The following is a 64,372-nucleotide window of genomic DNA, read 5'->3' on the forward strand; positions in this document are numbered from 1 at the left end:
TTTAAAAAATGAAATAGGTAGATATCTAACAACACATGCACAGGATCTCTGCGCTGGAAACCATTCTAAGACCAAGAGATTGTGGATTCAAACGTGACCCATGAATCTCCTTAAATTCCAACTCCCTTGCAGTTTTTATGATGTTCCTTTTACTTGTTGTAGAAGAGAAGATTTAAGAACCTTCTTTATAGAGTTAGCCCTGACAAAGCATGTGCCCAATATTCATTAAGTTCCACTGAGCACTAAAAATACGTCCATTATGTGTGTTAGGCTTTTATCTAAATAGAAAGAGGAAAAAATATGGCCCAGAACTCAGAATGCTACATAATATACTTACCACACACACACACATACACACACACACACAAACACACATATACACAAGCACATCCTACCTGTCCCACCGAGAGTTCTTTGACAGACAGGATTTCATAGAACGCAAGACAGTCAAACTTACCCAGTTTTTATTGTGGAGATTTTTTTCCCCACCTAACTTCAAAACAGAGTCCCTAGAGAATTAGATGACCCTGCGGGAAAACCAGTAATTGCTTAGGCTATAAGGATCATTCATTCAAAAAATATTCATTGAGGATCTACTACATACTCTCCCAAGGAGTGGGAACATAGTTGTAGTCCCTCTCTTAAGGAAATAGTCTACGGTGAATTCAGAGATTAAATAAATAAGTTTAATCTCAAATAAGTTTAGTACAGAAAACTAAATTCCCAAGAAATTGAGGGGAGAGGATTTCTGATTTAGGAAGGAGTTGATCTACTCCCCTTACCCCAAGATATCTCAGAGGCCTCCTTAGTATGTTTTAACCATATTCCCCTTATCAGACAGTTAGTTAAAAAAGAAAAGAAAAGAAATTAAGTAGGGAGGGGGGGATTGGAAGAGAAAGAGCACCCACCACCTGGCCCCAAAACACTTCAATGGTGTAACATGCTCACAGCATCTCTCTTTTAGAGTGGACTGGTAAGTGAAAGAAGAGAGCAATGAGCTCCATCTAGTGGCCAATATTTTTATTTCTCTTCACAGTATTTTATCACTACATTTTATCATCAAAGTTTGTTCTTATTCATTGCCTGTCTCCCCCACTACACTCTGAACTCCATCTGGGCAGGAACATTGCCTATTTTGTTCATCATAGACTCAGCTAGAAGGGTTCAGGGCACATGGTAAACCATAAATAAATATTTTTAAACATACGAGTGAACATCTTACATGAACAGTGTATCATCCCAGCACCATTCCTGATGCTTCTCCCTGAAAGTTTAACATTTGATTATTTAATATCCTATTGAATACTACAGAAATTTTATAGTTATTTAAATTTCTGTACTATTTAGAGTAGAATACTCCTCCTCTCCCTCTCCAAAACTGATTTCATCATTACCCCTTCTTTACAAACCTAGAGAACCTGCTGTTGATTTACATTCCTGCCATTGCTCAGAGGATCCACCTGACATAAAGCACATAGTACTGACCAGTAGCAGTGCCAGAGGGCATTGCACACCATGACAGATAGAGGGAGCAAGGGGCAGTCCCCACTGAAACCCTCCAGGAGCTGAGAACCTGCATAGAACCTGTAAGAGCCTCCAAGAGCTTAAGAACTCCAACATGAATGCAAATCAGGAACTCCAGAGGCAAAGCCAGACTGAGAAAGGAAACATAAAACCTTCCTCAGAAGAGCGATGCCTACCAGGCTCTAGCAGAGTGATACTCACTTACGTAGTGATATTTTCTGATACCATTAGCCAGAAGCCACACACTTGGTCCATGTCTTGAAGGACACAATACTTGCCAGAGTTTCCACAAGGCCAATTTTTATTATTATATCCTACACATGGACCTGATGTTTTGAAGAATTCTTTTTCCTACCAATTTGATTCGTAATGTCAAAATTCATTTTCTCTTTTTAAAAATTGTTCAGAGACTATGAAAAATTTCTCAGTGACTCAGGTAACCAGTGCTAAGATTAAACTGCTATAAATCCAGCATATAAATGTGCATGTGGACAGACAGGCAGGCAGCACACACAGAGATAAACAGATACATAGTCACCCTGGGCAGCCTTCCTATTGTAATTCCTATACAATTTCTATTATGATTTTTTAAATATTTAAACTGTTTGTACAGCTATTAGTATCTGGCTGAAAAGCATGTACTTTAATAATACATACACACATAAATCTTGTATTTAAAATAGCTACATGGGGCTGAAAACTGGACATAACTCTTGACAAATATAACTGTATATATTTAAAGTGTACAATGTGCTGATTTTATGCACATATACACTGAAGAATGACTTCCAAGATCAACATAATTACCACAAGCATCACCTCACACAGTTAAAGTTAACTTGTGTGTGGCGGTAATGAGAATGCTTGAGATCTAGTCTCAGCAACTTTCATGAATATAACTCTTTATAGCAGGAATGTAAGGTGGGAAAGGCTTTAGGAACTTCAAACCCAGACTGAATTCCCTTTTTCCTAGAGCAGGTATTTCTTAGTACAGTGCAAGGGTTATAAGATAAAGGAAAAGTGTTCTGCCTGCCGAATTTTCACATTCTTAGTACCCAGAAGTGACAGCCACCTCTTGAGAGGCATTTCCAGAGGATGAGGCACTGCCAACATCTTCCACCTTCATCTCCTCCCTGTCACTCGTCTATTGTCACCTGGAAGGCCCCCGTAAAAGTAAAGTGGGATGCCTTTGCTAAGCAAACTAAAAGAGTCACTATCACAGCCATATCATGACCGCATATCAAACAACAACAACATGTAAATAAGTTAAAACAAACTGATTTCCCCCTCATGTAAGTACAGTCCAGGGCTGAAGTGGTGGCTGCTCTGCCATCTTCAGTTAGCGGATTCTAGTGGTCCAAGGCGGCGGCAGCCATCGTGTCTGCACGCGGACTGGTGGGGAAACCGCAAACCCAGGAACTGATAAAGACATACTGTACCCCTTCAAGATATATCCTGCACGCGGCATATCCAGCTTCCACGTATGTTCTATGGGCCAGAATTTAATCTTACGGCCGACCAAGCTTCAAGAGAGGCTGGAAATGCAGTCTTTCTACCAAACGCCCATGTACTCTGATGAAGTTTGGAAGGTCTATTATTATTGGACAAGAGAATACTAAATATTGGAGAATAACCAGCCTCCCTTCTTAAGATTCTTTTCCTTTTTCTTAAAAAACAATTTTATGGTGCTTACTAAGAAGCAAGTACAGCTCTAAATTTTTCCAGGTCTATGAAATCAACCAATAGCAGCATAAGTAAGGTTCTAGTATCCACGTTTTACAGATGAGGAAACTGAAGCACAGATAAATGAAGTAGCTGGCACAAAGTCACTCAGCTAGAAAATTGCAGAGCTGGGATTTGAACCATACAGTTTGGGTACCCACTATCCTATACTGTCCTCTCTCTGCTGTATTTCAGAATATTTTTAGTATTTTATATGAGGCAATGGAAAAGGCTTTATCTATCTGTAAGATAAAGCTTTTTTTCTTACTGATAAAAAGAAAGTATTTTCTTTTTATTCAGAATAGAAATCAGGAGAAGATATAAGGAAAACGCATTTATTAGCTATTAATTCTAGGGAGTCACTTATATTTCTCATCAAACACCAACATGAGTATAAAGATAACACAAGGCTTAGCACATGAACAAAGCATGCAGATGCCCAGCATTTGGTCATTCCATCATTTAATGAACATGTGTGTAAACCAATAACAACAAGAGATGGCAAATTAAACACGTTTACATTCTCTCTCTACTTAAGACCCACTAGTATAACAGTAAGGAGATCTTTTAAGCCCCAGGAGAACAAAAACAGTAAGTGAAATAACAGTGGCAACAAAATTACAGAACTTATAAAGCAAATGGGCAGGCGATACTTGACAGCAGATTTAAACAAGCTGAATCCTAGACCAATCATGAAGAAAGCCAAAAAGCCAACTCAGTTTACTCCCATAGAACGCTCCAAAGGTTCAGGAGTAAATACAGAAGAATCATTTAAAGGCCTTTCTAAGAAACAAGCAGATCCCCAGGTCTCCACCCCTGGTCTGCAATAGCCCCACCAATAGGTCCATCTTCACCTGAGCAGATCAGCAGTTCACTGGTATACTCTGGAGAGGGTAAACAGAGTGTCTGAATTCAGGAGAAGCTAGTGGTAAAGACAAACTGGAACTTTGAGCAAACGTCATCAGTCGGGAAGGTCTCTTGGAAGAACTAGAACTTAAGGAAGTTCTCACACAGTACTGTAATGGGAAGAAACACACACATGAAAACCCTAGAGAAAAAACTCTATGTTTCTAGTAAACCTCTGTGGTTCTAACTTTCTCTGCCTTTAACTTCCTTTCCCTTTTTTTAAATACCCCTGCATCTTGGCACTTAGGCCAATGAGTTGCAACCCTCTCTTTTTCCAGAATAAATCCTTTTTGGTGACAAAACACCTGCTCAATTATTATTTCTCAGTTAACACCAGGTACAGTTGATAGCAGAAGGGAAGTGCTGAAATCAAGGAAATAAGTGCTTGTCACCATAAAGAATGTTGAGACCTTTAGCCCTCTTTCCCTCCGCTGCCAGTACCCGAGTCACCAACCTCATCTTTCACTCTGACAAACTCCTGACAGATCTTCTCCTGCTCTTGCCAACCCACAATTCACATCTCCAAGGCAGCTAGACTATCGTTTTTAAGTTGAATTAAGACCCCATTATTCCTCTTCCCAAGATTTTCCAATGGCTGCTTCAGAATAAAATCCGAACTCCTTTCTGCGGTCTTCAAGACTCTGCATGGCCTGGCCCTGCCTTCCTCTCCACCCTAATCTGGAAGCACTTTCCCCCTGCACCACACTACGATTTACACACACTAGTCTCTCTTATTCCTTAAACATGCCAAGTTTGCTCCCATTTAAGGGCCTTTTTAGCTGCTCTTTCCCTTTCCAGAATCATTTTTTGCAAGCCTGATTCTTCATCATTCATTCTGGGTCTAAATATCAGCTCCTCCAAAAACACTCAAAAAAGTAATAAGCCTTCCCTGACCATCCTCCACAAACTAGTTGCTGTTTTTACCCCTCGTTGCTTCTTTATAGTACTTACCACCTTCTGAAGTCAGTTTGTATCTTTATTGTTCCTCCTCCTGGAAGGTTTAAGACACTTTCTCTGCCTCATTTTCCCCAGAAGCCTCAGCACCTGTCTACTCAAGTCATATTTGTTCAATGTAAGAAAAAGAAAAGCAGCAGCTGGAATGGGGAGCTGAATGACACCCTTATGGCTGGTGTTGTTAGGAACTACCTATGGTGTGTCCCTGTAAAACATAACAACCTGACACAACCCCTGCATGGGACAAAGTCACACTGTGATCCTGATGGAGTGAGACGACAGACAAGATCACTTCATAATCTTGCCTAAACACAGATAAAACAAGGTCACTCTGCAACTGCAAAAATACCAAACTTCCTCCTCTCCCAGTGATAAAACTGTTGCTTTTTAACCAGTTACAGGTTTCACCTTGCAATTTTCCTGCCTTCTTCCTCAAAAGCTGTATTATGATACCCAATCTTAGAAGTACCCCACATCTTGACAGCACCCAAAACAGATTGAATCTCCAGTTTCCTTGAATCCTGCCCCCAAATCACCCAAATCCTATATGTTATTCTAATATTGTCATTAAAATGACTCACATTTGCACAAGATGTGTGTTCTCCCTCATTGTAAGGACAAATAAACCCAACTTTCTGACTACAGGTGTGTTCCTGGTGGGTTTTTTGTCTGGATATTATTGACTAATGTATGCCTCTCAAAACAACTCAAAATCTAGGAGCAGATTATGTACTGTACACAATGATTTCTCCATTCACCTTACCATCTTCTGAACCTCCTTTAAGCTAGGCAAACAGTAATTTCTTCAACCAAAGATGGTCTTTATTCTTTTTTCTAGACATGAAAAACAATGCTACTGTCAGGCCCACACCACCTACCCTCTTAACTTCTTAAAATAGAAAGGGAATGAATTGTAATTATGAAACTCCTTTTTTTCATTGTTTACACTATTACAGATGTTCCCCCATTTTCCCCTCCTTTGTCCCTCTCCAGCCGCTCCCTCCCCCTGCCGGGCCTTCACCACCTGGTTGTCTGTGTCCATGGGCTGTGTATACATGCATATATGTTCTTTGGCTAATCTCTTGGAGTCCTCGCCCCGCCTTCCCCTCTGAGATGTCAGTCTGTTCCATGTATCCACACCTCTGGCTTTATTTTGTTCAACCGTTTATTTGGTTCATTAAATTCCACATATGAGTGGGATCATACAGTGTTTGTGTTTGTCTGGCTTATTTCACTTAGAGTAATTATCGGAATTATTATCCTTTGCATGAATGGATGAAAACTCCATTCTTAACAGCAGCTCTCCTTTCGATAACATCGCCTTCCCCAAAGGAGTAATCACGGTATTCCTTTTCTCTTTGACGATTTGCATTCTTCATTTTAAAGTGTTATGTATGCAGGTCCAAAGTCTCACACCCTCCTTTCATTCTGTTCTCTGATCAAACTCATTTCTGCTTTTTTCTTCATCCTCATCACGGGTGATAAATACATCTTTTTGCACTCTCTCTTTAGCCTTGCCCTCTCTCTCCAGCAGCTTCCAACATTATTCTAACTACAATCCTCCACTTGCCTAAACGCGGTGGCCTCAGAGCTTGCCTTTCTTCCTAATCAATCCGCTGTGAATAACCAGCCCCAGCCCTATAAGTCACACAGCCAATCAGTGGCCTGAGTCGAAATTTTGTACCCAATCCCGGGCCACATCTCAGTCCCGCCCCACCCCCATCCCCTTACATAGACGTGCCTCAATCACGTGGACCTAACCCGCCCCGCTCCTCCACCCACCTTGATCAGTTCTCACAGCCTATCGCGGCCTGAGTACAGACCCCATAAGGTATCTAACCCTTGGCCACAACCAGGTGCACCTTCATCTCTACCCCTGTACTCCCCTCAGCCCTGCACCTTTCACCTCCTCCCTGCCCATTCTCGTCCAGTTCCACCCGGTCCGCGATCCCAGCCGCCTTCAGCCAATCCGCAATCGTAGTCCTTTCACCTGCGTCATCACCGCCCAGGCTTCGCCCCCACCTCCGTATCCCGCCCCACCAGGCCCTGGATCCCTGGCAGGACTAGCTCTAGAAGCAGAGTTGTCTCGCGAAGAAGGTAAGTGAGCCACGAGAAATTCCGGTATGCAGTGAAGCTAGCATCCGGGCTAGCAGTGTACTGCGCAGCTAGGCGGGGAAGGAGGGCATCGCGCGCCGGCGGCAGGGAAGAAGAGCCGGTCTGGATTTCCGTAAGGAATCGGACTGTCATTCCTGAGCTGGAAGCGCATTCGAGCATGCGTGGGTCGGGGCTCCAGATCCGGCCCCCAGATCCCGGCCCTGGCGGACCTCCGGGGAGGCTGCAGGAGGGCAGCGCTTGAATTAACGGAGTTTCCTCTGGAAAAGGGATGGCACCAAGGTGACTGGCCTTCTAGGGTGGGGACTTTGAACCCCGGTTATCGATTGCCCTTTTTGCTCTTGATTTGGGGTATTTGAGTTTGGGTATTTTGAAAACAGCGTGACATGGGTAACACCGACTCCAGTTTATCCATAACGGTATTTTAATAAAAAGAAAACAAAGGCTGTTAACCGGCCATGTAAGTGAATCTAAAGTTTTTAGTTAAAAGAGAAAAGCAGTCCAATCTGTCACTTTTGGAGTCCGAGCAACTCTGTAAGGGGGAGCCCCGTACCCAGTACAAAACAATTCCTCCACCTCTGGGTCATGTAGCACCTGAAGCAAGAACTGGGGCTGCTTGCTCACGTCCACACCAGGCACCAATGGTGCAAATCAGCTATTAGAAAGTTTTATCTCACATTGTGCTAAAACAATTCTTATAACTCACACCGGCCAGCTATATTACTTGTCTCAAGAATTTATAATTACACGAACCCCATTTTCACAGAACAGCCCGTTCAACAATCCCAGGGTCACGTCTTCTTAAGTATTGTGCCACCTAAATATAGTTAATATTTTCCACCCTTGTCCCAATGACACGACTTTGAGTCTTGTTCCCATTGCATTAAACCAGCCAGTACCTTGTTCACCTCCTACATGCCCTCTGCTGTGTCATTGCACCTTATAAATGTTCTAGCAGTGGACTGAGCATGAAATGCAAATGATCTTTTCCTTTGGTCAGACTTTTAGCACTAACCTTTTCTGCAGTCACCTCACATCAAATCTTTCTTGAGCTTTCAGGTAACCTGAATGTTCTTGTTTATGTCAAATTAACTAAATCTCTTCCTACCTCTCATTCCCATATACAGACTGGTTATAAGTTGATCATTTGGATCTAAGTCCAGAGCTTTAATCTTTTCACAATTCATTTTGACTACCTTGCTTACATTTTAGCTCTTAATTCTGCCCCCCAAAATTTACCAACCTTCTCAGCTTCAGGTCACCCCTACATCTGCCACGCATAATTTCTGTATCTTCATTTTAAACAATTTACTCCAATGATAATAGTTAAATTTTCTGTTGACCATGCATATTTGAATATGGACTTTAACTTATGTGTAATATGTCATATTCAGGTTTTCTAGATTACCCTGATTCACAATTGCCTGGTTTTCTTCACAGAACATTGTTTTAAAAAGAGAAAACTAGAAAAAAATACAGTGAAAATATTGTTTAGAATTAAAGCCATATGCCTTTTGATGCCCCCCCCCCACTTTTCAAGGCCATTCAAATTTATTTATTCATTTATTTATTATTCAGCATACATGTGGAATGATAATTGTATTAGAAAAGTGCTGCTTAAAATGTGTTTATTTAAAGTGCAGAGGAAATATAGCTTCAGAGGTTCTGATTCTCTATCAGCCTACTTAGGCTTTGGAGCCATTTTTTCACCCAACACCCTCACAATTCCTTCCACACTGAGATTACCTAGTGAGAAGAGAGCCCAGATCTGTATGTTGAGGAATTCCATCATTTAGTAGCAGGTTGGGGGCAGGAAGGAGGAAAATGAAAGGTGGTCCTATGTCAAGAGCTAAAGGAATATGGTGTTTCTGGAAGAAGACATGGCTTGACTAGCAGTACTGAGGCCTTGCCGCCAGAGGGCAGGGCTCACCACCTGGGGTGAAGTCTCCCTAGAGCTACCATCTGAGCTCAGGCATGATCAGCCAGGGACTTACCTTCTGAGGTTACCTTCAAACCAAGGATTCATTTATTCATCTGTTTTGAAATATGGGGAAACGGAGGCTCAACAAGAGTCAGTGACTTGTCTAACAGAAGACCCCCATCCTTTTTTTAAATAGATTAAGGATTAGAAGCCAGGTATCCTGATTCCTAGTCCTGTTTCTCCCGTTTTATCCCAAGAAGGTAAAAGAGGTTTCTCTCATTTCTCTACTTGCAAGAAAACATTTTGCTTATACTTTGCTTAATACCAAAGAAATTAGGCTGAATTTAAATAGCTGGATGTTTATTTGCTGAAAAAAAATTGTCCTAAATCAAGTAACTCCATGATATTGAATGAAGATTGCTCCTGTAGTTTTATAAGTTTTCGTAAAACTATCTCTACTGCCTAACCCAGTTGATATTTTACCGTTGATCAGAACAATTAATGACACAAGAATAGGCATGGTTTTTAAAAAGGATTTTATTTATTTTTTAGAGAGGTGAAGGGAGAGAAACATCAGTGTGTGGTTGCCTCTCATGTGCCCCCTACTGGGGACCTGGCCTGCAACCCAGGCATGTGCCCTGATTGGGAATCACACTGGGTGACCCTTTAGTTCTCAGGCCAGCACTCAGTCCACTGAGCCACACCGCCAGGGCAGCATATCTTCATATAAGAAACCTGATTGTTGACTTGAAAAGCATAAAACACAAGGGATAATTTTAATTTTGCACTTTGCAAAAGGAATCAATATTTTGTAACAGGACTTACAAATATCCATTCACATTATTAATTTATGTGATTTTATGTATTCATTCAGTCATTTAATACTTTTACTTATCAAATACCTACTATATACCAGAGAATACAGTAGTGAACTATATACTATTATAAATTCGTGAATGAGTGGCCAGCCACACAAACACACACGAAAAAGTGCTTTGCAGAGAATTAAAATAAGCTGATATGATATAGAATGGCTAAGACTCCTATTTAAGCTGAGATTTTAATCACACGATGGTCAGGATTTTATAGTCCTCTTTTTAAGAAACATCCAATATATTATTTTTTATATCTAAAGCTTTCTGTAGCCTTAACATTTGGTAGCTTCAGTATTCTTTTGAATTCTTAGGATCTCTTTTTATAAAAATTTGATCAGAGGTGGAGGAAATGCCATCCCGATTCAACATTTGCAGAGCAAAAAACCTCATGAGAAGTGTCTGTTTGGCCTAATGTCTTTAGAAAGCTGAGTGTTTTCCCACTTCTACATGGCAGTATAAGACTTTCATTTTTCTTTGATCTCACTCCCCATAATTGATAATGACATCCTGACAGCTATAGAAGTAACTTAGAATGCATGCTGGTTATGCAACTGGAAACTCCTGAAATGACTTGCTAGTTATGGAATTGTTGAGGGAAGTACCATCTGAGAAAATAACCTAAGAATCATTCATGTACTTATATTTATCAGGGACCAGATATGATCCCTTCTAAATAACCTTTTTTTAATAACTTTACTGTTACAGATTGTGCTTTTACTAGTAACTTATTCAGACAAGTCTGAGTAGGTTTAGACTGAAATATTCTGGATTTTATAGCTACTAGAAATGGAACTTTTACTTAATGCTCTTGACTAAGTTGGAGCCCTGTATTTTTAATTAACAATATCCTTGCAGATATCTAGTTTAAAATAACATGCATAAATTTGTATGAGAATTTTATTAGAATGATTAGATTGATCCAGTGATAAGAAATTGTATCATAGAGAAAAAACTATCAAAACTTTATATATATATTTGATATAAACTTACCAGTTAACTGTCTGATAGCAATGTAAATAGCACTCTCTTTAAAAGTTTTTCTTTTATTCTGTAGCATGTTTTGGGCCCAGAGGAGACTCTGCTCCCTTGGCAGTAGAGCTCAATTCCTGAAGATGATTTATTCTCCAAAAATCTTCAGACTCTCCACTTCTGCTGTAGGTATTGCTTAATTTTACAGATAAATTATTGTACATATTCTGTGATGTCAAGAAAGTATAACTTTTCAGATACTTTATAAATATTTTATTGAAAGGAGTATTTCCATTATATAAGCTAAAGTCACTGCTTGTCATTGGTGAGAACTGACATTCACTGAGCAACTGCTTGCCTGTCTGTGTATCAGGCACAATATTGGGCATTGTGTATTCAGTATCTCATTTTATCTTTACAGAACTCTTCAAGTTATTGTTGCATTCCTATCCTATAAATGAAAAAGCAGAGGCTTAGATAAGTTTGGTAACTTACCCAAGGTCACACAGCTTGTATCGTAACCAAGATACCATACTCACCCGGCTCCAGCTTTGGCACAGTAAAGGATAGGCTCTGTATACTCAAGAAATGATATACTGACTATAAGTACAGACACAGTGACTTCAAGATTACAGGCAATATGGCAGACTGAGGTCCAGACTATATAACATCATGGAAGAGGACACAAAGCTCATTCTTACACCATGACTGTCATAACCAAGAGTAAATAAATGACCCAGATTCTTCAAGTCAGTGGCATGAGATAAAAGAGGGGTGTTTTGGAAGGACTGCTCCGGAATAAAGAGGCTTAAGAACCACAACCACCAAAACAATGTGTTCACCTTGTTTAGGAATTCAATTCAATCAATCAAAATGTAAAAAGATACTGTTAAAGACAGAGAAGTATGAATGTGTATTGGGTATTAGATGGTACAGAGGAATTATTGTTAATTAGGTGTGATAATCACAATGAAGTTGTATAAGAAACTTATTTTTTTTTTAGGGATATATGCCAAGTATATATGGGTAAAATGACTTAAGGTCTAGGATTTCCTTTAAAATTACTCAGCAATAAAAAGTAAAAAGGAAAAAAAAGGGAAAGATGAAGCCAATAAGGCAAAATCTTGATAAATACTGAATCTGGTTAGTATGTATGAGTGTTTTAGATTATGTTGAATCATGAAATTGTCATTCTGTATGTCAAAAATGGGTGAATACTGGCAGTTTTATATTCAAGCTAACAGTAATCTCTCGACTTTTATGTAAGTTTGAAATTTTCATAAGAACAATGGACTTCTCCCTCTGTTTGTAAATACTATTTCTACCTCATAAATGTCTTGGGTTCTAGCTCTCATCTTTGTTAGCGCCATAACTACCTTAGTTGAAGCCCTCCATGCAGAGGCTGAAGGTGAGGGAGTGGGTACGATCACTCAGGGCGATCAGATAAAAAAGCATGGGATTAAATTAAGGCTGTGTGTGCAGAATTATTATTTATCTGTCAAGCTCAGTTAGAATGTCCATGCCCAGGACCCATCCTGAGAGAATCTTGTTCTGTAAGTCTGAAATGTATTTTGAAAAAATTTTCCAAGTGATTCTAATGTACATCCCGGGTAACCACCACTGACAATACTTTTACTCATATTTACAGATTATCTGGGATAGAATTCAAAGCTTTTCATCTTTAACAATCACATCAGAAAGGTCCCTACATTTCACCAAGGCCTTTGCAGTTAAAATGGTCACACGGATAAATGTGTTCTTCCTGCTCTTCTGCACACAGGACAGAGCAGACTGAACAGCGCAGTGGCGCTGTAGTGTTACTGCACTCAACCAGCAGGGGTCCAAGGCTCCCCGCCAGAGCAAAAACTTTGGAGGCAGCGTTCAGTGGAAAAAGGAATGTTTTATTTAATTAGCAAAGTATCCGGCAAAACAGCTGTTTACATATTTGTTATTACAACTCCTACATAGATTCAAGAGCTGAAAATAACAGAACAAAAATCTGTGCAAAAACTAAGATGTTAAAACTATATAGTACGTATTTCCTAAAAAGCAAGGCCCGAAAAGAAAGGAACCGTTTTTTAAACAATTGTATGCCCCTTCCTCCTTTCCTCCCGTTGCTGATAGCCCACGGAAGGCTGCGGCACCTGGCGGCGGACAGCTCCGCGCGGGCCTGCAGCCCGAACCTCTTCCCCTCCCCGCCTACCTCCTTCAGGCTCCGGTGTAATGAAGCCGGGGAGATGTCTGCCCAAAGCCGGTTCCCCGCCAGGCTCTCCCCTCTGCAGCTACCTGGAGACGCTGTGCAGCGCGCCAGCCTGCATGCCCACGCGGCCTTGCAGCACCCCCCTCCCGCAGGCTCTGGCTCTTCACCCGTCGCCTGCTCAACCGTGTGGCCTCAGACTTCCCCCCCCATCCCCTCCAGCAGGGGATGTTCCGTGCGCCCTGCCCCGCCCTTCCTGGGGCCCCCAGAATCCTTTGCGCACCCGCAGGCGTGGCCCTGGTTGCCAGGGTGATGCGCGCCTGGCAGTCTTGAGGAATCTAAATCGAGAATGACTTACCAGAACCAGCCTGACTACTTACTATGAACCTGTTTTCACAAGAAATTCCTCCACACCATCATTTGTATCAATAAAATCTTGATATATAGGTTACCTCAGAGGAAGGAAATGTGAACGGCGATGGACTGTACTTTATCTGGACTATCTGCTTTCTTTTCCTAAAAACATTTGTATTGTTTTTGTAATTTTAAATAAATAATATTTTAAATTTTAAGGAAAAGCATTGCAGTTATACAGCAAGAAAAGAACCAAGATGAACCCAAGATGAAAATCACTATCCTCTGTTTTAGCACCGAAATCTTAAAGGCATAGAAACTTGAAAGATTACATTAACCCTAACCCTAACCCTAACCTCTGGTGCTGGAAAACCAAAGAACAAAACTAGTAGATGAGAGAGAAAGCCGGGTGGATGGGTGGATGGATGGGAGATAAGAATGAAGGAAGGAGGAAATAATTGTTCATGAGAGGACTTATGGAGCACCAACTCCTACTGCCTAATAGTGTCACCCTTTGTTAGACCAGTCTTCAGTTAAGGCTTAGACATTCAGATCGCAATGTGTGGCCCATTAATAACCTATTATCTGCTTGTCTTCAAAACAGCCTTCCTAAGTGGGACTTCTCAGGGAGACTATTCTGTATGCTGTAAGCTCTGATGTGTGTAACACGCCAGGGGTGAAACCTAATGTGAACGTCGGACATCTGGTGAGGTGTCCGGGCTGGCTATCAGTTGTAACAAATGTATCACTCTGATGGGGACCGTCTTTGATGGAGGAGGCTGTGTGTGTATGTGGAGGCCGGGAGTGTATGGGGACTCTCTGTACTTTACACTCTATTTTGCTACAAACCTAAAACTGCTCTAAAAACGTCTATTTTTTTAAAAAAAAAGGCTTCTAAAATTTACATGCCCATGAGAGAAGCACAAAAACGGTTTTTATAGTAACTAAGATAAAAACTTCCCTTCTTCAGCCTTTTCTCCCCCAAAGAAATCATAGCTCTCTTTTTTGATATGAAGTCATTATCTATTGTACATTTAATTTATATGCAACAATTGTCCTAACACCCTGTGGTATAAAGTTCCTTGTCCTACTTGTGTCAAAGAGAATCTTTTCTACCTTTTGAGTGGGCACCATATGGTATATACCAAGAACTTTGCTTTTCCACTGTGGATTTAATTCATTTAATCATCATAGCAATTACACAGGGTAGGTATTCATTTTCCTTTTTAACAAATGAGGAAACTGAGTTTTAGAGAAGTCAGGTCATTAGGATAGGTAGCTAGTTAGGCATGAGCTGGGGGCAGGCAAAGGAAGGGAAAGGGGATAGATTATCCTCATGCATTCCTGCACATCAACAAGCCCTAAGGCAATTCTTTAAATATTGTTACATATATCAGGTGCATAGGTTCAAGGTCATGACTAGCTGTGCATTTGTACATGACTAATGTTAACCCATAATGTTTAAGCCATCAGTTTGAGTATAACACATGTTTCAGAAGGTGTGTGATGTTTGACCTATGCTGTGAAGTTTTTGACCGTGACCTCCACAGGGTTAAGCTGAAACAGGCTTCACCACACTTGAGCTTGTGGTCACCAGATCTCTGATTCAATCTTAGGACATTGTTCAGCCTTATAGGTCACCAGTTTCAGTCACATAGCTCATGCATAGATAGCTAAGCTAGATGGGGGAGCTAAAGAGACAGGAGCGAAGAAGTTCAGGAAGAAAAAAGCCCATAAATATCTGAGTTCTGTAATTGATTGGGGGCGCTCTCACTCTCCTGAGTGTGCTTCCATAAGCAAGAAATAATTCTTGCTTATTTCACTATAGTTTGTCTCTTGACTGAATTCTTTCCTTCAAGAAGAGAAGGGCCACGCTCTCTTCATTTCACCAGTAACAAAACAACCAACCTAGTATCACATAGTTAATATAGCTTTGATGTTTAAATTTTGAACTAAGATCGATCTGCCTTGAAAGCTCTTTACATTAAACAACCTTAGAATTTTTATTAGAACATAGGCATATATTACAGGGCACAGAGCTTGGCAGGGCTGTGAGGAGCTGTGCACAGGCTTCCCCCAGATCTAGCTTTCCATCTCTTCTGGTTGTGAGTGCCCGGAGAAACTACCTGTCTCAGTCTCAAGTCCAAATTTCCATGAATTGCCCTGATGGGTTTAACCTGACTCTATCACATGGAGATGGAAAAACAAATGTTTGCTAAATAAATGTTTGGTAGGTTGTCTTTAACAGTTGCATACAGAGAGGATTTTATCAAAAAGCCTTGCTAGGTTTCTCCCTATCACATTTACTTTATATTAAATTATAGGTTTTTTTATTATATCTCCCTTCTTGAAGGAGATCCTCTATCTAAATGGTTTTAAGCAGTTTGAGAGAAGGTGGAAGGTTTTTCCGAAGTCTTTCTTTTCTTACAAATATTCTGAATCAATATCCCAAAGACATCTTGGGGAGTAGCAAATGCTGCCTTCTTTCACTCAGTTCCTGGTACTCCAGCTATGTACTCACCTGCTCTGTTGGCTGTCAGGTTTAGAGAAACCTTCATTTTCTACTAGCTTGTTTGTCTAAAGGTATTGTTGAAAGGCAATTTGCAGAAAAAAAGGCAAAATTATGACTCATACAAGTATAAAAATGAACATGTACTAAAGACTTTTATTTATGTAATGAGAGAGAATGAAGCAGAAGTTATAACCAGTTCAAAGGAAAAGTCAAAAGCACAAATTTTTATGTAGAAGAGGAATTGCATTGCAAATGAAGTCAAAACCACTTTTCCACAGATTAGAGGGAGGTCGATCAAAACTCTTGGACCAGAGTTTGATGCCTACCTATTACCTTCAGTTTACAAGATGCAAAATATCTCAAAGCCCAATTCTAGCCCTACTAGAATCAGATTTGTGAGGCTGTACTACATCCCCTGAATATTTTCCATTAAAGTACAGTTTTTTCTACAATATATTATCACTTTGAGGGAATCTAAATTCTTTCACTTTCACTTGCTTAGTCAACAAATATCAAAGAGCTACAACATATGAAGCACAAGTAATTGTAAAATAAAACACCTAAGTATATGTTGCTTACAAGTCCGTTAAATGTGCATGTCTTTGAGTTCATTATAACGGGGGTTCCCCTTGTGTGCCTTAAGTCAACTGCCCCTACTTTGCATTTCCACATCAGTTTTCAGTTCTTCCACCTTTACAGGAACGTTGAGTGTAATTTGTCTTTTTTTAAATGTGTTTTCCTACCTTGGAAAACATCTAAAAATCTGAGCGAATTCTATTAGGCAGCTTACTTGAGGAGCATTTTGTCCAAATGGAGAAAGAACACATGATTTCAGGATACCCTGGCTACTCTTAATTTTTTTTTACATTTAATAGAACATTTTTTAAAGCATTTTAGGTTCAGAGCAAAATTAGGTTGAAAGTTCTTGTATCCCCCACTGAATCCTAACATGCGTAGCCTCCCCCGTTACCAGTATCTGCCACCACGGTGGTTCCAGTCAATGAAGATACATTGACACATTCTTGTCCCCTAATGTCCATAATTTAAACCAGAGTTCACACTTGGTGTTATACATTCCATGGATTTTGACAAGTGTACAATGACATGAATCCATCTTTATAGTATCATACAGAAATACTTTCTGTGCCCTAAAAAATCCTGTCTTCTGCATGTTTTATTTCTTCTCCTTCCCATCCCCAAGCCCTTGAAACCACTGATCTTTTTACTATCTCCATGATTTTGCCTTTAAGATTTCTCCAGGTATGTTTTTTTGCTTGGTAGTTTATTTCTTTTTAGCACAAATGGCATTCCTTGTCTGAATATTGCACATTTTATTTATCCATTAATGTACTAAAAGATATCTTGGTTGCTTCCAAGTTTCAGCATTTATGAATGAAGCTGCTATAAACATTTGTGGGTAGGATTTTATATGAACTTGATCTGTCCACTCCTTTGGGTAAATACCAAGGACAGTGATTGCTGGGTTGTATTTAAAAGTGTCTTTAATTTTTATAAGAAACTACCCTGGCAGCTTTTAATGCAATTTTATTTTATTTTTATTTTATTTTATTTTATTTTTTATTTTATTTTTATTTTATTTTAAATTTACTGGGGTAACATTGGTTAATAGAATTAAATAGGTTTCTGATGTACAATTCTATCATCGTCATTTGTATATTGTATCGTGTGTTTACCACCCCAAGTCAAGTCTCCTTCCATCACCATTATCCCCTCTACCCTTTCCCACATCCCCCCATCCCCCTTTCCCTCTGGTAATCGCCATACTATAAACTCTGTTTTTTCTTGTTTTTTGATTTTTTGGGGTTTTTTTGCTTAATCCCTTCACCTTACTTACCCAGCCCTCCAGCCCCCTCACTTCTGACAGTTGTCAGTCTGTTCTCTGTATCTATGAGTCTGTTTCTATTTTTTGTTAGTTTATTTTTTTTATTAGATTCCACTATAAGTGAAATCCTATCATATTTGTCTTTCTCTGCCTGGCTTATTTCACATAGCATAATACCCTCCAGGACCATCCATGCTGTCACAAAAGGTAAGTTTTCCTCTTTTATGGCTGAGTAGTATTCCATTGCATAAATGTACCACAGCTTTTTTACCCACTCATATATGATGAGCATTTGGGATGCTTCCAAATCTTGGCTATGTTCACTGCAGTATGAAATAATACTGCAGAGAACATAGGGAGTGCACATATTCTTTCAAATCAGTGTTTTGGGCTTCTTCAAATATAGTCCCAGAAGTGGATTCATTGGGTCATAAGGCAGTTTCATTTTTAATTTTTTGAAGAAACTCCATACTGTTTTCCCCAGTGGCTGCACCAGTCTGCATTCCCACCAACAGTGCACGAGGTTTCCCTTTTCTCCACATCCTCTCCAACATTTATTTGTTGATTTACTGATGGTAGCCATTCTGGCAGGTGTGAGGTGATACCTTATTATGGTTTTAATTTGCATCTCTCTGATGATTAGTGACGTTTGGCATCTTTTCATGTCTATTTACCATCTGTATGTCCTCTTTGGAGAAGTATGTTCAGGTTCTTTGCCCATTTTTTAAGTGGATTGTTTGATTTTTTGGTGTTGAGTTTTATAAGTTCTTTATAAATTTTGGATATTAACCCCTTATTAGATGTGCCATTGGTGAATATGTTCTCCCATTCAATGGGTTTTCTTTTAATTTTACTGATGGTTTCCTTTGCTGTACAAAAACTTTTTAGTTTGATGTAGTCCCATATGTTTATTTTTTCTTTTGTTTCCCTTGCCCAAGGAGATATATCAAAATATATATATATAATATTACACATACTATATATAATATAATATAATATAATATAATATAATATAATATATAAAATATATGTATATATGGCTACCGGAATTGTCTGAGATTTTACTGCCTATGGTTTTCTCCTAGGATTTTTTATGGTTTTGAGTCTAACATTTAAGTCTATAATCCATTTTGAGTTTATTTTTGTGTATGGTATAAGAAGGTGGTCTAGTTTCAGTCACATAGCACATGTGTAGATAGCTAATATATATATGTTCAATTACTAGTCTCATTTATTGAATTGACTATCTTTACTCTATTGTATGTTTTGACCTCCTTTGTCAAATGTTAATTGACCATAAAGACATGGGTTTATTTCTAGTCTCTCTATTCTGTTCCATTGATCTATGTGTCTGTTTTATGCCAGTACCACGCCATTTTGGTTACTAATGGCCTTGTAGTATAGTTTGATATCAGGTAGCATGATTCCTCCAACTTTGTTCTTTTTTCTCAAGATTTCTATGGCTATTTGGGGTCTTTTGTGGTTCCATATAAATTATTGGAATATTTTTTCTAGTTCTGTGAAATACACCATTGGTATCTTGATAAATACATTGAGTCTATAGATTGCTTTGAGTAATATAAATATTTTAATGATATTAATTCTTTGTATCCATACCATAGTATATGCCTCCACTTATTTGTATATTCATTTTCTCTCTTCAAGGTCTTATAATTTTCTGAGTACAAGTGTTTTACATCTGTGGTTAAATTCATTCCTGAGAAATATTTTTAAGCAATTGTAAATGGGATTGTTTTCTTAGTTTCCCTTTTTCATAGGCCATTTTTGGTGTATAGAAATGCAACTGGTTTCTGGATATTTATTTTGTATGCTGCTATTTTACTGAATTTATTTATCGGTTCTGTTTTTTTTTATTTTATTTTAATCATTGTTCAAGTACAGTTTTCTGTCCTTTACTTCCCATCCCAGCCCACCCTACCCATCCCTCCCCACTTTCCTCCCATTTCCACCCCCCCCTAGTTTTTGTCCATGTGTCCTATATATTTGTTCTTGTACTATTTGTTTTTTTGGTGGGGGTCTTTAGGGTTTTCTATTTACAGTAAAAGTCATCAGCAAATAATGACAGTTCTACTTCTTCCTTTCCCATCTGGATGCCTTTCATTTCTTCTTACTTGTGGCTAGGACTTCCAGTACTATGCTGAATAAGAGAGGTAAAAGCAGACATCCCTGTCTTGTTCCTGATCTTAAGGGACATGCTTTTAGTTTTTGCTCATTGAGTATGTTGCTTGCAGTGGCTGTGTCATATATAGCCTCTGTTACTTTAAGGTATGTTTCTTCTATTTCCACTTTGCTGAGAGTTTTTATCATAAATGGGTGCTGGACTTCATAAAATACATTTTCTGCGTCTATTGATATGATCATGTGGTTTTTACCTTCATTTTGTTTATGTAGTATATCACAATTATGAATTTGTGGATATTGTACCAACTTTGCTACCCAGAAGTAAATCTCACTTGATCATGGTGTATGATCTTTTTAATGCGTTGTTAATATTTTATTGAGGATTTAAGCATCTATGTTCATCAAGGACATTGGCCTATAATTTTCTTTCTTTGTAGTATCTGTATCTGTTTTTTGGAATTAGGATAATGCTGACCTCATAAAGTGAGCTTGAGAGTCTTCTCTCCTCTTGAATTTTTTGGAATAGTTTGAGAAGGATAGATTTTATTTCTTCTTTGAATGTTTGGTAAAATTCTCCTGTTAAGTCATTTGGCCCAGGAATTTTGTTTGTTTGAAGTTTTTTTGATTAATGCTTCAATTTCAGTGATTGTAATCTGTCTATTCAAATTTTCTGCTTCTTCCTAATTTAGTTTTGGAAGATTATATGTTCCTAGGAATTTGTCCATTTCTTCCAGATTGTCCAATTTGTTGGCATATAATTGTTTGTAGTATTTTCTTACAGTTCTTTCTATTTCTTTGGTGTCAGTTGTTACCTCTCCTTTTTCATTTCTGATTTTATTTATGTGAGTCCTCTCTCTTTTTTTCTTGTGAGTCTAGTTAAAGGTTTCTCAATCTTGTTTATCTTTTCAAAGAACAAGTTCTTGGTTTTGTTGACTTTTTGTATTTTTTAGACTTTATTTTTTTTATTTCTTCTCTGACATTTTTTATGTCCTTTCTTCTACTAACTTTGGGCTTTGTTCATTGTTCTCTTTTCTAGTTCCTTTAAATATAAAGTTAGGTTGTTTATTTGATATTTTTCTTGTTTCTTGAGGTAGGTCTGTAGTACTATGAATTTCCTCCTCAGGACTGCCTTCATCATGTCCCATAGATCTTTCTGTTGTTGTGTTCTTTTTTTTTTTTTTTAAATCATTGTTCAAATACAGTTTTCTCCTTTTTACTCCCAATCCAGTCCCCGCTCCCATCCCTCCCCACTTCCCTCCCATTACCACCCTCCCGTATGACCATGTGTCCTTTAAGTTTGTTCCTGTGAACCCTTCCCACTGTCCCCTTACATTCCCTCTACTCTCCCCCTGTGGTCACTGTCAGCCTGTCCTCTATTTCAGTGTCTTTGGTTACATTTTAGTTGTTTCTTTGTTTTGTTGTTTAGGTTCCTGTTAAAGGTGAGATCATATGGTATTTGTCTTTCACTGCCTGGCTTGTTTCGCTTAGCATAATGTTTTCCAGCTCTTTTTTGGAAGTCTATTTTGTCTGATATGAGTATTGCTACCCCGGCTTTTTTTTCCTGTCCATTTGCTTGGAGATTTGTTTCCAGCCCTTCACTTTCAGCCTGTGTAGGTTTTTTATCCTGAGGTGGGTCTCTTGTAGACAGCAGATATGTGGGTCATTTTTTCTTATCCATTCAGCTATTCTATGTCTTTTGATTGGAGCATTTAATCCATTTACATTTAAGGTTATTATTGATAGGTACTTATTCATTGTACTTTATGTACGTGTGTTCCTGTCTCTCTCTCTTTTCCTTCCCTTCCTTAAAGCAGTCCCTTTAGGATCTCTTGCAGAGCTGGTTTGGTGGAGGTGTATTCTTTTAGACTTCTTTTGTCTGGCCTTATTTGGCCTTCTATCTTGATCGAGAGCCTTGCTGGATATAGTAACCTTGGTTGCAGACCTCTGGTTCTCATTACCTGGAGTATTTCTTGCCATTCTCTTCTGGCTTGAAGTGTTTCCATTGAGAAGTCAGCTGTTAGCCTTATTGGGGATCCTTTGTATGTTACTTCCTTTTTCTCCCTTGCTGCCTTTAAGATTCTCTCTTTGTCTTGAAATTTTGCCATTTTAATTATGATGTGTCTTGAGGTGGGCCTCTTTGGGTTCCTCTTAATTGGGACTCTCTGTGTTTCCTGGATTTGTGTGACTTTTTCTCTCATCAAATTAGGGAAGTTCTCCCTCATTACTTGTTCAACTAGGTTTTCGATCCCTTGCTCTTCTTCTTCTCCTTCTGGTATCCCTATTATACGGATATTATTACGTTTCATATTGTCTTGCATTTCTCTTAATCCCTCTTCATTCTTTCTGAGCCTCTTTTCCTTTTCTTGCTCCTTCTGGATGTTGTTTTCTACTTTGTCCTCCAGCTCGCTAATCCTATCTTCTGCTTCATCAATCCTGCTTTTCATTCCTTCTACTGTGTTCTTCAGTTCAGAAATTGTATTCTTCATTTCCTCTTGACCTTTGTTGAGAGTTTCTATTTCCTTTTTCATGTTTATATAGTTTGCAGTGAGATTGATGTAATTTCCCTCTAATTTCTGAAAGCTCAATGTGAGTTCATTGAACTTCCTGATAATCATTGTTTTGAACTCACTATCTGATAGTTGAGTTGCCTCTATTTCATTTAGCATTTTTCCTGAGGCTTCCTCATTTCCCTTCAGTTGGGGGGTTGTTTGTTTGTTTTCTCATTGTTTGTGTGTTTCTTCTTTTTTTCTTCTTGTTTGTTAATTTGATCTGTTCTGATTCCCTGTAATTATGGTGTCAACTTCTGTGGTTGAATATTTGTGAGATTCAGTGGTGCAATCTCCTTCATGTATCCTGGTGTTCACAGCTTCCCCCTACTCTTTTTTGTGATCAGTTGGAGAAATAAGGCAAAATGGTTTAAGACAGCAAGACAGTATACTATGATATTTACATTAGCAGCCAGTAGAGAAGAGATGAGTTATCCTTTGGCTCCTCATAGTGTTAACCGTGATCCTCCACCCCACTATCCACGTTTTAGAAAGGGTGGAAAGAAGGTAAGACTCTTATTGGGGATGAGAGGATTGCTAGTTCGATCTAGAAAGCTGTGAGGCTGTGGGAGGTCAGATTCTAAGGTAGGGTTGGAATAAAGATTAATAAATAGGAGTAGTGTGTAAAAGAATAGAGACAACCCCACAATAGTATAGTTCAGAAAATTGCAAAGTGGGGTGAGATCAGGTAGGGGTATTGAGAAGTATTTACAATTGTATAGACTAGGCCTTACCAACAGTAATCGTAAAGTGACAGTCTTGTGGCAGAATTGATGAGGTCTAGATAACAAGAATAAAGGGTATAGAACCTTGAGAGGTGTATTAATGGAACACAGATGAAGGATAGTAACTTATCAACACCTTGTGACTGAGATACCAGGGGGGAACCTATCAAATGACAGTATAACCAGCCAAGCAATGAAGATTATACAGAAAGAAAAAAGAATACCAAAATATTATTAAAATAAAAAATGTCGGAAAAGTGAGAAAAAGATAATACAAATTTACAGTAACTTGCAACATTTAAAAAAAAGGAAAGAAAAAAGGAAAGAAAAGCAGAAGATGTAATGCAGGAGAGAAATTTGGAGTGGAAAGAATAATATTAGGATGAGTGGAAAAGAAACAAGGGATTGCGAGATAAAAATAATAAGAATTGAAAAATAAAATGTCACATAAAACACAAGATAAAATCAATCAACTAACAACAGCCACAAAAACCAAACCAAACCAAACCAAACCAAACCAAACAAAAAAAGAGAGAGAAAATACAAACAAACAAACAAACAAACAAACAAACAAACCTCTTGTTGGTTTCTAACTGTCCAGACCAGTTTTTCTGATCTTGGTGGATTCAGCTGGCTGAGGGACCTTTGAAATGCTTCCCTCTCTCCCAGCCCAAATCTCAGCAAGTCTGTCAGGTACCCTGGGCGTTCCCGAACACACTGGCTCTCTGGATCTCACTTCCACGTTCTTCCGGACTTCAGGGTCCTGCAGGATTCCAGCTCTATGATCTCAGGAGGCATCTGCGACATTTTGGGATTCACTGCGCCCTTCCTGGGAATCATAAAAGGGTGCACCCCTTCCCCAAACTTTTGAAATATGGGGTCTAGGATTGCCCTAAGCGTCTCGCCGCACCCCTTCCAGGTTCACAGCGAGCGCGAGACAGTCTTCCTGATGGTGCGCAAGTTGAGCCCTTTCCAGCTCCGTGGTCCCCTCCGAACCGCACTCCGACTGGGTGTTGGCATCTTTTCCGGCTCCCCCAGTCGGGCTGGCTGGAAATTTCTGAGCCACTACTGTATGAATGCACCAAGCGCCACGTCCCTCCTGGGATCACGGTGCGAGATTCAGGCCTCCCTATGGGGCGTGAGCCGAGCTCGGCCCGACTCTGTGCTCTTCGCCGATCTGCACTTCCACCGGGCTAGGGGGTGCGGGCGCTCTTCCAGGCTGCCCCTGGTCCTGTAGGCTAGAGGCTCTCACTTCTCCCCCGTCTCTGGGTGGGTGTTCATAGTCCCTGGGTGATTTTTTCCCAGTCCAACTGGCCAATCTGTTCCTTCTAGCAACACGTTCTCCCCTGAAGTTGCTCACCCCCGTATTTGGGGGAGGGAGCAGTGACTCCCCTCTCCTGGGAGCCCTGAGGGAGACCCCGGAGCACCGGGCCTGGAGACTGCACACCCCTAGTCCCCGCACTGATCCCTGGGCCCCTTTTGTCTTGAAGAAGTCTCCTTACTGTCTGGTTTTTCCATGATCACGATAATTTTTGATGTCCTGCTTTCAAAGTGATTCGGTAACCTAGTCAACTTGCTCTGTTTCTCCACCCATCGGTGAGTTTCCCTCCTCTTCACAGAAGCTGAGGAAAACACTGCCTAGATCAAAGCCGCCATTTTCCCGTCCTGACTAACTGTCCAAGTCTCTTCCAGACCCCACATCGCTCACAGCCACTCCAGAGGGCACCAGCTAGCCCTGGACGGTGGCAGGGGCCTGGACGCTGCTTTGAGAGGCACCGGGCAGGCGCCCCGGGCGAGGCTGTCCTAACGGTGCTTCTCTGACCGCTTCCCCTGTTGTTGTGTTCTTATTTTCATTTGTTTCAAATATATCTTTTGATTTCTTTCTTGATATTGTTGTTAACCCATTCATTGTTTAATAACATATTATTTAGCCTCCATATCTTTGTATGTTTTCAGGGTTTTTTTTGTGTGATTGATTTCCAGTTTCATGCCATTGTGGTCAGAGAAGATGCTTGATGTGATTTCAATCATTTTAAATTTATTGAGACTTATTTTGTGTCATAACATGTGGTCTATCCATGTGCACTTGAAAACAGTTTATATTTTGCTTTGGTGTGAAATGATCTGAATATATCAATTAAATCCATCTGATCTAGTGTATCATTTAAGACTGTTGTTTCCTTATTGATTTTCTGTCTGAAAGATCTATCCATTCATGTCAATGGGGTGTTAAATTCCCCTACTATGACTGTATTACTGTTGATCTCTCCCTTTATGTCCATCAAGAATTTTTATAGATTTAGGTGTTCCTGTATTGAGTGCATAAATGGTTGCAAGTGTTATATCCTCTTGTTGGATTGTTCCCTTTATCATTATGCCATGTCCTTCTTTGTCTCTTACTATAGCCTTTGTATTAAAGGTTTGTCTGATATAAATATTGCTTCTCCAGCTTTTTCTTTCCTTTCCATTTGCATTAAATGTCTTTTTCTATTCCTTTACTTTCAGTCTGTGCGTATCTTTTGTTCTGAGATGGGTCTCATGTAGAAAGCCTATATGTGCATCTTTTTTAATCCATTCAGCTACCCTATGTCTTTTGATTAAATTATTTAAACCATTTACATTTAAAGTGATTATTGGTAGGTAGGTGTTTTTTGCCATTTTATTCTTTTAACTATGTTCCTCTGTATTGTTTTCTTTTTTCTTCTTCTTAAAGAATACCCTTTAAACTTTCTTGTGATACTGGTTTGATAGTAACAAATTCCTTTAGCTTTTGCTTGTCTGGGAATCTCTTAATTTCTTCTTCAATTTTAATTGATAACCATTCTGAGTAAAGTAGTCTTGGTTGTAGATTCTTGCTTTTCATCACTCAGAATTTTTCTTACCAGTTCTCTGTGGCCTAAAATGGTTCTGTTGAGAAATCAACTGGCAGCCTTATGGGAGCTCCCTTGTAGGTAACTGTCTTTCTCTTTCTTTTAGAATTCTGTCTTTATCTTTTGACCTTTTAATTATGATGTGTCTTGATGTAGGCCTCTGTTGGTTTGTCTTGTTTGGGACTCTCTGCACTTGCAAGATTTGTGTGTCATTTTCCTTCACCAGGTTAGGGAGGTTCTCAGTCACCATTTCTTCAAATAGTTTCTCGATCCTTTGCTCTTCTCCTTATAAAACCCCTAGGATGTGGATGTTGGTACACTTTATGTTGTCCCCAGAGTCCTTCAAACTATCCTCATTTGTTAAAATTATCTTTCCCTTTTTGCTGCTGTGATTGGCTGTGTTCTGCTACCGTGTCTATCAAATTGCTGGTTCAGTCCTCTGCTTCATCTACCCTATTGTTTATTCCTTCTAGTGTAGCCATCATTTCAGATACTGTATTCTTCACTGACTGGTTCCTATGTCTTTTATTATGAAGCTGTAGTTCTTACTAAGTTCCTTGTAGTTCCTACTAAGTTCCTTGAGCATCCTTTCTTTTGAAGTATCTATCTGGTAAACTTTGCCTCCATTTCATTCAGCTCTTTTTTCTGGAGATTGCTCCAGTTCTGTTGTGTGGGGCGTGTTTCTTTATCTCTCCATTTTGGCTGCCTCTTTGTGTTTATTTCCATATATTAGGTAGATCTACTATGATTCCCAGTCTTGGTAGGGTAGCCTTACGTAGGAAGTGTTTTGTGGGACCCAGTGGTGCAATCTCCTTGATCATCTATGTTGGGTACTCCAGGAATTTCCCTTGTGTGACTATAAGGATCAACCCCAACCACACAGCGTGAGCTGCTGTGCAGGTGCTGACCACATGGAGCAGAATTTGCCTCAGCTGGGTCTGGTGTTTACTGAGATCTTCCTTTGGATATGCTGCTTGTGAAGCTAATTTGATTCTGATCTGATGGTGTCTGAAGCTGGCCACTGGATGTGTTTGTTCTGGGTCCTCTTGGAAGGGACTCTTGTGTAGGCCAATGTCAGACACTGCCTGTGACTGGAGCTGGGCAACCTGTTTGGAGCTACAAAGTAGTTCACAGTTTGTAGCTGTCTACTGGGCTTGAGGGTGTCCCAGCAAAGATCAAGCTGCACACCAAGGATAGGCTTTACTAGCAACTGCCCTAGGGGCAGATCAGCAAAACTTTCAAGGAACCCTGAGATTTGCTTCTGCCTACCTCTGTCTACTGGCTGCCTGTTAGGCTCAGTCACTGAAGAGCCTCTGGCGGTACTCTACTTGCATGAGGTGTACTCTTAGTGAGTCACCAGATAGGAGTGAGCAGTGTTCACCAGATCTATACAGGTTCAAACTTGATGCCAGTGCTGTGTTTGAGGCTACTCAGCAAATATCCCAAGGTATACTAAGTTTAGCTGCCACCCACTGGGTGCTCGTATACCACTATTGTTGTGCACGGTCTCCAGGAGTAATCAGGGTGAGGCTAGCAGAGTTTATCAGGCTGAAACAGACCAAAATTTGGCCATGAGGCAGGAGGGCTCTGTACCAGTCAAGCGAGTGAGGGGAAAATGGCCCTCGTCCCTAGAGCCACATAGCTCAGTCTATCCCAGCTTCTGCCAGAAGCCTGAGCTCAGCAGCTTGGGGCCACTTGGTTGGGAGGGTGGGGATACTGGATCTCCTTTGAGGGGGAGTGCTGGTCAGCCTTGGGGGAAGGAGGGAGGAATGGCCCCTGTCTGAGATCCACACAACTCAGTCACTGACATCCTTGAGTCTGCCAGGATCTCTTTACCCCTGCCTAGGCAGCTGACTCCTCAGCAGGGTGTGAACTCTGTAGTGTGGGGTGACAGGGAGTTCAGGGGGTGGAGCTATTGCATTCCCCCAGGCTGATAGTTTAAGGAAGAGATTGCTCCACCCAAGAAATAGGGCATGTGTGGTACAGCAATGTGACTCAGGGTAGAGGTCTCAGTGGCTGTGCCCCCAGGTCTCTCCCCAGAGCCACAAACCCTGGTCTGTCCTCACACGACTCTAGTCTACTCTGCCTTTCCTCCACTGGAGCCCATGATGAGTGGCTGCAAATGAGATTTTGTGCTCTGGCCCTTTAGGAGGGTACCTGTGTCTCTAGCAGATTTTCTGTCTCTCCCTGGCAGACAGAATCCCCACTGATTTTCACAGCCAGATGTTATGTGGGCGTACCTGTTCCCAGCTTCAGTGCTCTGGGTTGAAGAGCCTGGTTTGGGGGCTGAAACCCCATGCTACTTAGCAGGAATCTTTGCAGCTAAGCTATCCCTCCAGAGTCTCTGCTACCACGCATGGGAGTGGGGCCAGCCCTTTTTGTATCTCCACCCTTCCTACCAGTCTCAGTATGGTGGCTTCTATAAATCCTTGGTTATAAAACTTCGCTTCAGCTAGTCTTTAGTTGGTTATTCAAATTGATTGCTCTATATTTTAGTTGTAATTCCAGTTTGGTCCTGGGAAGAAGGAAATGTAACTTCCACCTACTCTTCTGCCATCTTGGATCCTCCTGGCAGTTTTTTAACATCAGCTTTATCAAGGAACAGTAAACTATATCCGTTCAGAGTGTAACACTCAGTGATTACACCATGAGTCCACCACTACGGTCACAGAACTTTCCCATCACCTTTAAAAGTTTATCAGGTCCCTTTGCAGTCCATCCTTCACTCAGTTTATTTGCTCTTCATCACCATGGATTAGTTTGCTTTTTAAAAAATTATATAAATAGGGTCATGTAGTACCTCTACTTGTTTATGGTTTTTTTCACTTGCATAATGCTTTTTAAATTCATCCATGTTTTGATGTATCAGTAATTCCTTTTTGTTTGTATGGATATACTACTTATTTATTTATCCATTCATCTATTGATGGACTTTTGAATTACTTCCAGTTTTGAACTACTGTGAATAAAGGCTGTTATGAATACTTCTGGACAAGCCACTGTGTGGACATGGGTGTTCATTTCTCTTGGGTAAATACCTAATGGAGGAACAGTTGGGTTGTGTGGTAGATCTATGTTTAATTTTCAAGTAACTGTGAAGCAGTTTTCCAAGGTGGTTTTACCATTTTACACTCCCATTACAAATGTATAAGAGTTCTAGCTGCCCCTTGTCCTTGCCAACACTCAGTATCCATAATTTAGCCATTCTGATGGGTTTCTAGTGGTACCTCATTGTGGCTTTAATTTGCATCTCCCTGATGACTGATGATGTTGGGCATCTTCCATGTGCCTCTTGGCCATTCCTGGTCTGAGCAGTGGCTATCAGGTGTTTTGCCCATTTGGAACTGGATTTTTTGCCTCATTGAGTTGTAAAAGTTCTTTCTACGAGTATATTCTAAATAAATCTTTTGTAAGGTGGAGGTGTTGTAAATACTTTCTCCTGGTCTGTGGTTCACTATTTAGGAGATATTTGAGCCACTGATGATATTGTAGGGGAGGAACAAATACAACTTTTACCTCCACCCTCCTGGGTTTTCTGGCTGAGGCCCTGCAAATTAGACTGACAAAAGTCAGATTAACAAGAGTAAAGTGGTTTTACCCCTATTATATACTATTAACATGTGCCTGGGTGCATACACACAGTAGAACTCAGTGACGAGTAACTCAAAGGGATGGTTAGTGGCATTCTGACAAAGAACAATACATTTGTAGAGAAGTGATGAAGCAAAGGAAAAGGGGGCTTCGGAATGGAAAGATGAGGGCTGTCTGTTATGTAGACTCCTCTGGTGCTCCAGCACTGTCTCAACAGGGACGTCCCTGTCCCTCTGGTAGAGGGGGCGAGAGCAGAGAGGGTTTTTTTGTACATCTATTTCTTCTCAGTTGCCTTCAACTCAAACTGACCCTTCTGTCAAAATAGCATATTTTGGAGTGGCTTTTTCTGGTTTTCTGTAATGTCATATCAGATTGTATAGGTCTTTAAAGTCAAACAATAAGCACTCTTTGAGCATTTACCTTGTGTAACTGTCCTATATTGTAAGTACTATTTTTATCTCTAATTTACTGAAAAAGAAATGTATTTTGGAAGCATTTAGTAGTAATTTTTTGAGCCATACTGTTAATGTCTTTACAAATACAAAGTATCTCCCTAAGCAAAATTATTGTTAACTCAATATATATATTTTTATTGAGAACGTAATATACTGATATAAAGATGTAGATGGACCCAGAGATGTACATATACTTTCTTTCTAGGCAATATGTAAGCTATAAGGAATGAAACAAAGTTCAGGTTCTAAGAGAAAAATTTAGAAAAGACATAGATACATATACCATAGAAATTGTCCAAAGAAGAGAGGTCTAGGGGGAGAATAGGGAAAGAAATGGAGGGGGAGAATAGGGAAAGAAATGGTTAATCATAAGAGGGTATCTGAAAACATTTCTTAGAAATCCGGTCTAAGTTATATCCTGTCAGGTAGATTGTGTTTAAATATTACACAGGTAGATGTATTACTTTCCTGTGGCTGCTGTAACAAATTACTACCAACTTGATGCTTTACTACAACAAAAATCTATTCTCTCACAGCTCTGAAGGCCAGAATCCAAAAGTGGCATCACTCGGGCAACATCAAGGTATCAGTAGGACCACACTTCCTCCTGAGGTTCTAGGGGAGAATTTGTTCCTTGTCTTTCCCAGCCTCTGGTGGCTGCTGATATTCCTTGGCATAAGGCCACCTTACTCCCATCTTCGTGGCCAGCATCTTTAAATCTCTCTCTGCTCCATCTTCACATGTCTTTCTCCTCTGTGTGCTTAATCTCCCTCTTGTAAGTATCCCCGTGAGTAAATTTAGGGCCTATCTGCATAGTTCAAAACTATCTCCCTATCTCAAGATCCGTAGTCATATCTGCAAGGCTATAATGATATATATGTTGCCATTCACAGGTTCTGGGGACTAGGATGTGGTAGCTTTGGGGAAGTCATTTCTGAGCCTGCCACAGTAGGGATCGTGGAGAAGATCATATCAAACAAGGAAAGAACTTGAATAAAAGCATGGGAAACAGAAATATGCTGAATGCATTGAGAAAATAGCAAGGAGTCCTAAGCTATTGAATCACCATATTTGAGGGAACAGATGGCATGGTGGGAGTGAAGGCTGGAAATAAATTAAGGGGCCTTAAATACCAGGTTGAAATTTGAATTACCTTCCATAGATTAAGGAGAGCCACTGAAGATTTTAGAGCAAGACAGGAGCATCCCCTGATTTGTGTTTCAAGTACATACTCTGAAGCACTGCACATGATGGATTAGAACCCGTGTGCCACTGACGTCATTCAAAATGAGGATTGCCTTCATGTGTTCAGAAAATGCTTTTGAACATATTACCAGCCTTATACCATTTTAGGTAGTAGAGACATAGCACTGAACAAGATAAGTCCTTGTTTTCTGAGTTTTTCATTTTAGTCAGAGACATAATTAACAGGTAAAAATAAATAATATGAAATAGTAGTGAGTATCATAAGAATAATTAAGTAGAGAAGAATGTGAAAACTCATGATGCTGCTAGGGAGAAGGGAGTTGGGTGACCAGAAAAAGCCACTCTGGGGCCCTCTATGGCGGTGAAATTGGGAGGTGTAACTGTTCAAGCTCATGTGCAGAAAAGCAACAGACTGACACTGGGTAGACACATGGATGAAGCACAGCCCTGGTGAGGTTCAGCTTCTGGTTTCAGTTACCCTTGAGCCTGGCTTTGACGCTTTCTCATGGTTGTGTGAACTATCCAATAGATTCCTCTTTTTCTCATAAACTGTTATCAGATTGAGTTTCTGTCTGTGCAACTAAGAGATCTGATTAATATTGCTGTGGAGCTTCAACGGCATGTATGCAAGTGTCTGTTTCTCATCCTCAAAGCTGGGAAAGAGTATAACAGTTTCTTTTCAGTCAGGTTGGTGAGCTCTCAAATTTCTAGCAGACTTTCAAACTGGTAATGTATCAATAAATTATCTTGCAAAGGGGAAGAGGCACAAAGTTGTTTTTTTAATAGGTCTGTATTTAAGCAAATAGACTTTAGGAAGTCATATCAGTGCTAAGGAATGAAAGGAGAGAGAAAAAAATCTCTCTGTATAAAGTTTGATTATGTATATATACATATACTCACACACATGTGTGCACACACATATATATATATATGATACATGATGAACCTGAAATATTACCTACCAATTAAAAAATGAAAAATTTTATGGCTAAGAAAATATATGTGTCTTACATTATATATTAATATAAAATTGCATAGAAGTAAGTCAAAAGTTATCATGTTTGGTTAATTTAGATTGAACTAGATGACTATAATATTGAACATCTGTGTCATCTTTCTTGTGGTAATTAGTACTTGTGTTACAACAGGGCATTCCCTGTCCACATCAAACTGTAGAACAAAGGGAACAGAGCAGGCACCGTGTAATTAAATGCACAGTAGATACACACGACCTGCAATTGCAAAACTCTGGGAAGAACAAATGCCCCAACAACAGGAGAATGGAGGAGCAAGTGTGGTACATGGTCCACCTGAAATACTACCTACCAATTAACAGTGAAAATTTTATGACTAAGAAAATTCATAAAATGTTTATGATACTTTTTAAGAGAACAGGCAAAATATTTAAAAAAAATAAGTGATTACAACTATAAATACTTAATTCTTAGAGCTAAAAGATAATAGATGTTTTGACTACACCAGCAGCCAGGCGCCACATTAAAGTGGTCCCCCATGACATGGGTGCTTGCTTTCTGCTGCGGCCTCACTCCTGATTACTACTGTCACCTCACTAACCATTAGCTATGTTATTTCTGTTTCTGGACTTTTCTTGCATTCTGTCTTTCTTATACTTGACTCATGGCTCCTTCTTTGTTGCGCGTGGGTCACCGGCCAGCAGTGACCACGGAACACTGTGGATGGCTGGACAATAAACACGCGAGAAATAACAGCATGCACAGAGACAAACTAGTTTCTGTGGGGAAGTAGGGACGAAATGGCCACCCCCCCTAGTGGGGAGCGCGCTGATCCACCGTCCATACCTGCTTTTATTAGGCTCATCCTGCATAATAATTCAGGTAAAGTACAGCACTCATATAGAAAACAAAGAACTCTGCCGGTCTATTGAGTTGGGGGTCAAAGAGCTGTAAGGCTGAGGAACAAACTAGCTTCCTCCTAAGACCCTCCTCATTCAACTGAGAGCATTCTTGAACAAAGAAGGTTTCACAGTAATTTACATGTTCTTTCTTAGGCCTGATCACCCCTGGGGAAATCCGCACTTCCCAGTACCGAGCTGTGCTTCCCCGTCATTGTTTCAGGCTTAGGTGGAGCGTGGGAACTAAGGCCACCAAGAGATAAGGAGATTTTCTTCCGGAAGCTGAGAACTCAGACTTTGTCAAAGCCGAGGAGTGAGGGTCCATCACCCCCCTTTTGCTGCAGCCCCCCCAAGTCCTTCTTTTGGGGGGCCTCCCAAAGTGATCGTGCCTGGCTTGGGTTGTTCCCCCGTGGGGAATCTTACCCGTCTTTGGCTAACCGACCAAGCTTTTTGGGGTTCAGCAGCAGAAACAGCATTCCTGCCAGAAAGATAAGCTTTTGTCTCCTTGCCGGCTCACGGTTCCAAGGGCGTTCCCTTAGCCTTAGCTAGGCGGGGGTTTCAGCTTCTAATACCAGTCAGGGCGGTTCCCAACATATCCCCCTTTTTTAGTTTTTAAAATCAATTGTGGTTGTTAAGCCTGTGAAACCTACTTTTGCTGTTTTTCGAATGCAAATCAGAAGAAAAGCAACATCTACATACATCATAAGGCAATAATAGAAATATAAAGCAGAAACTAAATTCTATGGGTGGTGAATACCTAAATTTCTAAATTCAGTGCAAGAAAACATATTAAAGGGAAAAAACAAAAGTAATAGGTCTGATTACATTTCCATCTTTGTGAGAAATTACATAGATATCAGGAAAGGCAAATCACATGGCAGTTTGAGCATAATGCAAGCCTGACTTCTTACGAGAGGATTTCTTAACAGGTGCAGTTCTGCGCACCGACTCATCACCTACTTTCTTACATGGGTGTTGAGTTTTAATTTTACGCCCTGCCAGAGTGGTTTCTCATACCTTCTCCCTTGTTTTCAGTTAGGACTGCTAAGGGTTCCATAAAGGTGGCTACTTGCTGGTCTCTGATACGACCCTGGGAAAACAATTTGCAAATACACCGAAGTACACAAATCAATATCACAATCAGTAAACAACCAGCAGCTCCAAAAACCCAAATTCTCAAATTAATTCCATCAAACCATGTTTTAGGATTCAGCCAATTAATATTTTCATTAAGGGCTCGAAAAAATGTCCTGTTTGGTTAAACGTTGAATGTCCTGCAGCTGATGATGTAACTCCAACTGCAATTTATCAATTTGTCCTTTTAAGTTAGTGGAGAAAGCTCCCCTCAAGCGATGTTGTATATCAGTCCAATTATGTTGGCTGGAATTCCACTGTAGTGGTGTGACACACAGTCTGGAGAAACCAGGGTCACAGGTTAGGTGTTGACGAATCACGAGAGCGTCCTGGCGTTCGCCAATCCAGTCCAGTGCTGATTCAACTGCAGAAAGGCGGGTCAGGATCTCCTGATCTATTTGCGCCTGTTGGACTAATTCTGAAGTAGCATTGATTAAACAATAAGTGCAACCAGGTGTTAACAAACTGTCGGACTCATAAGGAGAGCAGTGCATTGTTAAATGCTATAATGCCATTTGGATTCATTCATTTTCTGGTCATATTCTGGAGATAACAGATTTGGAAAGAGTTGGAAGACACAATTAAATCATAACCACTATTAACGACTGGTCTTGTTAGATTTATGCAAAGAAAGCCTTATGTCATTACTTACTCCTTTAGAATGCCAAATTCTGGAGGGATCAGGTAGGGAGAAAAATATAAAGTGTGAAGGAAAATCCTTTTCCTTCTGATATCTACCAGGCTTCTTAAAACTTTTACTTCCACAGACCCTCTGCAACATTCACAAACTCTCTATTCTTTTTCATACACTTTCTGATATCCACCAAGATTGTATCTCCATGCCTTAGACCTTCCATTACTAACACACACCACATAATTCTTTCTTAAAACATTTACTTCCACAGACTTTCTGAAACATTCACAAACCTTCTAATCTTTTCTTTCATACCCCTTTCTGATATTCACCAAGATTGCATTTCCATGCCTTATACCTTCAATTATTAACTAACATCACATAACTTCTTTCCTAAAACATTTACTTTTCCATTTATCTTTACAGTTTCCCATTTACATTCCTAGAGTGTGAAGTTTCAACCTTCCCTGGAATCCTCAATTTCCTTTTCAGAGCAGATACAGAGCAAAATCCATCCTTCTCTGTGGGGGTGAAGGTGGGGCCTCCGTGATCTGCTCACTCAATTTGCACACCGTTTCACTGTCAGAATCAGATTCCTCCTCAACAGTCTAGCTCTGTTTTCTTTGTCCCAAATGAACTCGAGAGAATCCCTGACAAGCCTCCAGGTTACAAAGGTGTGTACACCAATAGATATACCACTGTTTTGCAAAGATTTCAACCTTTCACCCACTTTTTCCCAAACATCAATGTCTAATGTCCCTCTATCAGGAAACGAAGGACAATATTTTCTTATAGATTGCAAAAACTGAACCAGATGCTTTTCTTTCTTATACTTTGTTATACTTTGTTATACTTTCTTATACTTTGCTTCTTTAAGAACTTGTTGTAATATACGCAGAAAAGATTTCTGCCCTTTAGTTAAGTTACAACCTATGTTTACCTTCCTTCCTTTTTTTTTAAAGAAAAAAGCTTACTTTTATTTACTTTTAATTGGCCAAAATAAATCACCTGATTACTTTTTTCAAGGCAAATCGTTTGTTTTTTTCAAACTTGAGAATTAAATTACTATTTACCCAATTATAGGCGGTCGCGAAGAGAGAAACGACCTAGAAAAGAAAGACCTACTTCCCTGAAAATTCAACGCATCCCACGACATGCCCGAGAAAGAGTTCGGGGTCGTCAGCCCTTACCTGGGCTGTTAGCGCGCAAATCCACCCGAAGTTGATGCGTTGTCCACAGCGACGGCTCGTAGCCGCTGGTTCCAAGTGGTCTCGAGCGGGGATCCCACCTCTGTGGTCCCGAATCGCTGCCCCACGTTGGGCGCCAGCTGTTGCGCGTGGGTCACCGGCCAGCAGTGACCACGGAACACTGTGGATGGCTGGACAATAAACACGCGAGAAATAACAACATGCACAGAGACAAACTAGTGTCTGTGGGGAAGTAGGGGACGAAATGGCCACCCCCCCTAGTGGGGGAGCGCGCTGATCCACCGTCCATACCTGCTTTTATTAGGCTCATCCTGCATAATAATTCAGGTAAAGTACAGTACTCATTAGGGGGGGGTAAAGTAGAAAACAAAGAACTCTGCCGGTCTATTGAGTTGGGGGTCAAAGAGCTGTAAGGCTGAGGAACAAACTAGCTTCCTCCTAAGACCCTCCTCATTCAACTGAGAGCATTCTTGAACAAAGAAGGTTTCACAGTAATTTACATGTTCTTTCTTAGGCCTGATCACCCCGGGAAATCCGCACTTCCCAGTACCGAGCTGTACTTCCCCTGTCATTGTTTCAGGCTTAGGTGGAGCGTGGGAACTAAGGCCACCAAGAGATAAGGAGATTTTCTTCCGGAAGCTGAGAACTTAGACTTTGTCAAAGCCGAGGAGTGAGGGTCCATCACCCCCCTTTTGCTGCAGCCCCCCCAAGTCCTTCTTTTGGGGGGCCTCCCCAAAGTGATCGTGCCTGGCTTGGGTTGTTCCCCCCATGGGGAATCTTACCCGTCTTTGGCTAACCGACCAAGCTTTTTGGGGTTCAGCAGCAGAAACAGCATTCCTGCCAGGAAGATAAGCTTTTGTCTCCTTGCCGGCTCACGGTTCCAAGGGCGTTCCCTTAGCCTTAGCTAGGCGGGGGGTTTCAGCTTCTAATACCAGTCAGGGCGGTTCCCAACACTTCTTCCTGGATATGGACAGCCTTGATTTCCCCAACTTCAACCTGCCATTTGAGAAGACTTCATACACCTGTTCTATTTTACCTGAATGCATCAGATTTTATAGGCAGGGCCCTCAAAATATACATAAGGTAAACTCTAGTGTGCTCGGGTCATAAAGAATAGGTAATATTTTTTCTTCATTCCAAGCTTCCTCATTCCAGCACCATTGCAGCGAACAGTTAAAGACTTGGTAACAACAAGGTTTCCTCACGTCTGCCAAGATTGGCATCTAGTGCTGATTTTACAGAACTGCGCGTTTCAGCTCCCCCTCCACCACCACCAAAAATGCTTGTTGTTTCACTGGCACTTTGTATTTATAACATGGCAGAACTGTATGTATATGCCAGGTATTAGTCTGGGAACAGAATCCACTTCATGGAATTATCTAGTCCATAAATTATACAGGCCTTATGGATATTCTATCATATAGCTGGGGCTCGTAATTAATTCCCCACAGGATTCCAGGTTTAATTTCCTAATATTGGATTTACTCTGGAAAGTAATTCTTAGGCTGTGTTTGCACCTACTGGTAGATCTTGATGTCTTTGACATTATGGGGTGTCTTACACATTTTTACCACTGTATTAGCTTCATCAGGCTTCCTTAACAAAGCATCTCAGACTAAGTGGCTTAAACAACAGAAATTTTTTAACTCACTGCTTTGGAGGCTAGACATCCAAGATCAAGGTGTTGGGCAGAGTTGGCTCTTTCTGAGGAATGTAAAGAAGACTCTGTTCTTTGCCTCTCCACTTGCTTCTGGTGGTTTGCTGGCAATCTTTGGTGTCACATGATTTGTAGAAGCATCACCTTGCTCCCCACCTTCACCTTCATGGGGCACTGTCCCTGTGTGCCAGTCAGTCTCCAAATCTCCCCTTTCTGGAAGGACATCAGTCACACTGGGTTAGGGTCTACCCTAATGACCTCAGTTTATAACAACTGCAACGAACCTATGTCCAAATGAGTCACGTACTAATATACTGGTGTTAAGACATTAATATATGAATTTTGCAGGAGATACAGTTTAATCCACCACAACTACCAATCTCATGATAACTCCAGACTTCATTTCTGCCATGTTGGTGTCAGGGTTAGTCATGAAATTGCTTTGGCCAATAAAATGTGAGTAGACGTAATGTGTGTACCTCTGAGCAGAATGTAAGAATTTTATTCCCTCTGCTATCAAACTGGCAGTACTGCAGATAGAGGCTATTTCATCAACCTGTGTCAGAGTGACAGTGACATGGAACAGAGCAGCAGCTGACCTTCGTGTATGTGTACATGAAAAAAGAAATAAATCTTTATGGTCTTAAGCCACCACAACCTTGGGGTCCTTTGTTACTGAAACAAGAATTAACTTAAACTAACTGACACTCTAAGTACCTAATTGAAGCTAAGGAACACCATAAGCTCACTCCTAATGTATGGGTTTTTCATTCATTTATTAGATACTTATTGAAAATGCTATGTGGCAGGCATAGGACTATGATGGCACTGTAACAGTTAATTTTATGTGTCAAATTAGCTAGGCCACAGCACCCAGAGATTTGTTCAAACACCAGTTATATGTCTCTGTGAAGGTATTTTTCAGAGGAAATTAACATTTAAATCAGCAGACTTTGAGTAAAGCAGATTACCTTCCATAATGTGGTGGGCCTGATCCAATCAGTTGAAGGGCCTTAAGACACAAAACACTGAGGTCTGCTCCTCCACCCCCCAGGAAGAAGGAATTCCACCTGCAGTTACCCTTCAGACTCAAGCTGCAGCCTCAACTCCTCTTTGGATCCCCAACCTGCAAGACTGTTCAGCAGACTTTGAACTTGCCAATCCCCACAAATTGCATAAACCAATTTCTTAGTATTGGTTTTCTAGAGACACAGAACCCATAGGTTTGTCCAGAAGATATCCAGCCATGTAATATGAAAAATAGAGACATTTATTGAAGGAGATGCAAGATACAAGAAACATTGTATGTAGGACAGTAATGTCTCAGTCCCCTTCAAAGTAGGCACTTTGGGACCTCACACAGTTCTCCCAATCACCATCAGCTGCCCCATCATATTTTCCTGAATCTCATCAACGATCTGAAATCACTTCCTTTCAAAGGTGATTTTAGTTTTGGGAAAAGCCAGAAGTTGCAGGATGCCAAATCTTGGCTGTGGGGGGCTGAATCACCTGGGTGATTTGATGTTTTGCCAAAAAACTGCACAAGACGTGATGCATGTGTGTGCATGTTGTTGTGATGAAGCTGCCAATCACCAGTTGCCCACAGCTGTGACCTTCTGCAATCATCCAAATAGTTTCCACAGAAGAATGTTCAAGCTTAATGCTAAATTTGATGCAGACTCATTGCTCTACTCACTCAGTCATTTTGAATGTGATGGCCACACAGTACACATGATCACTCAACAGCAAATACCACTCCCATTAAGTAGTACAGTGAAGTTGTCATTGTTCACACATGCATATTCCAGTCCGCTCTCCTTGGCTGCCAGGTTACATCAATGTTGCACAAACTGTTCTCGTTATATTATCAGTGGTTGAACTTTTTCCAGACAGACCTGTTGATTCTGTTTCTCTAGAGAAATCTGATTAATACATACCCCCATCAGTGAACAATCTAGCAATAATTCTCATAGAACTTACAGTCTAAAGAAGGATACAGACAAGCAGAAAAGTTACAGTGTTATGTAGTAGATCCTGGGAAGTACTCCATTTAATAGTAGGAGTGCCTAACCTTGACTTGGGGTGTCAGAGAAGGCTTTCTGGAGGAAATAAGTCTAATTTGGGAACTGAAGGTGGCAGGTGGAATAGGAGTTATTGGCTAAGTACAAGGATGGGGTAGTGGGGACAAGGGATTAGACTGAGTATAGAGCATGTATTCTCCACAGGGATATTATTGCCCCAAAGGGAGAGAAAATTGGTGCCTGACAGGTGAAATAAACCTTAGCTATTACAATGTTGTGACCATGCAGAGTTCAACTCTATATGACAAAATCGTATTCCTTAATACTCAGTGAGGAAGTAGGGGAGATGGTTAGAACAAACATCTAAACTATCTCCTTGGGTGGGGGGCACTGATGAAAAAGATGTGGAGAAACATTGGCATGGAAAGACCAGTTTGGGTAGATGAGTGATCACATGTGGAGCTATGGAAGTGAGAGAAAACGGAATATTTGAACTATGGCAATAGTTGAGGCATGGAGTTGGGAAGAAGTGGACGTAGGGAGAGTAGCGAGAGGAGGCTGTTCTCGCCACACATTCTAAAGAAAATTAACTCTGAGAAGGCGTTTGCCCTCAATTATCTAAATAGTTGAATTAAAATTAGACTTTATGTCAAAATTATCTGCTGCAGACAGTGCTTACTTTTTTAATATATGAATCTGTACTTTGTGTTTATAGTCACGTACTGAGTGAATCATTAAGTTTTAAACATTTTTTAGAGATGGCAAAGGACAATTGTTAAACTGTCTTTTTCTATCTATCATTCTGGGACATTTTAGTTTTATAATTATAGTCTCTAGAATAGCATCATGTTCCAGTGGGTACTTAATCATAATGCTGTTCTGGAAGGCACATTAACCTCTGGAGAATTTGCATGTGATTTACCTCACTGGAGCTTCAAAGATTAAAAACATGAGAGTAAAAAGGTATTTTTCTTGGCTTCATTATTGGGAATAGAATGAGAACAATGATCTATTTAATAACCATTATCATTATCTTCCCCACAAATTGAATTAAAATTACTTTAATATTCTATTAGGGTAATCTTTACAAATACACTGCCAATCATATTTTTTATTTCCAGCAGCTTGTTAACATGAACTCAAAGCTAATTCAATCCTTTTGCAAGATAATATAAACTTAATTCTAGAATCTAAAAATCTAAAAAATTGTATGCTGTACTATAATTTTGACCTTGAGTGTTTTTCTGTGATGTTCCCTAGCCTGCTTAATGTTAAGTAGAACTTATCTAATGTCGGATACAAATTTTTTTAAGAAGCAGTATTCTAATAAATATTTTTACAAGGTCTTGTTATGAATAGTCCTGAGTATGTGTTCTCGAATCAGACTGCCTGGGTTCAAATCCTGAGCTGTATCCAGTTGGGTTTAAATGTAACTAGCTTTTCTAAATTTGGGCAGATGTGTAAAGTTATGTGATCTTTTTCTTCTCTGTACCTCATTTTCTCATATGTGGAGTTGTGAATACTATGTGAGTAAATTATGTAAAAACACATAGAACTGTGCCTGGTACATGCCTAGTATTCAATTATATTAGCTATTATTATTGTTACTATTACTGTCATTATTTGAAACCCCTTATTAAGTGGTTTTTAAAAGCATTTGTTGAGTGCTTCCTGTATTCCATAGGAGAAACTGTTAGTAAATCTTACATAAAATGACATTCAGACTCAAAATATTGTTTTAAAACTTTTTAATGATTATTATTCTCTTTGGTACATTTCAGGTCTTTAAATTGATTTATTTTTTTTAAAACGAGGATGATATTTTTGGTTCTTATGTGAGAAAGATAAACATCTAAAATTTATAAGAAAAAGCATTCCTTGGCACAGTAGGTAGGAGATGAATTCCTCTTCAGAATTTTTTTATTGAAGCCTAGCATCTACATTTATGGTGCTGGTTTTTTTTTCCAGGTCAACAATAGGGTGAAGAGTTACCCATGATTTTCTGGCATTTTTGAACTTTGATTAAAGAAATTTAAACACTCTTTTAATATTTATACCTTTCAGAGAATGTCTTTGAAATTTAAAAATGCCAAACGAATTGAAGGCCTTGACAGTAACGTGTGGTGAGTACCTGAGAACCAGCAGTAGTCATGTGGCGAGTTTTTTGTCCTGCACATTGTTCTATCCAGACTGGGGAATTTTTAGCCTTGTCTGTGGTCTATCAACAAATCACCTTATTTTAATTCATTCATTAAATGGAAATGGAAGGATAACTTCCATTCCAATGGAATGATCCATCCTCTGATTTGTTCATTGAGCAAATGTGCCGAGCCCTGTGCTAGTCATGGGAAATAGGCAGAGGAAAGACAAAGTTTGGCTGATGCCGTCATGGAACTTACCTTCGAATCTCTTGCTATTAGCTTCCGTCTCTAACAGTCCATTAGAGAACATACCAGGGCTGGTGTGACTGAGAAAAAAAATCTATGATTAAAATTTGGGTGTCACAGAATTGAGATTTGTACGAAGCATTATTTGTTCATCTCTCATTTCATTAAGTGAAGTCATTTTGTAGATGGTAAAATTTTTGTTTGATAACTCATGTTTTTTTTAATCTGTTGGACTACAGCAGGCCTTATTTTTGCAGCTTTATAATTAAATTATGAAGTATAAAAAGGTAGTGTTGTAATTATAGTGCCTATTAATATTAGTATTTTTTTTATCTTAGGATTGAATTTACCAAGTTGGCTGCAGACCCCTCTGTTGTGAATCTTGGCCAAGGCCTTCCAGATATCTCCCCACCTGAGTATGTGAAGGAAGAATTATCAAAGGTTGCAGCTATGGATAGCCTGAATCAGTATACACGGGGCTTTGTAAGTACAGGAGGGCCGTGTAGGGCATGAGCTTGTACTTGATGTTGTATTATGTGTGAACATACTTTCTATCACCTTTGTGCAATTGGCTTTCCTGGGACCAATCTGATAACCAAGGAACATTACCTGTTCCCTTGGCCCCTAGGATGAGCCGCCATCCTCCACTTCTAGCCCCTGCACAGTCCTGTTTTGGCCCTTCCTTTATACTGTTGTTGGAGAATGGCAGCGGGGGAGGGAGATGTCTTCCTGAGACACAGGTTTCTTTCCCACTAACACTTGTGCAGCTTTATCACTGCCTCTTAATTATCCTTTATTTCCAACTAGTTACTTTCTTCTACTCTACCTCAGCCCAACTCCCATTCTTCTGTGATTAAATGTTCAGGATATCCACAGATTTCCTAGATTCTTAAAAAAAAATTACTAAGTAAATTGAGCAAGGTTGTAGGATACAAGGCCAATATGCAATAATCCAAAAATCAATTGTATTTCTTTTTTTTTAAGATTTTATTTATTTATTTTTAGAGGGGAAGGGAGGGAGAAAGAGAGGGAGAGAAACATCAATGTGTGGTTGCCTCTCACACGTCCCCTACTGGGGACCTGGCCCACAACCCAAGCATGTGCCCTGACTGGGAACAGGACCAGTGACCCCTTGCTTCACAGGCCAGCACTCAGTCCACTGAGCCACACCAGCCAGGGCTCAATTGTATTTCTATATACTAAAAATAAATGGTTAAACTATAAAAAATTTTTAAATACCATTTGCAATAACATCCAAAACCATGAAGTATTTGGAATTGAACTTTTAAAATAAATGTAAAATCTGTGCACTGAAAATTGCAATACATTTCTGAAAGAAATTAAATAATACCTAAATAAATGGAGTGATGTATGATGTTCATGGGATAAAAGACTAAATATTGTTAAAATGACAATTCTCCCTCATTGATTCATAGCAGAGTTTGTCAATTTATGGCTTGTGGCTAAATCTGATGCACTCCTGATTTTTTTTAAATAAAGTTTTATTAGAACATAACTGTGCCCATTCATTTGCATGTTTTCCAGTTTTTGTAAATATATGACTGTATGTGTATGAGGAGGGACCCCCTAAAAAACCATAATTATCTTCTGGAGGCTGGGCCCCTTATAGTACAGGCTTCCCCCACTAGGTGAGTGTGCTAGAAACCCACCTGTATCAGTGTACCAGCTGCTGTTGTGAGAGGCTGCATTCAGCTTCAGTGAATTTTTTTTGAGACTTAACTTATTTGCCCGTTTCATGATAGGTGATTATTTTTTAGCACATCTGCCCACACTGTGCTGAGTGTTCGGCAATGTTTGACCAAAAATGGCATGACCCCTCTACCCCACCTTCCCTATTCACCAGATCTTGCTCCAAGCAACTTTTTTTTTGTTTCCCTGGATGAAAAAAGTCCTCAAAGGGAAAGATTTTGCTGTTGTGGAAGAGGTAAAACAAAAAATAGCAGAAGCACGAGAAGACATCAAAATTGAAGAGTTCAGTAATTATTTTCAGGAGTGGGGGAAAAAGCCTTTTTTTAAATATATTTTATTGATTATGCTATTACAGTTGTCCCCATTTCCCCCCTTCACTCCCCTCCACCCTGTACACCCTTTCCCACCCACTTTCCCCCCCCCCTTTAGTTCATGTCCATGGGTCATGCTTATAAGTTCTTCAGCTTCTACATTTCTCATACTATTCTTACCCTCCCCCTGTCTATTTCCTACCTACAATCTATGCTACTTATTCTCTGTATCTTTTCCCCCTCTCCTCCTCCCACTCCCTTGTTGCTAACCTTCCATGTGATCTCCATTTCTGTGGTTCTGTTCCTGTTCTAGTTGTTTGCTTAGTTTCTTTTGGTTTTGCTTTAGGTGTGGTTGTTAATAATTGTTAATTGTGAGTTTGCTGTCCTTTTACTATACATGTTTTTTTTTAATCTTCTTTTCTTAGATAAGTCCCTTTAACATTTCATAAAATAAGGGCTTGGTGATGATGAACTCCTTTAACTTGACCTTATCTGAGAAGCACTTTATCTGCCCTTCCATTCTAAATGAAAGCTTTGCTGGATAGAGTAATCTGGGATATAGGTCCTTGTCTTTCATGACTTGGAATACTTCTTTCCAGCCCCTTCTTGCCTGTAAGGTCTCTTTTGAGAAATCAGCTGACAGTCTGATGGGAACTCCTTTGTAGGTTACTATCTCCTTATCTCTTGCTGCTTCTAGGATTCTCTCCTTCATTTTTTACCTTGGCTAATGTAATTATGATGTGCCTTGGTGTGTTTCTTCTTGGGTCCCAGCTTCTTTGGGGACTCTCTGAGCTTCCTGGACTTCCTGGAAGTCTATTTTCCTGTGCCAGAATGGGGAAGTTTCTCCTTTATTATTTGTTCAAGTACGTTTTCAATCTGTTGCTCTATCTCTTCCCCTTCTAGTACCCCCTATAATTTGGATGTTGGAACGCTTTAAAGATGTCCTGGAGGTTCCTAAGCTTCTCCTCATTTTTTGTAATTCTTATTTCTCCATTCTTTCCTGTTTGGTGGTTTCTTTCTTCCTTCTGGTCCACTCTATTGTTTTGAGTCCCAGTTTCCTTCCCTTCACTATTGGTTCTCTGTGCATTTTCCTTCATTTCTTTTATGGTAACCTGCATTTGTTCATCTAATTTGTGACCAAAATCAACCAATTCTGTGAGCTTCCTGATTACCAGTGTTTTGAACTGTGCATCTGATAGGTTAGCTATCTCTTGGTCACTCAAAAGGATGAGTTCTGGGGCACTGATTTGTTCTTCTGTTTGAGCCCTTTTTTTTTGGGGGAGGGGGGTTCTGGTTGCTCCTGCTGTAGGGTGAGGGGCGGAGCCTTAGGTGTTCACCAGGGCTGGGCACCCCAGTCACTAGATTGTGACGTTGTATGTGAGGGCAGGGGCGGAGGGAACAATGGCGGTAGCTCCGTTCAGTCCCTTCCCTGGGATCCTTGGTTGCGTGCTCTGCCCTGCTCCACACTCGCCGCCTCACTGGGTCCGCCAGCTGCCGCTTGCATACTCAGGGTCCGCCCTGCTGCGATCTTGCGCTCCCCAGATGCCTTACGTGCTCCCGGTTGCCTTCTGTGCCCAATTCTGCCTGTACTCCGCCCAGCGACCCACACCTGGCTACTTGTCTCCGCCCCTCCTACTGGTCTGGATAAATGGGTCTACTTTCAAGTTCTTGGCTGTCCGACTTCCATTCAGATAAATTTTCTATCAGTTCTGGGTGTTATTCTGCCTCTAAATTGTTGTTGTTTCCAATCTTGGTTGTGTGTGGAGGTACGGTGTGTCCACCTATGCCTTCATCTTGCCAGAAGTCCCCGAAAAAGTCTTGATAGGTGTATTGCATCAAATGGAAAGTAGTTTGAACGTGACTGAAATTTAAACATGTAACAATAAATACATAATTTTTTATAAATAAATTCCCTTTTTTGGGAAGTCCCCCCTTATATATTGGTATAAGCACTGGCAATGGTATTTAACTAGTACCAGGCTGAGGACATTACACCTCAGGGACAGGGAAGAAAGTGAGGTTGAGGAGAAATCATAATTTTTTCTACATGTCTTTGCCTAGTGTAATTACTATATAAAGCATGAATTAGTTTTGTAATTAAGAATATTTCCAATCACAGACCCTTATCATTCTGAGAAAAGATGGTTAGTGTTTATTATAATTGCCTTCAAATCTCCCTTTGCTAGAATTTGTTAGGCCTGGTATTAAAAGGAAACTTTGGATTTCTGGGAATAGAGACAAACTTCTGTTGCTCTTTCCATAATTTCTGTGTATTTTTTTAGAGCTTGAATTTATGTGGTCTTTTTTCTCGCTATTGTTTTTCAGTTTATTGCCTATGTTCTATTACCTCTTCTATTATTAATTATTCCCAGGTTCTCTAATATTATGGTATCTTCTAATTTCAAAATATGAAAAAAAATGTACTATAGCTTTATGTTTATTTTTAACTCAGTGAAGGTTTGACACATACTAGTCAATAATTTCAAAGGAATAAAAAAGGTGACAAATAAATGCATCTTTCACCCCAGAAATGCCTGGTTTTCTTCATTTGAACTGGGGGTGGACAACGTACAAGGAACCTCAGGCCCTTTTACCCTCACAAACCCGGGGTGTATCCAACTAGCCTCCCTCTTCCAAACCACGTTTGTTCCTCCAGAGCACAGGAACTTTCCACACAAAAGCGTATTACCTGCACTTTGGACGCTTATTGACATGTGACTGAAAATCAGGGTGGTTCCCCAAAAGCAAAACAGGAAAGTAAATGCTGGATAGAAAAAAAATAAATATTGACTTTAATACCTAAAATCACAAGGAGGGGGAAAGAGAGGGAAAAGAAAGAGAAGGAGAGAAGGGAACAGAAGAAAACGGAATAGAAGACTGAGGAAGGGCTAATCAAGAAGTCAGGCTTCCCCACACCTCAGACTTCGTGCATACACAGTCCCCTCGGTCCCTCGTGTTTAAGTGTTCTCCTGGGTGACTATTGCTCTCTGGGCTGTCAATAGGAATAGTGTTCCACTTCTCCCTTGCATCTGCTGTTAGCACATTGACACTAATGTGCATTGCTCTGGTGAATTTCCTTTTGTCCCTTCTTAGTCCATGGGTTTGAATAACCCTCTCTCCTGCAACCTGGAACAACAGAATCAAGTGATACATAGTTAATACAGGTTTTTGGCTCAGTTTATCTGGGAAAAATATCTAACTCCATTCAATATGACTTAATTACTGTCAAAAAGTCAATGTGCTCTGATTACTATCAAAATGTACTATCTATACAAATATATTTGATATTGAAGTCAATTTTTATTCAAAACAAATAATTTGATATTTAGTATTCTAAAATCAGTCACTTCATAGGAAGTTTTCAGTCATTGACAAGTCTTCATAGTCATTCATATGGGAACCTTTGAATGTAGGAAAAAAATTTTAATTAACTGCCAATTAAAAGTACATATCTTCTTTGGGTATTCATAAAACCTGCATTTTAAAAATTCTTGCACATTTAGAACTAAATTATTTTAAAGAAGTAGGTTCCATAACTCAAGTTTTTTTCTTCTGTTTTATTCAACAGGGTCATCCATCACTTGTGAAAGCTCTGTCTTGCTTATATGAAAAGTTTTATGAAAATCAGATCGATCCGAATAAAGAAATCCTCGTTACAGTAGGAGCCTATGGGTCTCTTTTCAATGCCGTTCAAGGGTTAATCAATGAGGGGGATGAAGTAAGTGTGTTAACATGATCATTTACCTGTTTTCATCATTATCATTTGTCCTGCCTTTGAATCTTTTACTTATTTTACGCTCTCTTATTTTTAATTATTTTTGAAGTATAGTGCATATGCATCAAAGTTCACAAACCTTAAATGTACAATAAATGTTTACATGTGTGTGAGTTTATTCCCATGTGACCACAAACGAGATGAAGATACACATTTCCTCGCCCCTTTGCCCTCTCTTTGTCTATATTCCCCCAGAGGTACTCACTCTTCTGTCTGCTATCACCTGCTCTTTAACTTGATATAACAGAGTCATAGGGTGTGTATTCCTGAATCTGGATTTTATGTTGTCTGTGAGATTCATCCATCTTTGTTGTACATACTTTATTTTTTTATTTCTACAGCTTATTTAGATAAGAGCAGGTGGAAGGGGCCAGCAATGATGAGGAAAATTAATCTTAGTTTTCACTGCTAAAACCACCTTTAATCTGAACTCAATCAACAAGTATTTGGTCACTGTCCTTTTGAGCCAAGTATCATTAGCAGGATAGTGTGAGGAATGTATAATAGGAAGGGTGAGTGCTTTCTGCTGTTTAGTCTCGCGATGTAAGATCCTCTTTGGCACCAAGCTCAGTCAGCTCTGCCCCCTACTTTTCCATTATCATTCCAATACCCCTGGCTTCAGGATTTTCTGACCTCTTTCACTTATTCAAAAAGTATTAAGGATCTCCTCTATGCTAGGCACTATGGGAAAGGAGATTTTTAAAAGGCAGTTTATACGCGGAAGGAACTCTGTGTCAAGTAAAGGAGACAGACCTATAAACAGATTAAGAGGAATGCAGCATGATTGTCAGTAGCGGTGCACTGAGTTGTAGTGGTGACAAAGGGAAGCGATCAGCTCTGCCATGTAGATCTGCCAGGCTCCAGAGAGGTGTTGCTTAAGCCGGGCCTGAAGGATGAATGCTCACCATGATCTATATTGTTAATTCCTGTCTTTGAATTCTCATAGCACTTTATCTGTACTTTTTTTCATTAAAAAAAACATCACTATTACTTTGAGTTATATTGTTTTATATCTCATTGCCTGTATTATGCTAGACAATAAGCTAAAGAGAACATGTTAAGAAAGTACAGTCATAATTTTATATAAAAAATATCCTTTACTCCTATAAAAGAGTTGAAATTTCACCTCAGACCTTGACATCATTAATCCTTTGTTGCTTCTGCTTCTCTGTGCCCTGTTGGAGTGCCGAGGCTCAGACCCTCTGCCTCCTTTTCTCTAACCCTTTCTTCCCTGATCACTTTATCTAATATTTTGAAACCACACACAAAGTTACCCTCTAGCATGTTGACCTGTTTTACTGTCTTTATAACATTGAATACTATCTGAAATTATTCAATTTACTTCCTCATTTTCTTGAGTATTATAAGTCTCTCTCAGTAGAACGTGAGTTCCAGAACTGGTTTGTTGCTGTACTGCCAGCACCTAAAATAGTGAGTGTTCAGGAACTATTCTTCACAAAGGGAGGGGATTACTTCCATTGTAACAATGAAGAAATTATAGGGAAGTGTGTAAGTACCTTTTCTCAGTTCTACCTCAGTTCTGCCTCCCAATGTAGTTTCCTTTCCTTTGAGCTCTCCTTCCATATCAGGCACTCTGTTTCTCACCAGGGTTGCAAAGATAGGTCATCTTAGTTTCTGAGAATTTTCGCAGACTAATTAAAAACTTTGCAGTCCACTGGAGGGAAAGATCATTTCCTGGTTCATCTTTGTCCTCCACAATACACCACCTCAACATGGCACATGAGATAGTAGGTGTGCAATGAAAGCTGAATGACTAGGACAAGCAAAGGGGCGTAAGAATGAAGGGCCTCTTTTGATGCCAAAGAGAAAAGAACTTGGACAGGTATTTCACATCATAGGAAATAGAAACAGTAAAAACTGCAAATTTAGAACAATAATTAGGGACCATTAATTTAACCAACATAAAGTTTAGTAAGACATCTTTGTGTTGACCTGTGAAATTATAAATAGTTGTTGCCAGATTTTTTCAAAAGCAGTTTGGCTGTATATAGGAAGTGCCATAAGGGTGTTTATACCCTTTAATCTAGCAAAACAATCTTCTGAATTTATTCAGCAAACTATTTTTAAAAAAAGAGAAACTATACTTACAAATAGACATAGCATTGTTATTTATACAAGCAAATGATAAAATTCTAGAATTCAATAGGCTCTCAAATTGCCATTAAAATAATAAATACTAAAACTAATAATATGAAAATCCTTGTGAAATATTGCTAGGGTTTAAAAAAAAGAAAGAAAAGTTGAATGTATATAATGGTTATAAAGTGAGTATTCAAGCTCTCCTTATAGAAAAGCAAAAATGTCAGGATGCTAGATCCAGGCTGGCAGATTGTCGGGAGAGATGCTGGCTGGCCTGGTGGGATTGGCTCACTGACCTGAAAGCCACCCATGAGTGATTGGGAGAGAGGTCATGCAGGGGCCAAAGGGACCAGGAGTGCATTCCAGGGACTAGGAAAGAGACAGAATCCAGATATAAGTCATGGGAAGATATGGTACCCAGATCATAACGATGGTATCCTAACCAGTCCCCCTGCATCCACCGTTTCAAGATGCTTTTGAGAAAAGAGAAGCATCTTTAATTTCAAGAAGTTACTTATAAATTAGGACTCCACAACAGAGAGCATTGCAGTGTTCTCTTTATCGCCTGGTTTCTGTCACCCTCTGGTATTTTATTTTCTTTTTTTTTCCTTTTTTTTTAAAAGATTTTTTATTTATTTATTTTTTAGAAAGGGAAGGAAGGGAGGGAGAGAGAGAGAGAGAGAGAGAGAGAGGGAGAGAAACATCAATGTGCAGTTGCTGGGGGTCATGGCCTGCAACCCAGGCATGTACCCTGACTGGGAATCAAACCTGCGACACTTTGGTTCACAGCCCACGCTCAATCCACTGAGCTATGCCAGCCAGGGCTTGGTATTTTATTTTCTAACTTGAAAGTTAAATAAACTCCATGTTTTTGGCTGGAACATCCCTTTGAGAATATGATGAGAGCTGTGGCCCTTTCCCCCTAAAAAATCTACCTATGCACATAAAAAGCTTTGCATACAATTCCAAGGGTCCCTTCTGCAAGCCTATCTATAAATCTCCCTAAGAGATCAATGACTCCAATTAAGGCTCCAGATAAGTTTATCCCCAGGGTGTCTTCCACTCCACGTTAGATTCCCTGAAGGCCAAGCCTGCTTTTTTTCACTCTGCACCTTGGCATGTAGTAGTGCCTCATGCACAGTAGTTACACAGTCTTGTTAAATGAATCAATGATGGATATGTTGTGTTCTCATTTGGTTTTATTTCAGGTCATAGTGATAGTACCTTTCTATGACTGCTATGAGCCCATGGTGAGAATGGCCGGAGGAACACCTGTTTTTATTTCTTTAAGATCTGTAAGTTCGCCAGTACCATTCACATGCTTTAAGAAATTTTGAAAATACCAATTACTTTGTTGCCAATAACATTTCTACTTTAATTACATTTTGGTATGTAATATATTATCTCTACTTTGACAGAAGTTAGTCAATAACTATGTTAAGAGGCGCACTTTTATTGCTTTATCACATGTTTGCCATGTGTGTCTGTTACATTAGCATCCACATGCATGTAGCACTGTCTTTCGTGTTCATGTGTCTCCCCCACTGACTCAGCACCACCAGGTAGAGCCCACTTCGGACTCACGTTTATAGCACTGCTCCCCAGTGCAGAGGGATGCTGGGTGCTCAGTAAATGCTTGTTGAGTTCTGAACAAAGTGACTTTTTCTTGTTCTACTGTTACCTTTAGCAATGTAATAAAGTATAGTACCATTGTCTTTTTTTAAAAATCATATTAAAATAAGTAATACACTAAGGTGACTCCTAGAATTTCCTACTAGTCTTATAGTATGAGACATGTTAACCATGGTTATAGCTGTCCCCTTTGAAAGAATATAGGCACCTTAACAACTATTAGTATTGACAAAGTTCATTTTTCTGTTTAATAGGTGTGAGCATGAGATTCAAGTCCTCTTGGGCTCTTAAGGCTTAGTTATTTTTGTTTATTTTTTTGTTAGTCATTTATTCAGTTATACTTGCCACACTTTTCTCTAATTTTTTATTTATTAAGTTATTTATTCATAAAACAGCAAACATGATTTAATTTAATTAAATCACATCTTCATTCTTCATTCTTAGAAACGTATTGATGGGAAAAAGTGGTCCAGTTCTGACTGGACATTGGATCCTGAAGAACTGGCCAGTAAATTTAATTCCAAAACCAAAGCTATTATACTAAATTCTCCACATAACCCCTTTGGCAAAGTAAGTGAGTTTTATAAACTCCTTACGTAGTTTTCTGATCCAGCATTTGCTCACACATTGAGTAATAATTGCTATGCTCTTGTTTGTTTAATATGTACAGGTGTACACCAAAGAGGAACTCCAAGTAATTGCTAACCTTTGCATCAAATATGACACGCTCTGCATCAGTGATGAGGTTTATGAATGGCTTGTGTATACTGGAAATAAGCATTTAAAAAATAGGTACTGATCATTACATGGAGACACAAATGTGTTTGGGCGTGTGTGGGACAACTATTGGAAAGGATCCCAGAACAGCTTTAAAATAATCTTTGTAATGTGTACCTGTCTGTGTGAGTACTTAAAAAATGAGATTTGAATAAATGGTGCTCAAGTGAGTTAATGAACTGAAAGATTGAAGGCCTAATAGATATGAACTTAAGGGAGGAGCTTTTGTATCACACCATGAAGCTATGAAACCAGAGCAGTGGTGTTGTAGGTCGGAATCAGGCTCTTCCATGGGACGACGAGGAAAACACTCCAAGGATCCATGCACCAGAGGTGGTGACGTGGCAAGGTTTATTCAGGTGGGAACAGAAGCTGCCCCTGGGTTTCTAATTTCCCATCTCCCTTTGTCCCACCATGGAAAAAGGTTCAATCTCAGTCTTCAACTGGGGCAACACAAAAGCCAGTGTCCAGAGTTACAGATTCATGCTAAAGTTTAGCCCATTTTGAGCCCACACCATCTGCTGTGGGTCCCGACAGCTGCTGGACCCACATGGTCACGTGCTCCTGGATGAGAGAGAGCATGAACGTCCAGGGTGTGTATGGTACCCGTGGGCTAGAGAAAGAAAGAGAGGCTGAGAAAGCTTCTTGGTTCCCCTGGGATTATATTAGCTTGGGTTTGGGATGGACTAGGTAGGTAGTTTTTCAAAGGAACCAATCAACTCCCCAAGATTTCACAAACATTTGATAAGTTTACACTCCTTCATTAGAATGATAGGCCTTTTTGGTCAAGCACCTCTACCTGCACCCCCACACCCCACCATTCGGTATCCAAGGGGGGGAGGGAGGAGTGTTAATCCCCTTGGCAGAGCAGTGCTGTAATCCCCTGGGGTGTGAAGCTGTAGCTTCCCGGTGAAGCAAACAGGCTTTATGCTCCCCAGTTTATTAAACTCAATGTTTAATTTTCTTTGCCCCTCTTTCCTTTGTTACTAATTAGGTAAAACGAGCAGTAGCATTAGTACTGCCTGTATCATTAGCTTCCATCAAGAATCCAGCTATAACTTGGTCCACAAGACTCAGGAGCTTACTTGTTCTTGAACTGGACTTTCTCCTCAGAGAAAGTTGCCAAAATGTCAGGTCAACAGGAGGAGATTACAGGGACAGTAAACTGTTACTGCTTGGCCCTTGCCTAGGATTTTGCCACTATTTCCGGGCCATCTCACAAAGGCCATGTTGCCTTCCAGGGTAACCCACCTTTATATCAGCTACTTTGCACTTGCCCCTCCTGTGCCTGCAGATGCTTTTTCCCCCAGATGGACACAGAGCTCAGTCTTTCCCCTCCCTCGGGTCTTTATTCAGGTGTCCGTTTTTATGACCACAGTTACACCTCTCCTTCCAGCATTTGCTTTGTCCTTTTTTCTGTTCTGTTTTGTTATTTTTTTTTCCTTTGTAACAAATATCAGGATCTATATATTTTACATCTAACCTGCAAGAAGGAAAGGGGTTTTAGTTTGTTTCGGTCTCCTCTGAATTCTCAGTCCCCAGAATAGGGTGTTGCACATGGTAGATGATCAAAAAGTAATTGTTGAATAAATGAACGGGAGGTGTGAAAAGGCTAAGGGAAGGATAACTAAAATCACTGTGGCAGGAACCAATACATTTAAAAAAAAATGAGTGCACCTACATGTACATGGCTGCTGCCAGTGTGATGATTATCCACACGGTGCATTGCAAATTGTTGTAGAGACACAGGGGAGACAGCAAGTATTTAAGGGGCTCAACAAAGGAGTGGGCAAAAGACAGAATTAGCTAGGCAAAAAAATAGGTAGAAAACTTCCATCAGACAATCTGATAGGTACTAAGGCAAAAAAAAGCCTGAAAGAGCAAGGTAAACTTAGAAAAATAATTGGTTTATAGAGGTGTGTTGTAGTAGCTGATAGATGTGAAAGTGGAAAAGTAGGGTGATTCTGAAGGACATTGCATATGAAAATGGAGTATGACTTTGTTGAGGAGTGTTAAAGACAAAACAGCCTTTCCAAGTGAGAGGCAACAAGCTTTATAGAGGTCAGTATGGATAGCTACACTGGAATTCTTATTCAGGTGAAAGCCCAAATCATGTTCTGATTAAGACACAAAAGCAATGAGTATTTATGAGAAAGGGAAGGGGGATAATTACATCAATAGAAGAGAGGAATTTCTATTGGTGCATATAACATGCTAATTTTAAACAATGTTTTAATTTTCAGTCTAGTAGTCATTAGTCCAGCAGTCTTAATATCTGCTTTCTTGTTACCTTTGCAAACAGATTTTTAGGACACCAGTTTGCTTAGTCCCCTATCCAAAGGTTACTTTGCTCTGTTTTAACATCCAAAGATTTGAGGCAGAAGACATGCAAGGTAGTTTCTTCTGGCTGGGCAGCTCTGGCTGCATTTACACGTGTTGTTGTTTACAGGAGGTCAGTGGTGCTGAAGTTTATTTTAGTGGTAGAGCACCTCAAAGCCTTGATATTTGCATCATGAAATAGTGATAGCATTCCATCCTGAAACTAGAAATAATTTTCCTGACAAAAATGAAGTAATTAGAAGTCAATATAAAAATCACAATTCTGTGCATAGTTTTTCTCAATAAAGAGCTATTGAAATAAACACATCTGAGTTTTCCAGATTTTGCCATTAGTAATCACTTACTAAATGCTCATTTGTTTCACCATTAAGAGCATTCATTATTAGATGAGTGGCAGCGTTTATCTTAAGTGCTTAAGAAAATTTTGTGGAGGATAATTTAGTTGATCTTTTTAAATTCTATACATTAATTTGATCACCAGAGAGAGTACCAGTGAGCATACTTTGAGAACTACTGCACAAGGTGTGACAACGCAGGAGAATTGATTACATGATTGGATATGTTTCATGAAGGTAAGAACCAGCTGCAGGTGAGGCCTCAAGCAAATCAGATGCCCCGGCAGTGGAGATGGTATTGCAAGCTGTTTACAAGGAGAAACTGAGGCACAGAGTACATCAGTAGAAGGCGGGAAGGGAAGAAGCCAGTATGACTCTGAGAGCTCCAGCCTGGCCCCTCAGCAGTGATGAGACCCTTACCCAGAGACAGAGATGTGGAGAGGAGGAGCAGATCTGTGGGGAAGAGCTGAGCCAAGGAAATTCTGGCTGCTCGTGCTTCCGTCTTGTTAAATTTCACTGTCTATGAGACACAAAAGTCTGAAAACAGCTGAAATTACAGGCTTGATGGTCAAGAGGAAATTACAAGGGAGAACGTATAAAGAGAGTAGAAGGCCAGAGGTTTTCAAGGTGTGGTGCCTGAAGGCAGTAAACTGTGGTTCTGCGAAACACTGCATCAGAGTTCACCTCCACATGTCTTGTGGATGACGTGCCTCTGTCTTGGGTCGTTTGAACTATTCCCCAGTGGAAAATCAGGCCAATATGGACAATTAATTTTTTGGTGTTTTTTACATTAAATTTTATTAAATTACTATGTATTTTAAAATATTTTAAATTCATTTGCTTTATTTAAAATAGTTAAATATTTTTGAATAAAATAACTTTAATTGATTGAATTATTCTGTTACATTTATTACATTCTTTTTAGATTAAGCACAGAGGGAGAGGCATCTATCTATAATGAATAAATACGATTTTACATTCTACCTACAGCATATGTTCATGCCTGTGCAAAAATGACTCAGAGCTTTAGAGTTTTAGCTCAGTTTAGCAATATTCTTTCCAAAAGATTACTTTAATAATCTTGAAATTATGTTTAAGCCTGTATCATATTTAAACCTTGTTATATTGTAAGCCCTTCATGGTAACAGTGTAACTGATAATATCATTTACAAGAGATAGCAAGACCCATATTTTTAAGTCAGATTCTCTAGTTGTTATAACAGCCCATAAAGTTAAAACAAGAAAAAAAATGAATTCACTGTTTCATTATTTAGAGAATGCAATTTGGTTGCATGAAAACTTATTCTGTCAAATAGAGTGGCCTTTGTTACATGAAAGAAGATACAAAACAATCTGTAGAGTGCAATAGTAGTTCTTTAATATAATACAGTACAGCCCTTCCAGCCACACATCATGAAATTAGCATCATCTTCCTGTTGTCACAGAGGCAGTTTTCCCTGGTGTGGGGCTCTTCATCATGCCTCTAATCTCCTCCTGACTTTATCGAAGCCTAAGTCGCCTGTGAATAACTGTTACAGCTTGGATGGCTGATTTAAGGACCATCATGGGTCACAAGTGAGGAGTGCAAAGACCAGTTGCCTTTCAGATGTACTGCAAGCTGAAGTTACTGATACTGGACATAGTTTTTAAGTAATCAGACCTGCCAGTATGTTTCTTTTACTCCAGGTCACTGTGGTCATAGCACTGTGATCACACATTCTGCCTGTCTGTTCACATCAACTTCTGTGGCTCCCCAAATCTCTGAGACTGAGAGGATATGAACATCTGGGTGCTTCAAAATTACTTCAGACCCTTTCTGCTGAAATAGTAGAATTTGTTCTATTGGATCAGATTCTTGACTCAAATAGTATCTCTAAGTTTTCAGTAAGAAAGCTTTTAGTCAACGAAAAGAAACCCTCTTATAGAAGAGGTTTCTAATACACTGGTATTTGTATACTAATCCATTGATATTTGGAAAATTAGTATAAAATTCTTTGCAAGCTATTTATCTGCTCAGCTTACATCCACTTTTATTTTGCTCAAGTAACCATCAACAAATTGGTCTTTCTTAAAATATTAAATTAGATTTGATAGTTTGTGCCTGAAGCCTACATTTGACATGAGTACTTTAAATTTCTTTCATATGTAACTTACCATGAAAACATTTTAGGATTGTATTAGTTTCTCTGGGTAATTTTTATTTTCAAAGATGTTATTTCCAAATATTGTTCTTACTAATAGGCCTTTCTGATTTTGGATATGTATTATTACTTTGAAGGGAGTGATCCTCTGCATTATACAGAGTCAAACAGGAGAGTGGCACATGGGACGTGGTGTTTCTTTTGGAATACTTTGGAAGTCGAGAAATGTCTCGGAATGTGAAGGGATATAATTATTTATACCAAATATTAGAATATTCCTTCTTTGAATGGACCCTCTGAATATTTTCCCCATTTATCTTTTCAGGTTTTTTTTATACTCCACAAAGAATATAATTATAACTTTTTTGGTTTATACAGTTTTTGTACCTTTACAAATATTGTCAGGTGCTTCATGATAGACTGAAATTATGTATACATTCATTTTCGGAAATTTCTTTAGCTACCTTACATTTTAGTAAGCACTTGACTTGCTTATCAGAAGATTACTTTAAGCAAACAGCTTGCCCCCTCTCCCATTATTTATTTTTGTGTGTGCCAACACTTTTAGAATGATATGAGAGCATCTCTTTTATCTACTATACCTCCAAAAACCAAGTGAAAAACTTGTGGGATTGCATGTAAAGAACTTCACAACTGAATTATGTGAGGAATCCAAAAGGCAGTGTTATAGGTAGCATTCTCAGAGGATTACAGAGAAATAATGTACCACTGTCCAGCAAAAGATATAAACTCTTGCATTTTATACCTCCAAGACTTTGTTTTTACACATTCCCTTTGCCCCAAATTTACCTTTCTTTTCCCTTTCCCTGCCTGGCAGACATCTTCCAAGTCTCTGCTCGAGCATCCCACCCTCTGCTACCTTCCATCCTTGCATAATCCTCTGAGCCAGTCGCTATTACAGTGTCTCACGGCATTGCAAGTGTTGCCTTACTCATCTCCCACCCCCACTAGACATTAAGCTCCATGAAGATATGAACTGTATCTTTCTCATCTTGGTTCCTTTAGGCTTAGCTTAGTCCCTGGTGCCTGATCATTACTAATAAATGTTTAACAAGTGGATGAATAAATGATTTTATTAAAGATACAAATCAACTTGAAAGCTTTCCCAGTTGTTGCTCATTATTCATGGACTCTATATTTGTGAATGCACCTACTCACCTACAGATAAAAGTATATCTGTGACCCCAAAGTCACTGGAGTGCTTCTTTCTCAGACATCTGCAGAGGGGGTGAAAAATTTGTTACCCGATATGCATGTTCCCCATTGGGGGTCAACAGGGCAACCCTCTGCCTTCTTGCTTTAGCTCGTACTATAAGTGAGTGTCCTTCTAATGGTGACTTTGCTGCTTAGAGTGTCTTCTATGTGTGGGGCTGAAGTACTGTCTAATGTTTCTAAGTGCAGGAAGGCTGCTGTGCATTACAGAGGAAATACTTGGCATTAGATAAGCTCCTCTGAGGCACAGGTTCTAGTGCTCTTGGCCATGGGGGATCCTAGGGGCTGACATCTAAAAGGTGTGGAGCTTCTTTCAGGGTGAAAAAAAGTTCTAAAGTTGATTATGGTGATGGTTGCCCAACTCCATGGGTATACTAAAAACATTGCTTTGCACACTTTAAATGAGTGAATTATATGATGGGGGATTTATATCTCAATAAAGTTGTTAGCAGAACATATATATGCACACACATGCCCAGGCACACACAGATTGCTAGGGCCCCCACCTCCTGAGTTCTTGACTCAGTAGGTCTGTGATACAGTCCAAGAATTTGCCTTTCTTATAAGTTCCCCAGTGTACTGACATTGCTGGTGTAGGCCAAGACAGAGGTGAACTAAATGGTAGCCAGAATCACAACGAAAATATGCCACAGAATGCTTGCCTTGACCACACAGCCACTGCCAGCAGAGTGCTGGGTGCCACAGCCTGTGTGGCCGCCACACTGAACCAGCCCAGAACACTGCCTACTGGCACCTCTGCCACTCCCGCCCCTGGAAATCATGTTGCTACTTAAAATTATTCAATACATTACCTATTATTTTGGGACAATATTACAGTGTTTACAAACATTGCAGCATTTTCAACTATGCTTGAGTTCAAAGTAGCATTATCTTTTTAAAAACCTATTGAAGCCCTGCCTGTTGTGGCTCAATGGATTGAGTGCCAGCCTGTGGTCTCCAGTTCCATCCCACTCAGGGCATGTGCCTGGGTTGCAGGTGTGCAAGAAGCAAATGATTGATGTTTCTCTCCCTCTCTTTGTCCCTTCCCATCTCTCTAAAAAATAAATAAATCAAAATCTTTTTTTAAAAAACCTATTGAAATAACTTTACTGATCACACTATGATACATTTGTTTTTTAGATTGTACCAAATGTAGATTGATTGAAAGCAATTATTTAAATTTTTTTGTGTCTGTTCAGCCACTTTTCCAGGTATGTGGGAGAGAACAATAACCATAGGAAGTGCTGGGAAGACTTTCAGTGTGACTGGCTGGAAGGTAAGACAAAGAATTTAATTGCTTAAAAACAAGCATGTACAACTTACTTCTTATAATAAGAATTTAATTGCTTAAAAACAAGTGTGTAACTTCCTTGTAGAGTTTTTGTATATTAAATGCACATATAGTTCATTTACACAGGTGTTTATACTTGCTGATCTTTTGCTTATTATTTACTCGCTCTACTTTCACGTTTGCCTTTATTTTCTCTGAGAATTAATCATTTCTTTAAAAAGTAAGAAAACTAGGTAATTTTTTCATTTTACAAAGTAACCAACTAATGACACTTTTTCTTGACAAAGAATGTTCAGATTGCTGCCCATTAGTATAAGAGGAGAACAAATAATGAAAGCAGTATTTTGGCACTTATACTATGTGCGGGGTTTAGTGCTGAACCTGTACTGGTTCCCTCCATCCTCATAACCACACTAGGAGGTGGCACAATCTGTTACCTCCATCGTCCAGACAGTAAAACCAAAGTACAGAGATCTTAGGGAACCTGCCTCAGGTCCCACTGCTAATACGTTCAACGCAGGGGAACACAGGCTGGCGTGTAAGTCCCTGCCCTGAACCACTGAGCTCTGACCCACGATTTATCAGGTTGAAACTCAATTATCTTCAAATCTTGCCTTCTAACCATGACTGAGAAGCAGGGATTATCAAAAATGAGGCCTGCAGAGCCATAATGGAAGATCCCTCAGGCCCTCATTCAGAGTTACTTTCATCTGTATGTAATTCAAACAAGCTTTGGTGCCGTTTCTCACAGCTTCAGAGCATCACAAGCAGTGAACTAACAGGGAAGAAGATAATGATTGCAGGTACCTTCTGAGAGCAGAGTTTAGTGACTCCAATTGGCAACTTTTACACAAAAAGAAGTGTTGAAATAATTCTAAAACTGAACTCCCTTCATAATATGAACACTTTAGAATTGAATATATTTAATAATTGCATTAAGCTTACATACTCTAAACAGATTTGGTACATACGATTAGATTGATATTTGCTTTTATCTTTTTGTTCTTCAGCTTGGCTGGTCCATTGGTCCTAATCACTTAATAAAACACTTACAGACAGTTCAGCAAAACAGCATTTATACCTGTGCAACTCCTTTACAGGTAGGTGTTACAGTAACTTGGGGGTTGAAGCGTGGTCTTTGGTGAAGGTGTTATATTTCTGTTGTGTGTTTGAGTTGCTTGGTTCTCTCCTTCATGCCCTCACTGAGTAGAGCTTCTAGTATAATTTGGGAATTTCAGGAGCAGACACATAGTCATTGCTATTAAGAATAGTTTGGTTTTTTTTTAAATATTAATACATCAAGTCTTAACTTCAAACACTCCTCCTTTTCTGGTGGGTTTAAAAAGCACTATAAAGTCTCCAGAGGACAGTGGCAGCACCAAGCCAAATGAGAGATGTGCGTGTGCTGTGAGGCAGCACTCTCTCCTGGGAAGTTGCTCTGTAACTATTATCTGCATGTGTAAGAAGCCCTGTGTGCACAGCCATTTACTGCAGGAGAGAGGGGAAAGTTATTGTCCATCTGCAGGCAGTTGGTTTAAGTAAACCATGATCTATCTATCTAAACATTTAAATAGTGTAGGACTGTATTAGCATCCTATTTCTCTGTAACACATTACCACAAACTTAATGGCTTATAGCAACACAAATTTTGTATCTTACAGTTCAGGGGGGTCAGCAGCTGAAATGCGTTTGTCAGGGCTAAAAGCAGGGTGCCAGCATGGCCACGTCCCCTTCTGGAGGCTCTAAGGCAGGGTCCGGTCCTTGTCTTTCCCAGCTTCCAGGGGCTGCCTGCATCCTTGGTGCTCGGTCACCTCACTCCAGCCTCTGCTTGCGTCAGCAACCCCCCCCACAGCCGCCCCCTGCTTTCCCTTAGAAGAACCCTTGTCATTGCATTAGAGCCCAGATATCTCCAAAATGATCTCTCCATCTCAAGATCCTTACCTTAAACACTATTTACTACAGATCACTTTACCAGACGAGGTAACGTATCAGCAGGTTCTGGGTATTAAGACATGGACATCTTTGGGGGCCATTATTCTGACACCGTGGTTGTTTAAAAATTAACAGTAGAGAAAGGGGAATAGTGAGGAAGCTGTATAATTACTGATATGAAAACATTTCCAGAATATAATATAAAGTACAAAAGCAAGATACAGAGCAGTGTATGTTTATGCTACATTCTGTATAAGAAAGGGGAAAACTATTTGCTTAAATGTTCTTAAAGGATCTCTGGAAGGATCCAAAATGAAACTAGTAAAAGTGGCTATTTGTAGGAGTAAGGGGAACAGGTGAAATTAATGGATAGGGACAGGGGTGGGTGAAAGAAATTTTAATGTATATTTTTCTATATTTCTCTTTTTAAAAATATTTATAAAGTGCCATCACTCTATGAATAATCAGAACACTGAAAAAAAATTTATTTTTCTGGAAAGCAGTTAAAAGGCCAAAGAATGAAATATGCAGTCACTCTAAAGTAATACCATGATAAAGGCTAGTTGTGACATTTGCTTTTATTATATAGTATTAAACTCATTTTATCCTTTGAAAATAAATCCATTCTTTTAATCAACCAATATTCACTGAGTATGGAAGACAAGCAGATAAAGATTCCTGCCCTCATGGACCTTATAGCACAATGGAGAGGCATAGATAATAAATAAATATTTTAATAATATATTTCAGATGTTGATGGATGCAATGGAGAAAAAGAAGGGAAGAGGAAAGATATGAAGTGCTAAGGTGGAAATATACAACACTAAGTATAAGTGCAGAGGCCCTGGGGTGGGCAGTCTGGTTGTGCACATCAGTGAAATGAAAAGCACCGAGGCTGAAACAGCATGATCAGGGGAGAAGAGCAGGAGGAAGTAAGTCAGAGAGGCAGCTGGGGGGGGCCAGGTGAAGAAGGGGTGTGTTTCGTCAGGGTGAAGACTGAGTGAGATAGGTAGCCACTGGAGAGTTTAGAGCACAGGAGTGACATGATCTAACTTGTGTTATCAAGGGCACTCTGGCTGCTTGGCTGAGTTAGAAGAATGCTGACACGATGAAGGAGAGAGATAGTGATGGACTGAACCAGTGTGGGGATGGTAGAAGTGGTGAAAAGTGACTGTGTTCTGAATATTTTTTGAAGGCAGATGCTGATGGATTACATGTGGGTTATGAGAAAAAGAGAAGAGCCCAGAATAATTCTACAGTGAGGACATATGTTTATCTCCTGGGCTTTGAGTTTTCTAGGGTAGGATCTCCTGCTGTAGGGAATAAATGTTACTGAGGAAAAGAAAGATTCGGCTAAGAATCTGGAACACCTTTTTGAGAACCACCTTACTGTCCATTCCAGCTAAGTGGCCTGTTTATTTTCCATTCCTTCAAAAACCATGTTTGGAAACTGGCCCAAGTTTTCAGCGAACCACAGATTCCTAGGCTGAAGCAACCCTATGCTTATTTATCCAAGGTTTTTTTAGTACTGGGGAATCACTACCATTAATCCTTTTTTTTCTGCTGAATTCTTTTTGGCATGCAGCCTTCTCCCGATTTAGCCCTTCCCTGTCTCTCAGTGTCGTCTTTTGCCAGGCTCTCTCTCCTGCTGCCTACCCGCAGCCACGCTAGACTTCTCTCATTCTTCCAGAAAAGCAAATGATACCCTATTTTGTTCTGTGCAATTGTTTCCTGTCTCATCTCTCCCCCTGCCCTCACCCAAGACACGCTAATCAGAGGCTTCATGAAGGGCAAAGACCACATTTATCTTGTTTATCATTGTAGCGCTAGCATTTATCACAGTGCCGGTTTTAACATACTCGAGTTCATTTACTAAGTAATTGAATGCATCCTCTACTTCTTGATATCTCTTGATTGTGATTAATTTCCTTAAAATTTGGCCACTTTGCTCTGCCTTTCTATCTCCTAACTATCCCAAGTTCTTGGTTAGTTGCTTGGATCTCCTAGTTTGCTCTGAGAACCAGTATTTCTAAGTTGTGCCAGTTCACACGTGCCCACCAAGCTTCCCCATTCCTGCTTGGATAAGTGCGTGTTCTTTTTGTGCGCCCTCATTTAGACATGTGACTTGTTCCTGACCTGTTGCCCTCTCAGGCACCTGCCTAATAGCATTGGCTTTTCTCTGGGCCCAACTTCACCCTTTGTGTTGTCTGACTTTCCTGAAGAAAGGTAGAGAAGTCACTGGCATGCCCCCAGAAACCCATTTCTAATACCCTGTGGCACTTAGACCCTCTCCCTGGAGTACAAATGATTAGAACAGGGATTTGCACACCTGTGAGGAATGACAGAGAGGGTCAGCTTTCATTTCCATGGCATCCTCTAAGGTAAGGGGGAAAGGCTGGTCAGGTCCTCATTTCTCTCCTCATCTTTTAGACTTAGGTGTAACAGTCATTCTGCAGC

At 39.9% G+C, this 64,372-nt stretch overlaps 1 protein-coding gene across 1 annotated transcript; it reads left to right on the plus strand.

Moving 5' to 3' along the window:
• The first annotated feature begins 7,370 nt into the window (after positions 1–7,370).
• On the plus strand, positions 7,371–52,665 carry LOC123820364 (kynurenine--oxoglutarate transaminase 3-like). The gene is made up of 8 exons (XM_045841056.1): positions 7,371–7,500; positions 11,069–11,168; positions 42,016–42,074; positions 42,677–42,821; positions 47,928–48,077; positions 51,443–51,529; positions 52,311–52,436; positions 52,537–52,665. Exons 1-8 carry the CDS (start codon positions 7,490–7,492, stop codon positions 52,663–52,665), a joined length of 807 nt encoding a protein of 268 aa, XP_045697012.1. The 5' UTR covers positions 7,371–7,489.
• The last annotated feature ends 11,707 nt before the right edge of the window (positions 52,666–64,372 follow it).

This window comes from Phyllostomus hastatus, unplaced genomic scaffold (genome assembly GCF_019186645.2).
Source record: "Phyllostomus hastatus isolate PE091 unplaced genomic scaffold, TTU_PhHast_1.1 phas_contig_346, whole genome shotgun sequence".
Classification (NCBI taxonomy): Eukaryota; Metazoa; Chordata; class Mammalia; order Chiroptera; family Phyllostomidae; genus Phyllostomus; species Phyllostomus hastatus.

What these genes read in the sequence shown, in the direction of transcription:
- LOC123820364 (XM_045841056.1), top strand. An exon ending in TCAGACTCTCCACTTCTGCT is followed by an intron (nt 11,169 to 42,015) that starts GTAGGTATTGCT and finishes TATACCTTTCAG; the next exon opens with AGAATGTCTTTGAAATTTAA. An exon ending in TTTTTATTTCTTTAAGATCT is followed by an intron (nt 51,530 to 52,310) that starts GTAAGTTCGCCA and finishes CTTCATTCTTAG; the next exon opens with AAACGTATTGATGGGAAAAA.